The sequence below is a fragment of the Papaver somniferum genome, chromosome 5 (assembly GCF_003573695.1).
Source record: "Papaver somniferum cultivar HN1 chromosome 5, ASM357369v1, whole genome shotgun sequence".
Lineage (NCBI taxonomy): Eukaryota > Viridiplantae > Streptophyta > Magnoliopsida > Ranunculales > Papaveraceae > Papaver > Papaver somniferum.
Window position 1 is genome coordinate 210,959,608 of NC_039362.1, and position 72,089 is coordinate 211,031,696.

The 72,089-nt window shown below is 37.2% G+C and overlaps 4 protein-coding genes across 5 annotated transcripts; 3 read left to right on the forward strand and 1 right to left on the reverse strand.

The window, feature by feature from the left end:
- The first annotated feature begins 5,986 nt into the window (after positions 1-5,986).
- Positions 5,987-6,748, forward strand: LOC113280683 (F-box protein CPR1-like). The gene has a single exon (XM_026529277.1). It carries the CDS (start codon positions 5,987-5,989, stop codon positions 6,746-6,748), a length of 762 nt encoding a protein of 253 aa, XP_026385062.1.
- A 17,825-nt stretch (positions 6,749-24,573) lies between these two features.
- Positions 24,574-27,085, forward strand: LOC113284524. Its single transcript, XM_026534011.1, has 8 exons — positions 24,574-24,993; positions 25,688-25,825; positions 25,920-25,988; positions 26,111-26,182; positions 26,270-26,352; positions 26,443-26,574; positions 26,715-26,928; positions 27,038-27,085. Exons 1-8 carry the CDS (start codon positions 24,610-24,612, stop codon positions 27,080-27,082), a joined length of 1,137 nt encoding a protein of 378 aa, XP_026389796.1. The 5' UTR covers positions 24,574-24,609; the 3' UTR covers positions 27,083-27,085.
- A 24,342-nt stretch (positions 27,086-51,427) lies between these two features.
- On the forward strand, positions 51,428-54,050 carry LOC113278543 (N-alpha-acetyltransferase 50-like). The gene is made up of 3 exons (XM_026527357.1): positions 51,428-51,681; positions 53,025-53,147; positions 53,602-54,050. Exons 1-3 carry the CDS (start codon positions 51,528-51,530, stop codon positions 53,817-53,819), a joined length of 495 nt encoding a protein of 164 aa, XP_026383142.1. The 5' UTR covers positions 51,428-51,527; the 3' UTR covers positions 53,820-54,050.
- Positions 54,051-54,473: 423 nt separating this feature from the next.
- Positions 54,474-64,788, reverse strand: LOC113284525 (structural maintenance of chromosomes protein 3-like). Of its 2 annotated transcripts, none has more exons than XM_026534014.1 (30): positions 64,643-64,788; positions 64,286-64,341; positions 64,024-64,099; positions 63,854-63,892; positions 63,694-63,761; positions 63,534-63,605; positions 62,157-62,236; positions 61,978-62,056; positions 61,758-61,875; positions 61,501-61,676; positions 60,996-61,241; positions 60,767-60,888; positions 60,262-60,406; positions 59,817-59,989; positions 59,633-59,732; positions 59,126-59,262; positions 58,780-58,981; positions 58,519-58,606; positions 58,286-58,435; positions 57,944-58,095; positions 57,653-57,844; positions 57,373-57,556; positions 57,217-57,287; positions 56,980-57,131; positions 56,591-56,753; positions 56,316-56,462; positions 56,034-56,129; positions 55,671-55,845; positions 54,856-55,049; positions 54,474-54,760 (listed from the first exon to the last, which is right to left on the reverse strand). In XM_026534014.1, exons 2-29 carry the CDS (start codon positions 64,298-64,300, stop codon positions 54,859-54,861), a joined length of 3,609 nt encoding a protein of 1,202 aa, XP_026389799.1. In that variant the 5' UTR covers positions 64,301-64,341; positions 64,643-64,788; the 3' UTR covers positions 54,474-54,760; positions 54,856-54,858. The 2 variants fall into 2 exon arrangements, with proteins under 2 accessions (XP_026389799.1, XP_026389798.1); XM_026534013.1 differs by having other exon boundaries at positions 54,474-54,757; positions 54,858-55,049; positions 64,643-64,787.
- Positions 64,789-72,089: the final 7,301 nt, after the last annotated feature.

Below are 72,089 nucleotides of genomic sequence, written 5' to 3' on the forward strand. Positions count from 1 at the left end.
CAGTACTATTTAAAGTCATAAGAGAAAATTTCTTACCTCATCTGTATATGAGCGAAGAGCTAACAGAGTACTGGATTTCCCAGTCCTGTTATAACTATCTTTTAGTTTTTGGATCTGCGAAATATCGCAAGAGTTAGCGAACATAATAGTAAAAATCAATAAAGAAGTATAAAATGATTTAAAGGGGAGAAGTATACCTCTTTCTCCTTTTCGGGCCAGGAGAAAACCCAAGGTTGATATGCAGCGAGATTCGCAGGAAGAACGTTTGATCCAGCAATGTAAGGACCCTTTAGCATTAAAGGAAACACGCACCATTTGTCATCTTTGGATTGGCGAGGAGTTGTGTTTTTACCAGAATCCCAGTCAATATCTTGCATAAGAATTTTGGATTCATCAATGTTATCTTTTCTTCTTAATCGAATACCCCAGCGAGTATTCTCTTTCTTCATGGAGATAAGTTCATAATTTTCAAAGAAATTCTCCATTGTATACTTCTCAGCAACTATTTCTAGGTCTGTGAGTTTTGGATCCCTAAGTTCACTGGGTAAAGAGATCCTCTACCAGCACCACGATTAGCGAACTCTAGCATTAGACGGATGCAATCCCCACTTAGTTGGAAAATGGATCGCGAAAATCCTGGATGAGCGAGAATTTCATAAAATAAAGGAATGTCTGGGTTATAAAGAGGAAGAGGGAGATCTGAGAAAATTTGACCTAGTGAAATCATGATTGATTGATCATCACAATTTTGATTGGAGAAAAGCTTGACAGAAAGAATTGATTTGGAATTCACACCGGGAATGGGGGAGAGTGTAAGACCTTTATTAGCAAGATCTTTTTGGACATCTTGTAGATTCTTCTCATATCTATGACCACTTGGAACCATGATTGATTATAGAGTATGGGAATGTATAGAAAGTAAAAGAATTGAAGGAAGAAAAAATTACAGCAGCAGAATTTGCAGAAGAATGACGGAGTTGCAGAGATGAGAGAATAAAAATAGAAGAGAAAGTAAAAAGAAAAGTGGAAAGAGGGAGGGAGGAGAGTATATAAAGAAAATTTAATTCTCGAAGAAATAAGCACCATTAAGACGAAGAGACGTGAGCGGTTGAAAAGTAGCGGTTACAGAAGACGTGTCAAGAAATAAGTGGAAGAGAGAGAGAGTACGTGTGATAAATGTGGAATATGAAAAGATAAGCAGTTGCGGCATTTCTCACATCATTCTTTACTTTGCAGAGAAGATATGAGAAGAGGCAAGATGTAGGATCAGAATCTCGCAACAATTATGTCTCAGCGAAATTATCAATGGTATTGCACAATAGCGTCGCAGAATAATTTCAGAAACAACGTCAGCAAGGATCATGAGAAAGATGTGATAGTCTTGCGAAAATTAGAAATCTTGTGAAGTTAACATTTGTAAGGTTGCGAGAATGTCGCAAACCATATCCGAAAATAAAGGACAGATTAGCTGTCATCCACTATGTATTTCCTTATAGATAGTCATTCGAGTTGTAAAAGAGAGAGAGAGAGATCTTTTTTGAGTGAAAGACAAGTAAATGGGAGAGAGAGAGTTCAGAACAAAGATGATTCTTGATCTTCTTTATTTTCCTTGTCTTGTAAGAACATTCAGAATTCAATCAATAAAATATAGAGAATTAACCTAAATGAGCTGATCAACAATGAAATCATAGGAGGGGTGTACTGTAGGATTTCCTGCAGCTACAAGTTGCGTAATTCTCAGTGGTGATTCTATAATGAATAAAGAGGTCGTAGTCGTTTGGTGGATGTAGACAAATACACACATTGTGTATGTTTTTGAACCACGTTAAATCTGTGAGTACTTTACTTTTTATTGCTTTTGTTTATGGCTTGCATATGTGTGGTTCTCTTTCTCTTCTTCTTATCCTAGATCATAGTGAGGTACATGGAGAAATTCGAGAGATCAAGTGTTTCTTGTTAGCTAATATGTTTCCGCTAGATTAGCATGTAGATGGCTCCGAACCCCAAAAATTGGTATCAGAGCGATCCAATTGTCCCAACAATTGGTATCAGAGCTTTAGGTTAGATACCAATTGCCCCAACAATTGGTATCAGAGATTTAGGATGGATAGAAGGTTTGAAGAGAGAAGTTTTTTGGGTTTTATGGATCAGCAGAAAATTTTGAAGACAAAGGATTTGGTTTCATCAAGTATGTGAGGATTTGATGTTACAGCTTCCGAAGATGCAGAGTTTGATGTTATCAAGTATGTGTAGGATTTGTTTTCATCAGTTTTGAGAACAAAGCAAAGTAAAGCGTACTTCTGAAGGAATGGGATTATATCAGGTGATTTTTATTCGATATGGTCAAGATATATGGTCTTGATGTTTATGGTTCTCTACATTGGAGATTTGGCATTGATACTTATTGGATTATAAACCCTATGCATGGCTTCAAGTAAGTTTATTTATTCTCTATACTTCGTACCATATTCTTGTGAACTGTTTGAAAGACCTACGTAGATTTGGTTTTCAATTAATCGGTGTTTGCTTGGAAAGACACAAGAAGGCAAGAGTATCGTAGTTGAGATACAAATATTGGCTTGTATGTTTCGTGGAAGTAGAGATGAAATATAAGCATGTCAAAGTCTCATTATTGTTCCATACTAAGGGAAACAATAATTTGGTTATCAATCGTCATCAATTAGATCATGTTGCTGATTTTCTTTAACATTAAGTTGAACAATGTGATGATGAATTCATACTCGTTCTGCGTTAGTTGTTTGTTACAATAAGGATTTGGGAAATCTCTTAATAGGTTTCATTTTGGAAGTATTGATAGTTGGCCAGGATTTGATATGTTCCAGAAGTGAAGAGTTTGATTCTCAGTCTTAGTATTTGAAGCATGTGGCTAAAAATAAGTTGAAGGACAGTGATCGTTGGATGAAGATGTGATATTGGTTGTGGTGGAGCTATGGTTTATTATTATTGTATAAGAAGCAGTTTGTCGACACAGTTTATAGGGTTTGTTTGTCTGTGTTGAGTATGGCATTGTGTCGGGTAGAACAATGTTTTCTGGAGTTTCTCTCGTATTGTTTCCGATGGAGAAGCTAGATAGTTTGTGATCTTTTGATTCTTGTCGATGACGTTCAGTCGAAGATTTGTGTTTGGTTTACACCATTTGAAGTCGATCGGGGCTAGCTGAAGTGCAAGACCGTTGTGAAAAACATGTTGTTCTATTTGTGTTGCGGATACATTCCTATCTTGGTAAAGAACCGATGTGAGGAATTAAAAAGGTATCGCTTGGACGCTTCAAGAGCTTAAAGAATGAAGATACAATACTAAAATGTGTATGGTGGTATGGCTACGAGCTAGCGCATATTACTTAGGATGAAACACGGTGCATGAATTTGACAGGGCTACAATTTCGGCGTGTTTTCCCAATAACCTTTTATTTTCATTGGCTATTTGATTTTCTGATGATCAGTGTGAGACTTTCTGTTGGAGAAAGCTACATTATAGCAATGATAATATTTGGGGGTTTGCTCGTCTGCTACAGTTATTGAAATTAATTTCAATAGTGACAGAGCCTGTAGAGATGAAGGTAAAGATTTCTTTTGAGAAATTTGGTTCAGCAACGATATAGTTTCCGTCAAGTTATTTTTTCTACATTGTTTGAGAAGATAAACACAATAGCGTCTTGAATTTCTTGGAGCTTGAGGAAGTTACCAAAGGTTTCAGATTATGGTTGTGTGTGATTGGGTCTTTGTGTGAAGGAAGGATTATCAGATTTCAAACGTTGGTGTACGTTTTGGAGCAAGATTGGAAAAGGGATATGTACAAGAGAGAATGTGACATTATGTATTGTTACAAGGGTAACAGTGAACTCTTTGACGATGGTCACAGTTATATCCGAGTCCGATTGTGTTGTGGTTTGACTGTCGCGAGGTCGAAATTACATGCTTTCTATGAAATTGATAAAAGACTATCTTGGCAATTATGTTAAATCCCGTAAAAAGGACATTGTTGTCAAAGCCCGTAGAGGTTGCTGAAGTGGTGAAGATGATTGGTGTGTCAGCTGTCGAAGTCTCTGTGAAGCTATACACGTGTTTGGTATGTATGCATTGGTCAAAGATATGATGAGCTTTTTGAAGGAGTAAAACTCAATTTGGGAAATATGGTAGTAGAATCATGATCTGATCGGAGATAGGCTCGTAAAGCATGATTCATAAGAGATGAGCTCGAGATTGGAACACAGTGGCAATGATCCATCGACTGGTTGTATTTGGTGCGCGGTTAGAGTCATGCTCAATATGCTTTGGTACATACAAGATGGTTAGTTTCTTGGAAGCTAACATGAAGGTTGGTTTATGACAAACTAACGCAAGTTTTCTCGTTAACTCGCTTTGGAGGACATGCTCATGGAAAAGAATAAGTATGTGATCAGTTGTTTAAATAAGCAATTGACTCGACTGGAGTTTAGAGACGAAGATGAAGACTATGGTTATTCTAAGGTAATACTTAGGCAGACGCATGAAGGATATTGTGGTAGTTTCATTTTCTTATCGAGTAGTTATGGATGTCAACCCTAACGGATGTGGTGCATAACTTGGAGTTAGTGGCTTAGAAGAGCGGAACATTGACTCAGGTGGAGCAAGGAAAGCCAAGACGGAGATGTGTTCGTATTATGGAGCAAGTTCGGAGCTGGCGAAGGCTCAAGGGCGCATAATGACTGTAACTAAGTTCGATGGAAGCATATGGATAACAATGGTATATGGTCTGATTGAGTTGGCATGCAATACACCTAGAATGATGCCAATTATTGTGGAGTTGTGAACATAAAGGAGTAAGGTGTATTTTCTCAAGACGTTGCATAACGGATGATCATATATGATGTTGATTTGTTGAGATAGTCAGATTTTTCACCGTGGTGGAGATTTGTACAATCACCAGTAGGTTGGATTGTTAAGTCTAAGTTGGTGACGTTCAAGTTTGTTTGCTCTCTTTTGGTGGAGGTTCTACGAAACAATTTAGGTGAACTACATTTCGGTTTGATTCTTATTCAGGATATGTAGGCAACCATTTATGGTGCAATCGATGTTCAGAAGATGGAGGGATACCAAGTTGATCGTCTCATGCATGAATGCATGATCCGAGGTGGAGAATTGTAGGGAAACAGTGGTTTTCTAGTTTAGGACAACTTACATAAATATGGAATACCTAAATTAACCATGGTTTCCTAGTTGGAGATGGTTTCCTAAACCAAGGAGGCTAATACTTGGGAACCAAGATTGTGACTCCTATATAAGGAGGTCTAGCCTAAGTGTTTTAGTAATGGAATCCTCAATGTAAATCTCGTAGAGATGTGAGGGATTCATCCCACCTATTGAGGTGTTTATGTGAGAGACCTAATGGTGGAAGGAGTACACCATTATGGTGCTTATGGGATACTTATCTATGTTGGAAGATATGTCGTTATGGAGTATTCATATGGAGATGTTGGTAAGACATATTGTTGAGGAGAAGATCATCTTGGTGGTGCTGATTTAGATTATTGGTGTTGAGCTAAAGGCGTCTATGGTAATCTATATCAGGGTGTGCAGAGAAGATCATCTTGTGGTGGTAGATAATGTGGTAAACATTATCTCGTATGGGTGAAGACACTATTTTGGATCTTATAGGGTGCTTGTGAGAGTTCTTGTGTTCGTCACATTGTAGTGAGTCGATGGATTGATATAACCAGTCAGTTGTGTAATTCTCAGTGGTCATTCTATAATGAATAAAGAGGTCGTAGCCGTTTGGTGGATGTAGACAAATATACACATTGTGTATGTCGTTGAACCACGTTAAATCTGTGAGTACTTTATTTCTTGTTGCTTTTGTTTATGGCTTGCATCTGTGTGGTTCTCTTTCTCTTCTTCTTATCCTAGATCGTAGTGGGGTAATAGAGCAATCCGAGAGATCAAGTGTTTCTTGTTAGCTAATATGTTTCCGCAAGATTAGCATGTAGATGGCTTTCGAACCCCAACAATTGATATCAGAGCGATCCAATTGTCCCAACACTCGTTTTAGTGGATTTGGTTACAGTTATCGGACCGATGAATACAAAATTGTTAGAATGTATGCTAGATGTAGTTATCCAGCTTTGGGACTGAGCCTCAAAGTCCAAGTATACACTCTCGGTAGCGGTCTTGGGTGGAGAGATAAAGGAAAATTTGAATTCTGTGTATCACAAACAAGTGTCTGTGCAAATGGAGCCCTTCATTGGATCGAGTACAAGAAACGTAAAATTGTGGCTTTTGATTTGGCAGATGAAAAGTTCATAGTAATTCCACTACCATCAGTTATCTCGCACAAGATCCTCGGCGAAGCTACTCCAAACGTTGTGGGAGGCTACTTGTCGGTTTTTCATGTAGTTAAAGAAGATGAAAAAACATTCATTAGCATATGGTCATTGAAGAAAAAGAGAAAGTGTAATAGTTATGCAATGGGAGAAGACGAATTCGACAACTACTGGAGTTGGAATAAAGAATTTAGTATACCATGGAATGACACTAAAGTGAAGTACAATAGGTCGTATCATCCACTCGCAGTTACAAAGAGCAACCAGGTTCTACTGTTGCATCACGGGGGTCTCTTATGTTATGATCTGAAAACTACAACCTTGAAAGAACTCTGGGATGTTCATCCGAGGTTACGTGTAGAGGTACCTCCCTACTTGGAGGCATCTCTCCACTTGAATAGTCTTGTTTCACTCAAAGCTTTAGGATAAAAGTCCTCTATGCCTTCGGGTCAGGTGCAGCTATCCAAGCTGGATCTGGGTCCATATATGCCTCCAACTCCGAAGAGGCAGAAGCACTGACCTTGCTAGAAGCAGCAAGATGGGCGACAAGCTTTGCAATCACTTATATACCTCTCGCATTGGTACTGTTATTTGTTTCTGCTTAGCTTTTATATTTGATGCGCAATTTCTTATAGTTTTACAATCTAATTTATATTTGAGTTTTAATGTAGTAATTGTGATGATTCTATTCAATTGCTACAAGAGAAGGTCCAACTCTCGCCTCTTCTACTAAAGGTTTAGAAACTCTGGTAAAATCTTGCCCATCTTTACACAATATTATCTTCTCAGGATGCATGTCACTGGATTAATAAGGTTTTGCTGGTTTGTGCAGCAGTATAACTGGTAAGGTTTTATTCAGTGTCCACGGACCTCAACTCATCTTGAAGCAGACATGTACAAATTAAAACCGACCTTGCTACAGCTGGGACAATAGGAGCTTGTCCAGACTTGGGACACGACATGGCACAATCTAAGCGGTGGAGAGGGGAATGACTCTAGTATCGAAATTGGTAATAGGGTGAAGAAAGGAATGATCAAAGGCCTGGATTTGTTGTCCCATGAGCCAATGCTAGTTGTCTTAGTTCTAGAGTTTTCCAATTAAAACCAGAGGGGAGTAAAAGAAACTTTTAGTGGAGGTGGGCTTGAATTTTTAAATCTGTCCGAACCTGGTGTTTTTTTGTAGTTGCACGTCTTCTTTAATCAGTTGCAGCTGTTTTTCATATTCTGTCAATCTAAAGCCCTCTGGCACCACTATGAGGCTGCTGATGCAATGTATCTTATGATGGGTTCATTTCAGAGGTACAGTTTTGCTTTCTCTTTATATCGCAGTTGAGTGGTCTTATTGGCATCAAATGACTAGACTTCATTATATCCTTCACTGGGACATATCCGAGCAGACAGAATTTTAGTGTATACGTAATATCTTGCCGTCCCAAGAATTTATTATTGTTGAAAGAAGTTGTGATTATCAAACTTCTTAAAAAAATTTATGCATTTATATTTTATAAAATTGGTTAAAAAAATCAAAATCAATAATTCCTGGATGAAAAAGACATTTAGATTTTCATACTGTTTAAATGCACAAAAATATAAAAATAGTCTGAATGTAAACAGTTTCATCCTACCCATTTTCAAATACTTTTTGTGCATCTATTTTATGTTCTGTTAAGGACTTTGGATTGGATCAATAACACATTTGCTATCAATATTGGCAAGCAAAAAGCGTGGAACTACAGTACTAAAGTCCACATATTTGTTTTTGGATTGTTGGCTTACTGTGCAACTAGAAAAGTACCAAGATTTGATCCCAGACCTCTGGGTAGACGCCTACGATGACAACCACCAAGGTATTGGGGAATTGGTGTTCAGAAACACCTCATGAATATACTAATAGAAACCTATATCTTAATCTTAATATAGGAGACCCTGAAAAAGGTTGTGATTATCAAACTTGTTAATTTTTTTGTGCATCCATTCTATGTTTGGCTGAGGACTTTGGATTGGATCGGTAACATTTTCTTGCTTCTGTCTGTGAACAACCTGCAGCTATCAATATTTGCAAGCAAAAAGTACTAGTCCCCAAATTTGTTTTTGGATTGTTGGTTTACTGCGTAACTAGAAAAGTACCCTTTTCAATTAATGTTACAGTGCAAAGATATTGTAAAATATTTTTGTGCAGTAAATTCAACCTTCCTAGGGCCTATGCCACTTTATCGCGGTCTATAGCTACATGACAAAATAGGATCACTAACAAGTAATTTCTAGAAACCCCTTAACCACTACTTTTGTTAATACCTAATATATCCTTATTAAATTAGTGATGATTAATTAAGTTAGTATTAGTTAAATTAATTAGTGTTTGAGTTTGATTATAGTGTTAGGAGTAGAAATTCATTTTCTCTTTTAAGGTTTGGAGGGAAAGAAGAAGAAGAGGAAAAAAAGAAAAAACTAGGGTTTGTGATTTTCTTAGCAAAAATGAAACTTTATTGTGATGATGAAGACTCTAGTAGTGATGAAGAAGTGGGTGCATCAGATTATCATGATTTCGATGCTACCGAATTGGATAATTTGTTGAAAGAAGAAGAGGATGTCAACCAAAGAATGCTTGAGGATATTATTCAAGCACAACAACAAATTCATCTGGAAGAAGAAGGTGATAATGCTTCTAATAAACAGGTATGAGTTGTAACGATCTACAAACATGTATTTGCATGTCCCAATCGCCCAAACAACAAAAAAAATTCAAAATCGTTTTCAAGAATCGGTTTATCCGATATCACCACATAAACCGATTATGGAAAACATCCCCAAATTGGGTACAGAAATCGGTTTTTGTTCATCACCATATGAACCGATTGTACTAATTTTTTGGCCCGATGGGTACGTGACCAGAATCAGTTTTTGTTGGTGATGTTCATAACCCGATTTCTTCACTTGAATAATCACGTAAGTCGACAATCGGTTTATTTTCGTGTATATGTAATCCGATTCTTAAAGTTCCAGGAGAAATGTGAACAACAATCGGGTTGTATGACACGAGACGTGAACCGATTGTGGACTTTGAAATTTTTTACACAAATCTTTAATCGGTCTTTAGAGTTGCACATATAAACCGATTATGGAAAATCGGTTTATTCGACTGTAACATATAAACCGATTTTGAATCATCAACTTGTTGATATTTGTTGTAGATTGTTGCGGCGTTCGACGCAGCCCAAACCCGTAGGTGTTGATACCTCTGCCCACTATTACACCGATTTGGAATGGAAAGAAAGGAATGATGTAAAGCAATGGTTTATAGACAAGGGAATAGAGATCAAATGCGCCTTAGTTTTAGGTCGTCATTCAAGTGAAGATTTTTTGGAAATTGTTTGTGAGAGAGGTGGAAAACAAGAAAGTCACTGGGAAAAGGAAAGACTGTACGTGAAGAAGACGACAAGGGAATACATTACTAAATCAAAGAAGTATGGTTGCACGTTTAAGATTATACTTAATAGACCCAAGAGACCCGATGGTAGTAAGGTATACAAGTTCTCTAAAGTGATGAATGGTTGTCACAATCATGATGATCCGGAATCTCTTGTTGGACACGCGGTCGTTTTTGGGTTGAAACCACATCAATTGGAAACGGTGAGGTCGATGAAAGCGTGTAAACCAAGTGACATCCTTAGAAAGATTAAGGAGGATGATAAGGATAACTTGTCCACTTTGAGGCAAATTTACACGGCAAGAGCAGCCTTTAGGAGGAGGTCATCAGATAGTAGAGCGGTTATGGAATAATCTCAATGGTTAGCCGATCAACACGGATACACAATGAGGAAGGAAGTATTGGAAGGCGAAGTGACTCGTATTTTCTTGGCGCATTCGGAGATGATCAAGTTGGCACAATGCTTCTATCAAGTTTTGTTAATAGATTGTACATACAAGACCAACAAGTACAATGTGTCGTTGTTAAACATTGCTTGCCATACTTCCGACAAGCTAACTTTCACGGTAGCATGGGGGTTTATGGATCGGGAGAATGATGTGAGTTTTATTTGGATGCTAGAGACCTTAAAGGAGATATACCGTGGCGATCAAACTCCGAGGATCATAGTAACGTATAAGGACCAAGCACTAATGAATGCCATTGGAGTGGTTTTTCCGGACGCTAAGCATTTTCTTTGCACATGGCACATACAATGCAATATTAGAAGTAATTGTAGGGTTCATATCTTAAGCCAAAGTGGTGGGTTTTATAAACAACCTACAAATTGACCTGCAAGTGCACAGGGTCAGTTGTAGCTAGTGATGGGAAGAAAGGGTTTGTCCACAGGGACTTGGAGGGAGCTATTGTTGTTTTCTAAGTAAAATCTACTTAAACAGGGAATTGGGGAAAACTAGGATATTGAATCCACCTAAATCCTCAGCTATATCATGTCCAGTGCAAGTCTTGTTTTTGGCCTTAGTAAACAAGGTGAAGGTTCAGGCCTGCCTTGTGTTCTGGGCTTTCATCTAGGATAAGCTATTCACCTAGTTCACTAATGCATCCCTAGCATTGATGGTCTTCTTACAGCACCATCAATCACAGATGGACTTGATCACTAATTGACTAACTATCCTATATCTAAAGAAAATTGCTCACCTAGTTAATCCTGTTCACCCCTAGCATTGGTGGTCTTCTTACAGCACCACCAATCACAGGTTACTATCATCACTGAGTAATCAATTCTCCATGGTTCTAATTCAAGCTCATCAAGAACAAAACTAAATCATTTACTTCACTGTGGCATAAAGGCTTCATCTGCTTCCTAGTGATGAACTATAACATGGTAAACAGAAAGAGTAATTGAAATTGAAATAGAAATTGAAACTGAAATTAAAATTAAATCTACTCAGACCCAAATTGGGGGTTAACTTGGCTAGCCCAAGAACGAGTTCTAACACACACCCATATCATCTATTTATACAAACAATCAAAAACCCCAAAACAGTGAAATTAGGGTTTGGTGAAAATTAAAATTAGGTTTTACCTAATCACTGATAGCAATTATAACTCTTCACCCATGCTTCCTATTCGTATTCTCCTGCTCCCCACACCAACTGTGATTTCTGCTTCGACCCATGCTCGTCCTTCCTCTTCTGCTCTGCTGGTCTGTGCTGTTGCTCTAGCTCGACCTATCTTATTGTTTTCTCATCTAGGGTTTCAGAGAGTTGAGAAAACTATAAAATAGATAGCTAGAGGAATAGGGGGAGTGATGGGTGTTGGGGTTTGGTTGATTTGAGAGGAGATGGTGGTGGTTGAGCGGGGCAGTGGAGTTGGTGGCGTTGGACATCGAGTTGCAGAAGAGAAGAAGGGGGAAGAAGAAAGAGAAGGTCGATGGGATTAGGGGTGTGTTTGTCTGAAGGGTATAGGGTTAGGTTGTTCGAGTGTGAGGCGGGCTCATCAGATTTCGATGTTAGGCGAGTGATAGGCGTTGGATCGATACATCTGAAATGCATCCAACGATAAGATGGAACATAGCCTTCAGCGACCGTCGGATGAAGAGATACAACGAAACTAACGGCGTGAGATGGAGTTAGGTGTTGTAGTGTTGGTCAGGAATTTCAGACTTTGATGCACGAAGAGGAGGCGACCGTTGGATGATGATATGGATCCAATCTGACGGCTACATGAGAAGTGGGTTATGGATTTGGGTTTTGGTTTGGGAGATAAGTTGGGCTTGGGATAATTCTGAGCCAATTTCTTCTTTAAGAACAATTTCTTCCTCTTCAAGCCCACTTCTAGCCTTTTGGTCTTGTGCACAACATTCTTCGCGGCTTCCTTGTGTAATTCCTCCCGGCTTTTCACCACTTTTCTGCTCCGCAACTCATCTAGTCTTTATTTACAACCTAGAAATACAAAATTAATTAATAAAAATATTTATTCTTGAAAACAATGAAAATACAGAATATGGGATAAAATGTAGAATTAATGCACAAAAGATGAGTTAAATGCCAAGAAAAATATATAGAAATATGCACTTTTTAGCACTCATCAAATACTCCCAAACCTGAATTTTACTTGTCCTCAAGTAAAACAAAACTAAGGAAATCCTACCTATACCACTGTCGCTGGTTTCTCGAATGCATTTAGCGTATGCACTAAGCCTTTTAAACTACTAAGTGTCCCTAGTGGACGAGTGAAGTCTCGTGAAGGTTTGCTTAGAACGTACCTACAAAGTTCTAGGTCAAAATATAAGCTCAGATTCCATCAAATGTGACATGTGCAAGTCAGTTTAAGCTCACAGCAAAATGGAGATGTCAATCTAGCTATCAAAGGCACAATCCTAGCACTGGTAACAAATAAAGACATGTGATAAGAGTGTAAAGTGTATCTACACATGTGTAAAGAAAGATCGGATGTTATGACTACTAATCACCAAGAGATAGTTTCTCAGGCTAAGAACCAAGGTCGAAATCTAGCTAGCTGTCCGGACTTTACGAGAATTGTGAATGAGTTGGAGGTATTTCACAATTACTCGCGTTGTACATCAATGGCATACACCCTTCCTTGCTTATTACAATGAAACAACAAATTGACTATTTACATGACTCTTATTTACATTGACTACTCTCTTTTATTTTTGGAACAAGAGAGGATGGAATTGATAAATACTTGATTTATTTTTTCATTTTTTTCATTCTTTTTTTTCTTTTTCTTTTTTTGAAAAGGAAACACTTTTGATACATATACAAAAGGAAACAAAAGATTACATGACACTTTGCAAGAGGTAGCCCTTTTTCATGCACCCAGTTAAATTCGATGGTTGTCTTTCTTAATGTAACCTCCACCTTCTATCCCAACCAACCAAAGAACAAGCTAGTCAAGTTTCGTTCAGTATTCTAAAGTGATTGGCAACTAAAACTTCCGATAGAACACCTCAAGGATGAGGCTATACATGTATTGGTAGATCGTGCGTGTGCAAGTTTCTTATCACTATGTGAATTGTGCTAGAATCAGGGTGCCTAAATATCTAGACTAAGACTCCTAAAAATTACATATTTGCACAAGAGTCAACATTTCAAGGTAAATGAGCTCCATTTTTGTGATTTTTTAATAATTTTTTTTTTTTTTTTTGAATTTTTAATTTTTTCAAAAAGAAGGAGTTCTTGTTTTCAATTATGGCATATTATCAAAGTATCTACTTTTCACCCCCAAACCTAAACTAAACATTATCCTCAATGTTTCAAAATATGAACAAAATTATAATACAACATATGAAGAGGATCATGTTGAGTAGAGAAAAAGGAAAGAGAATACCCGATTTCGGCGAAAGCAATATTAGAACTCCGTTATTCAAGGCAAGAATCCAACATATGTCAGCCGAGATCATATTGGATTAGCAAAATATATACAAAAGGAACAAAAGGTTTTTTTTTTTTTTTTTTTTCTTAAAAAAAATTTATCTACTGGATTATGTACAAAAAATTCACCATACACCAATAATCTAAAGAGTTGAGGATCAACCCAAAAGACGAAGTGTAGAGGTTTCAACAGCTTCACACAAATATAACAGGAAAGAAACGCAAGTGAAACTGTGAAACAAAATGAGCTACCCCCAAACCTGGATTTTTCAACGGACAAAATTTTGGAAACAAAATCTCGCAGTTTTGGGGGTTCATCATGCACAAGGTCTAGCTCGAAATGAACTGTGCTAGGGACGGGCAAACATGCTAATTCCAACTGTGGCTCCTCAAAGATATTATACTTAGATGCAAAATAGTCCAAAAGGACTTGGGAAGCACACAGTTCCAAACCTAGATTAGGGACTCTCAGAAAAGTCGGTTTGACAATATGGGTACAAACCAAATCTAGGTTGGGTGGAAGGCCATTAGATTGTGACTTATGTAGGACGATAGGAACATCATTACTAATCAAATCAACATCTCCTAAGTCTTCTACACGTGTCACAACATGCTCACAATCATCAAACAAATTGGCAAGATCACAATCAGAGTCATCAACATCATCAACAGATTTATTCTCATGCATCGGCAAATCAGGAGAAATATCACAATGTGATCTAGGTAGAGAATCAGACACATCAAATATATTTTCATGCATATTAACATTAGTGTCTACAGAAGATTCAACTATTCCTATGTCATGCTCATCTTCACAGAATAATTGTACGAATCCCATGTCAATATCAAAATCATATGAATTACAATGAGTATTAGAAAGCACAACATTCATGAAGGTCAAGGGCGAGAAGACATATGTTTTTGAACCAACAGGTTCCACAATATTTTCATGTTCTTCTAACATATCATCATAATCATCATCATGGTAGCATGCGTATTGGTCCTCATTAACAGTGGTGGTGTCATTAGTCGATTCATGTTCCTCTAAATTAGGTTCATATTCAACATCATATACAAGAATGGGACTAGACACTTCATTAGGGACAACATACATTTCCTCATGAATTTCCTCCTTTTGTAGGTGAAGCAAAATCTGATCTAAACATGCCTGAATTCGTGATGTAGATCTATCAAAGTTTTGCTCACTGAGTCTGAAAGCTTCTGTGGTGGAGTCTAAATTCATGGGAGTACAAAATTCTTCATGTTCAAATTGTGGTGAATGGTACATGTGTGCATGGTCATTAGGGTTTACAAAATATTGATCGCAACACTCAAAGGATTGATTATGGTCCCAATGACTACCATTCTCACAATTTATGGGCATTTCATACCTTGAATTTTCTCTAGATTGCCTAAAATTATGCAAAATATGACAATTCTCAACAGGGTGGTCTAAACTACCACATGCGGGACATGCATAGATTTCAGGTTGCCTAAGAAAATTAGATGTGACAGATTCCTCATGTGATTGCATTTCTAAAGCTGCGATTCGAGCTTCTAATTGATCGATCAGTGATGATTGTGTGAGTGAGGCACTAGCAAAATGTTCATTTTCACGTTGTGATGAATGATGCATGTGTGAATAGTTATTAGGGTTCATGTATTGAGGCTTGGGACTTTCAAAATGTCCATAATAATTCCTATAACTATTGACATCATGGTCTATGGGAGGTTCATAACGTGGAGTATGTCCATACGCAAGTTCTCTAAGGGATTTGTTGTATTCCCCAACTGTAGACCAAGATCTAGACATGATTTGGCTCAAAAGCTAAGTAACTATGTTACAAAGCCCAAAATTTGGTTTTTAATGGGTTTGGATTTTTGGGAAAAATTTGGTTTTTTTAATTGGGAGCAAAAATTTTGGTTTTAGTATTGGGAGCAAGCCCACGTTGGTGGGAGAAATTGCTTTGCCAAGGGAAGGTGAACAAGCCCACAATGTGTATGCAAACTGAAGCCCAATGTAGCCTTTGAGATAGCCCAATTGTTGCTTGTTTGGTCTGCGGCCCAGTTGGGCTTTTAAAAGTTCAGTTTTTCTAATTTAAAACTATAGGCCCAAATCAATCTAACACCACAAGCCCACAAGCAATTAAACAAACAAGCCCACAAGAAATTAATTACAAACCCAACAGAAAAATGGAAAAAATTATTACAAGCCCACAAATTAAAAATGGAAGCCCACAGATTGGGTTCTCTTAATGGGTTTAGGCTTACTTGCTTAAGCACAGCCCAGCTGCTCAGTTTGGTTGCAAAAGCCCAGTTGGGCTTTGGATCATCCTAAGCTTTGGCTTTTCTGAGGCCCAGTTGGGCTTTGGTTCAACTTCTTCACCTTTTGCAGCTTACAGCCCAGTTGGGCTTTATCTTACACCAGCTGCAGCAGCTTCAGTGGCAGCAGGAGCACCAGTTCAGGCTGCAGCTTTGGTTTAGCAAGTTTCAGCCTTAGCAGCACAGCGACAGGTGCAGCAGCTCACAGGATTCTTGGCCTGGCACCAGCAGGAGCACCACAACAGCACAAGAGCACCAGCAGCAGCAGGTGGTTCAGTTCAGGGCTTGCAGGCAGGGCAGCAGCAACAAGGGTCAAGTTCTTACAACCCAGCAGCTTGGCAAGCTCAGCAACAAGGTTAAGAAAGGTCTAGCAGCAACAGGCAACAGTTAGCTAGATATCTAGCAAAGGCTAGCCAGCAACAAGACCTGCACCAGCAAACAAATGCAGAGAACAACAAACAAATGTAGAACAAAAACAACAACAGCGCCGCTAACCGAGTCCCCGGCAGCGGCGCCAAAAACTTGGTGGGTTTTATAAACAACCTACAAATTGACCTGCAAGTGCACAGGGTCAGTTGTAGCTAGTGATGGGAAGAAAGGGTTTGTCCACAGGGACTTGGAGGGAGCTATTGTTGTTTTCTAAGTAAAATCTACCTAAACAGGGAATTGGGGAAAACTAGGATATTGAATCCACCTAAATCCTCAGCTATATCATGTCCAGTGCAAGTCTTGTTTTTGGCCTTAGTAAACAAGGTGAAGGTTCAGGCCTGCCTTGTGTTCTGGGCTTTCATCTAGGATAAGCTATTCACCTAGTTCACTAATGCATCCCTAGCATTGATGGTCTTCTTACAGCACCATCAATCACAGATGGACTTGATCACTAATTGACTAACTATCCTATATATAAATAAAATTGCTCACCTAGTTAATCCTGTTCACCCCTAGCATTGGTGGTCTTCTTACAGCACCACCAATCACAGGTTACTATCATCACTGAGTAATCAATTCTCCATGGTTCTGATTCAAGATCATCAAGAACAAAACTAAATCATTTACTTCACTGTGGCATAGAGGCTTCATCTCTTCCTAGTGATGAACTAAAACATGGTAAACAGAAAAAGAGTAATTGAAATTGAAATAGAAATTGAAACTGAAACTGAAATTAAAATTAAATCTACTCAGACCCAAATTGGTGGTTAACTTGGCTAGCCCAAGAACGAGTTCTAACACACACCCATATCATCTATTTATACAAACAATCAAAAACCCCAAAACAGTGAAATTAGGGTTTGGTGAAAATTAAAATTAGGTTTTACCTAATCACTGATAGCAATTATAACTCTTCACCCATGCTTCCTATTCGTATTCTCCTGCTCCCCACACCAACTGTGATTTCTGCTTCGACCCATGCTCGTCCTTCCTCTTCTGCTCTGCTGGTCTGTGTTGTTGCTCTAGCTCGACCTATCTTATTGTTTTCTCATCTAGGGTTTCAGAGAGTTGAGAAAACTATAAAATAGATAGCTAGAGGAATAGGGGGAGTGATGGGTGTTGGGGTTTGGTTGATTTGAGAGGAGATGGTGGTGGTTGAGCGGGGCAGTGGAGTTGGTGGCGTTGGACATCGAGTTGCAGAAGAGAAGAAGGGGGAAGAAGAAAGAGAAGGTCGATGGGATTAGGGGTGTGTTTGTCTGAAGGTTATAGGGTTAGGTTGTTCGAGTGTGAGGCGGGCTCATCAGATTTCGATGTTAGGCGAGTGATAGGCGTTGGATCGATACATATGAAATGCATCCAATGATAAGATGGAACATAGCCTTCAGCAACCGTCGGATGAAGAGATACAACGAAACTAACGGCGTGAGATGGAGTTAGGTGTTGTAGTGTTGGTCAGGAATTTCAGACTTTGATGCACGAAGAGGAGGCGACCGTTGGATGATGATATGGATCCAATCTGACGGCTACATGAGAAGTGGGTTATGGATTTGGGTTTTGCTTTGGGAGATAAGTTGGGCTTGGGATAATTCTGAGCCCATTTCTTCTTTAAGAACAATTTCTTCCTCTTCAAGCCCACTTCTAGCCTTTTGGTCTTGTGCACAACATTCTTCGCGGCTTCCTTGTGTAATTCCTCCCGGCTTTTCACCACTTTTCTGCTCCGCAACTCATCTAGTCTTTATTTACAACCTAGAAATACAAAATTAATTAATAAAAATATTTATTCTTGAAAACAATGAAAATACAGAATATGGGATAAAATGTAGAATTAATGCACAAAAGATGAGTTAAATGCCAAGAAAAATATATAGAAATATGCACTTTTTAGCACTCATCACAAAGCCACAATAAGGTACCGCTCGTGAAAAGGCCGTAGATGAGCGTCTTCAAAAACTAACTCTCGAACAAAGAGAGAAGGACAAGAAGAAAAGGCAATCGGAGTATGAAGCGAATGGGTTACTATGGAAGGGTTTTCAACATCATTGGGATTTAATGGTACACCCAATGTCCGTGGCCGAGTTCGAATCCTACTTGGAGAGTTTTATTGGTGTATGGAAGAAAGATTACGAGAAGTGTGTGGTTTATTGCTTGAAGGAATTGTTAGATCCGTACAAGGAAAAATTTGTGTATGCTTACACGTACCAACACATGCATTACAAGAATGAGGTGACAAGTATCGCGGAAGGATCTCATGTACGTTTGAAAAGCTTGCTCCGAGGGAGCCAAAACACCGTGGTTACATTACAAGAAGTCATCCATGAATATACCAAGGCCGATATTATCAAGATAACCGCTCAAATGGAAGAGAGTAGGATAAAAATCATCACAAGCTACAAGGAACACCATTGGTTGATTAGAAATTTAAATATAGGGTGTCTCACTGGGCAATCATTTCTATGATGAAGGATTACAAATATTATGTGGATAAGGAGAAGGGGAGAAGAAAAATTGATTGTAAATGTATGACGATGACGGCCTTCGGATTTCCGTGTCGTCACATGATCGCGAAGTACCAACAAGAAATTCCTTTTGAAATCATTGATCCGTTTTGGAAGCAAGACCACCCCCAACCGAAGAACCACTCGAATCCTTTGTGGACACGGATAATGGAAGGGAAATCATCGAGAAATTCACAAAAAAGGATGGCTTGGGAAGAAAAGCTTTGATGTACGACTTAAAACTAGCCGCGAACCCCCATATGGTACCGGTCGGAGAACCAACGGTGCTACCGCCGACGGGAAGACCACCTACCAACATGGATTGGAATGAAGAAAGGAAAAAGTTTAAGGTTGAGTACAGGAAAAAACCCGTTGTTGAGTCATAAAAGAATCCTTTATAGACATGAGAATGAAGACGCTAAATATGAAGAGGCGAAGGTTCCAAAGAAAAGGAGTCGACCAAAGAAGGGAGAAAGTGGGACAAATAGCGCACAAGCCAATACAAATGTTTCAAACGTTCCTTCACAAATTGATAATGAAAAGGCGTCGGCTAAGAGGAAAAGGGGTCGACCAAAGAAGGGAGAAAGTGGGACAAGTAGCGCACAAGCCAATACAAATGTTTTAAACGTTCCTTCACAAATTGATAATGAAGAGGTGCCGGCTAAGAGGAAAAGGGGTCGACCAAAGAAGGGAGAAAGTGGGACAAGTAGCGCACAAGCCAATACAAATGTTTTAAACGTTCCTTCACAAAATTGATAATGAAGAGGCGTCGGCTAAGAGGAAAAAGGGTCGACCAAAGAAGGGATAAAGTGGTACAAGTAGCGCTCCTTCGCAACATGTGGATCCAATCGATCCTTCTCAAGAGAGTCAAGCGCCAAACAATCTATTCGTTCCTTCTCAAGAGAGTCAAGTGAGTACAACACGAGTATCAAGGTTACCTGAATGGAACGGAGAAGAAAGACAAAAGGGTTTTATGGTGACTCTAAGGGCCGCTCTTGGTGATGGAAAACTCCTACGGATGAACGAGGTAAAACCCATCGAACTTGTTACACCATATTCGAGGAGTATTACTCGAAACCTCCTGAAATCATTAAGCCTTATGTGTTATCCACCGACGATGTGGATGCGGATGGGAATTGTGGTTATCACGTTGCATCGGAACAAATAGACCATATAGGTTTGGCGGACGATGAGAACCTAACCTAATATCAATATTTTAGAAAGATGATGACATTGCGCCTACAAGAAGACAAGGAATTTTACATATCGATGATGAAGGAAGGAAGAACAAGAGAAGACAAAGAAGTGATTTTTGAAGAAATGGTTGTTAGAGTACAAGGGCCAAAGGGGAATGGACCAATTACCCGAGAGCATTGGATGCAAATGCCTCTACGTGGTCATCTCTTGGCGAAAATGTGGAGTTGCGTTGTTCATCTATTTGGTAAGGGATCATGCTATACATACGCACCAAAATACACCATTTGGGATGAATCGCTTAAGGATCGGAGAATTGTTTTATTCAACCATAACAACATACATTATATCGGTCTTAGAGTACGTGATGATTGTCCATTACCACCGGTAGATAAGTTAAATGAGGTCACGGAGCTCACCAACAAGTGGCTAAAAAAATACGATCCCAACATGAGGCGATGGGAGGAATTGATCGATCCGGATCAATTCAATGGTCTCCATTTGTTGGAATGAGTATTTTCCTTATGTTAAAAACTTGATCTATCGGATGCTTATATTTTGTCGCTGTCTTATATTGTATTTTTCAAACTTGAACCAAGCTTAATGAATGAAAGTGGTTTTCTTTTTTTTTGGGTAACTTGGGCTCAATTATAGAAATTTGTAACAAAATCGGACTTCTTATTCATTTATAGAGTCCGATTCTGGAGTTAGTTTGTTGTAGCTTTTTCATAATCGGTTTATACGGAGGATAATGTAATTCGATTATCGGAAGAAAAGAGTACAGAGATTTTTAAGTAAACAATCGGATTAAACGTGGTCAACAGTAACCCGATTGTAGTCTCAATCGGTTTATATGTGTACTAATGTAATCCGATTACAGTTGATGTTCATCACATCAACCCAGAATCGGTTTATGTAGGTTCACATCAAAATCCGATTAAGATTACAATCGGGTTACTTTGCTTAACATATAAACCGATTCTGGGTGGATTTTCAGAAAAGTTGATGAGTGAATTTTTAAGATTTAGAGGTAATCATTGTAGAGTATCTCTTAGAGGAATGGTTTGAAAGGATTTAACTCAATCACTTGAATTGCCTGTTTTTGGGTTTTCTTTTTACAAACAACAAAAGAAGATTTTAATTGTTGTTTGTGATTGATTAGGATTTAGTTTTGGTTTTGATGGAAATTGAAAAATAAATTGAGTTTTGATTAATGATCTTTGTATTTGTTAATTAAGTTATGATTTTGTATTTCTATTTGTGTTAGAATAATCAAGGTTTCTTTAAGGGTTAGTTTAGTATTTTTACAATGTTTAGACACCCCTTATCATTCTCTATTGGGTGGATAAAAAAATTCATAGGCCCCAATTCAGTGGCATAAACCCCAATTTAGCGAGGAAATTCAAATGCACTTGCTTCTTGCAATTTATCCAATTTAGATGCTCACATATGAAAAGGGCCATAGTTGTCATGGCTAAACTAGGTACTAAATTGCAATCCCAAATTTGGTCGCATAAGATGGGAATGGATTGTTCTAGTCTTCCTCACAATCGATCCTGTCCACATGGTCTCTTTGATAAATTCGGTAACCATATATCAAAGACTTTATTTACCAAACATTTTGTTTTTTTAACAGGAGAGCAAATCACTGACTCGCATATTTTAAGAGTAGTTCTCTACGGATCGAAAAAACAGACTAAGTAAAAAACGCCTCTCACATTGTTTTTCTTTTTTTTGTGGTCCCCGCCCCTCGACAGACGTAGAGAAGGTGGGCTGTGAGGGGCGTTTTTTCTCTTAGTCTGTCGAGATTTTTTGTATTTTTAAATCAGTTGAGTCAGTCAGATGAGTGATTTCAGCCGGATCCAAACAAAGAAAACATGCATGACGTTTTTGTATGGTTTTTCTTTCGGCCTGCCGAGACTTTTTGTATTTTTAAATCAGTTGAGTCTGTCAGATGAGTGATTTCAGCCGGATCCAAACGAAGAAAACAGACATGACGTCAGGTGCTTTAAGAGGCCGGGATTTTCCTGGGCGGGCCTACAAAAAGAAAAGTGTGCAGGAAACAATACCGACTCAAAGAGAGGGCAAGTGTTTCCGGAAATAGGAATTACCAATAGGTACTATTATGGTAGTCTTAGTTAATGGCAGGTCCACCCACTAAAGCCCAGTAACCAGAGGTCCATAATAAAAAGAAAAAGAGGAAATTGGACCAAATTTTTTATCTCCTGGTCCGGTACACGTGCGGGACCGGTAATGCGTAATTTCAAAATTCCCAAATTAACCTTCCACCTCTAGAGATTTAAGCTCCTGGTTCTTATCGTCACCTTCTCTTTCAATTTTTGGTTTTGGTCCAAAGAAGCTTTCACGCTGGAGATCTTTTTGATTTCGTTAATTGAGTCGCCAATTCGATCCCAAAGCTATCGTTTTGTATATTATAGAAGAACTCCTCCGATGAAGATTTTTGCAAGATATATAGGTTGATTTTCTTACTGTTGATGTTAGTCTAGTTTTTTTTTATAATCAATTTTCATCTAGTAATGTTTATTTTAGGGCTTCTAATATTAATCGTTTAATGGATGTTTGATTATGTTTGGATCTCCTTGTTTGATTGTTTATTTCATTTTATTAAAAAATAGTTCAGATCTATATGGATAATCATGTTTTTTGTCAATTTCTTCACTAGATCTGATCATATAGGTTTCATTTTGTTGGTTTTAGATATGTTTCGGTTTATTTTTGTGTATGAACCAACAGTACGTATCTGCAGTACTGACAGAAACCTAGTTTTGAAGACCTTTTTTTATTTGATTCAGAAGTACATATATGGAATATTGAAATAGAAGTGTTTCAATATTATTTTTTCACGGATTCGTTAATTATTTTTGACATGCAGCTGATTGTTGTGTATGAACCAACAGTACGTATATCCCGTACTGACAGAAACCTAGTCTACTTTTAAGAAGAAGAAGAACAAGAACAAGATGGTGCATCGTTATGATTTACAAAGAGAATATTTGTTTTCTGTTTCCAGGTATGATTTCTAATCATCTTGTTTGATTATTTTGTTCGGTTTTTCTTCTTTTGATTTGTTTTTTTGATTGTATTCTGATAATCAAATCGATTTGATTGACGCTTTTATGGTTTTTAGGTTTGTTACAGTTATTTTTCGCGTATGAATTGACAGTACATATATGACGTACTGATACAAAACTCTTCTAATTTTGTTTTATTTGAAGTTTTTCCAATTTTTTGGTTCGATCCATGAGTATGTATGTATAATACTGATAAGAAGTGCTATTTGCTGTGTTTTTGCTCCTTTGTTAGTCTTACCCTTCAGTACTTATGTGAAATACTGTAATATGTCTTTCGATTCTCTTATTTTTCATAGATCTGTCACCTGTTGTTGTCATACTGTTGATTTGTAGTTCATGAATCTTCAGTACATATATCGCATACTGATAGGAAGTGCTCCTTGTTGTGTTTGATTCAGTACGTATATGAAATACTGAAATAGATGCTCTTTGTTACGTTTGATTCAGTACTGGAATTGGATATGGAGATGATCTGGAGCTGCAGTTCAGAACTTATTGCAAGAAATGACAGATTTTGAATGATAGGAACAGGAGTTGTTGTTGGTTCAGATTTGCAAGCTTGTGAAATTGGTGGTGGTCTTGATGAAGTTACAAATTGGTTGTGATGTGTGTTTGAAAGAAGGTGTGCTGCAAATGGATTTGGAGGAACATAGAAGGTTGGGTTGCTGATGTAAACTGAAGATACAGATGAGATAGAGGAGGAATTGTAGGTGGTGATTACTGTGAACAAAATCAGTGGATGAGATGTTCGTCTCAATGGGTTTATGAAGATGGTAGTGCTGTTTAAACAGGGAAGAAGAACAAGTCTGTGTTGCAGCTGAATTGAAATGACAATGGTGTTGATGTAGCTGTTGCAGTTGTGGTTTAAGCTACGAAGATTGTGATGCAGCAAGATAAAAGATTACTGAGAAGATGGAGCTGAAGGAAGTGGTGAATGGTTGACTGCAGAGGTGCTGGTGCTGCAATAAAGTAAAGTGAATTGAGGAGTTCTCAGATTCCTAAGTAGTGTAGCAAACATGTACTCAAATTTGTAAACAGTGTAACAGTAATGTACTCAAATCTATGGTCCTTTATATGTTTTAATTAAATTTGGACCTCCAGATAAATAAAATCCCGATTTGGTAGAAATATGTTATTTCACACGTACTTAAACAGTGGGATATATTAGTCATTTCCATGGTTTCAAATAACTTTGGACCTTAGAATAAGAGTAAAATCTAGTTTAACCCTGCTATAAATAACCTTATGGGCTTAGGACCAAACAAGAAATTTTCCTTTCCGGAACGGAAACGTGGAGCACAGAGCTTCACATACCAAAACCAACAAAAAAAAAAAACTTGAAGCTAAGGTTTATGTCCCGCTCTCATCTCACTCCCCCCCACCCCCACACCCACAGCACACAGAACCCATCAAATTTCTAGATACCCAGAAAATGGCCACTCATCTTCCCAACAACCAAATTTTCAGCCGAAATTCTCATCTATCCATCACTTCCCAACAATCAAAACTAACCGGAATGTCTTTCCGGCCAGTTAAGCTACCTAGAAGTACTGGAAAACTAACACTAAAATGCAGCTTAGTTGATTCATCAAGAACAGAACCAGTGGGTGGTGATATAAATAAGCTTGTGGATTTCTTATATGAGGATTTACCTCATCTTTTCGATGAACAAGGGATTGATCCAACCATGTATGATGAAAGTGTTAAATTTAGAGACCCAATTACAAAACATGATAGTATCAGTGGGTATCTCTTTAATATTGCACTCTTGAAGAAACTCTTTACACCAGACTTTCAACTGCATTGGGCAAAACAGGTGTGTGCATTTTTTTTTCTTTTCTATTGATTAATTCTGATACCCATGCTTTGGTTAATTTCGTCGAGACTCTAAAGGATTGAAGGCAGGACGGGGCTAAAAACATTAAATTTCCGAGAGTGCAGAGAAATACAATGAATGAATAGCAAATTTTAGGAGAGGGTTTTGTGAAAATTTGCAGAAATAGGCTATGGGGGGCAATTGCCCCCACTGGGCCAATTCCGGCTCCATCCTGTATTCTGTAAGCTGTTCAATAGATGTTTTAGTCAAATTCCTGTAACATTAGTTGCATTAGATGTTTTAGAAATGAAACAAGATTTCGCAAGATTGTCTACCAAAATTGCCTTAAGATCATCACTACACGAAAACTAGCTAGGAGGTCAGACTGATAGGTGTTGTCTGGATGGGTCATACGATTACACAGCGGTAAGGCGTTTGCAGATAAATCTACGGATACGCCTGGAAAGGTGATTATTGGTGCCTGATGGATTATGGGTGTTTATACGTAAGGCTGCAGAAAAGGGTGTGCCAAACTGCCTATGCTGTTCGCAGAAGTGCTTGATGCTTGCACTATCCAAACACCCAATTCTGGTTTAGGTGTTTAGAACAATTGATATGAATTGTTTTATGTAGTCTATTTTGTCTTGGTTTGTTATTTTTGATGTCAAATGTGTTTTCATTTTTCGGAATGTAGACAGGACCTAATGAGATAACAACAAGGTGGACTATGATAATGCCATTCGTGATATTACCTTGGAAGCCTGAGCTAGTCTTCACAGGAACCTCCGTCATGGGTATTAACCCCAAGAATCAAAAATTCTGCAGTCATTTGGTAAAACTTTGCATTTTCCTCCGACAATTTTCTACGTACACTCAAGTTTGGAACAACTTTATAGAGTAGTTAACTTTATGAATTTTTCTCATAGGATTTTTGGGATTCCATCAAGAACAATGACTACTTTTCTGTTGAAGGCTTGCTGGGTGTTATAAAACAGGTACATTAGCCTTGGAACTATCCGGTAACGAGTACTGAATTCTATTAAAATACTGCACAGATTTCGAATTTAGTATATATTTGTATTTGACACTGTAAATATGATGTTGAACTCTCTATTAGCTGCGACCATACAAGACTCCGGACTTAGAGACGCCAAAGTATCAAATATTGAGAAGAACTGCAACTTATGAGGTACATTTTCATTCGTACGCGAAAAGTCTAGTGCACTGTGGCTTCATTCTAGACTTTTTTGTAATTGGATTTTAATTCATGTGGCAGGTTCGGAAGTATTTTCCCTTTGTTATTGTAGAAAAGAAAGGTGAGAAATTAGCAGGTTCGACTGGCTTCAATGATGTCGCTGGGTGAGTGTTGGAATATATTAAAATGAGTTTTCATTTCTTTTTTCCGAATCAGAAATGAATTTGACAGAAAGCTGTTTTACGTGTTTGTAGATACATATTTGGAAAGAACTCTACCAAGGAGAAAATAAAAATGACAACTCCAGTCTTTACTCAAGCTTTCGATAACAAACAATCAAATATATCCATCCAAATTGTTTTGCCATCGGAGAAAGATTTGAGCAGGTGAGACTATGAACTTAATTTTGTGATTTGAGTCACCTAGATGGACTGTTCTAGTTTCCCTACCTGAAATGTCGAATGAGGCCATTTTTGCCATCCAAATTGGATGCAGTCTAATTAACTTCTTCTCTGCATTAATGCAGTCTACCAGAACCAGAATTAGAAGCACTTAGCTTGAGAAAGGTAGAAGGGGGGTACGCCGTCGTGACAAAATTTAGTGGCAAACCTACCGATGAAGTAGTCGCTGAAAAAGAAAAAAGCTTGCGCCGTGCAGTTCTAAGAGATGGTCTTAAACCGAAAGAAGGTTGTATGCTTGCTCGGTATAATGATCCAGGCAGAACGTGGAGCTTCATTCTGGTATTTGAATCAAACCCTTTTCATCTTTGCATTACTTCCCTTTGTTATTTCTCTGTTAATTCTCTGATATCATTGTTTGTTTGTCTTTTGGGAATGTTTGCACATGAAGAGGAATGAAGTGCTGATATGGCTCGACGAATTCACATTGGAATAGTTTAAAAAAACAAACTTTACTATAGCTTGTTATACCGTCTTTTTCTTTTGCCATACATATGTTTGTAGTCCAGTTCAATCAGCAGTGATATTACAATGCCTTCCGTATTCCCTCACCCAGTCAAGCGAGCCGCGGATATGATGACCCATGCTGGTCTTCCAACTCCGTCTCCGAAGCGTGCTTCACATCAAAGCAACATAGAGATGTCACGACGTCCACTGGCATAAGAACAGCTAGACTCAAGGTACCTTCATTTCTCGTTCCCAATGAAAAAGATTTTGAAGATGTTGGAGGCGTGGGTACGAAACGGAGAGGTGGAGCTGCCACCTGTATGGCGTCCACCGACCGATCAAGAAATAATGGATCCGAGATATTGTCATTATCACCGGTTCCTTCACCACCCTACCAGTGAATGCAACACCTTGAAACACATTTTTCAAAATAAGCTTAATTAAGGAGAGTAGCTTCCCATCTCTGAAAATTAGTGCGGACGATTTCCTTGGAGAGGTTGCTCGGGAAGATTCAGTTTCGTGCAAATGAGGCTCCAAAGAGCAAGTAAATTCTATCAAACAATTTTACAACAAAGATAGTTTTAGAGTTTATTGGGGACTTGACATCCCACACACAGAGAAAGAGATTCGATGATCAAACATCATGTTTGTTTCCTTTTCACATGATGTTTACAATTTCATGTGACATGTATAATCATTCATAACCAAGATGCAAATTCTATTTAGAATAATCTCTTTCAGAAAATCAATTATTCACAAAACTATCTCAAAAACCAATTCAAAATTCAACCACCTATTAGTTCAAAACCTGAAATCAAATTGTGAAAGGAAATCCTCACAATCACTCAAAAGCATCTAAAGAAAGAACACAAGTAGGCGGCACGAATCCTTCAAGGAAAGTCCTTCAGCAGCAACTCATCCTTCTGAGCAAGAGCAGCTTTCATCCTTTGGAGTGAGGCATGTTTCAGCTTCAACTCCTTAGACAACTTTTCAACCTCTTCTTCCTGGCGATCAATACAGTCTGCAGAAGGAGCTTCGTCTTGCAATTTCTGAAGCTCCTGGATTTCAGAGAACCCTTTGAAGAACCAAGGAGCGTTGAAGTCGTACTACACAAATACGTCCCGATGGCACTTCCAGTCTTCAATCACCTCCTCAGAAACACTGCGACCGGTCGTGACGCTCATCCCGTGAATGGAGAATAAAGCTTCTTGGACGCGATTGACAAATGTAAGGCGAATTTTGAGCTTCGTAGTGGTAGCAATGTGGTCATGCTTCTTCCATATCACCGTGTATAACTCCTCGAACTGAGCCGGCACACTGAATCCCCCAACCAACACATGACCTGCATGAGGGGTATCAAAGGGAGGATCAAAGATAGCCCCAGGAACAACAGGTTGCCTTGCCAATACTTCATCAGGAACCTTGTCGGCTACAAGAGGACTTTCAGAAGAAGTCACCATGACTGCCTTATCAATGAGAACCTTCTCAGGAAGATCTTTAAGGGGAGCCGCCTCAGCATTAGCAGATGTTGCCTCTCCTGCATTCCTCCGGATGTCCACTTCACTCTGAATGTTGATTTCCATCACAACCTCATCTACAAGCTCACTAAGGTTACCACTCGGGGAGGCATTCCGTTCAGTGGATCTTGCACCATCTTTGTCATTATATTGAAGATGATCAGTATCACCAGACCTCTCCTTGAAAGCATCGCCAGACTTCTCATGAAGACCGGTATCGCCAGATTTCTCATGAAGACCAATATCGCCAGACTTCTCGTTATGACTACGAGCCAGTCTTGCGAAAGCATTTTCTTTCGATATTCCCTGATCGCCAACAAAGGACTACCTTTAGTGAAAGTTGCTCAGGAAGAACAAAACCAAGGGATCAAACATAAAGAAATTTAAAATACCTGCATATTGGAGGAATTGAGGATCACCGAACCACATGCCTGCTTCTTAGACCTCACTCCTGCTTGGGGACTGCAGTCATCAGCTCTGGTTCGTTTACCTGGGAGTGGTTTCAACCAAAAATGCTCCTTCAAAACGTCAGAAGATGGTTCGTCGCGGGAATCTGTCACAACCTCCTCCGAGAATTTCTGAAAGGTTAACAATTGCTCCCTACACAATTCCTTATACCTGTCGGTTACCGCTGGTTTTCTTCCGATAGGACAGAAAGGAAGACTCTGCACTGACGAAAATGTGCCAGCATTAAGAATGTCTGGGAAAAGTTCTTTTGGAGCCTTCAACGGACGAAGAAATGGAACACCCTGGTAAAATCCCATTTGCCGAGCATCCCTGTCAATATTGTACGGAGTCACAATAAATTCTTCGTCAAATAAAGACGGGACATATCCCGGAGTGCAGCTTCGCAAGTAAATGAGTTCTCCTAGACTTGCGGTTTCAGCATCAGTACGCAACACAAAATCAGGAACAATAACAAAAGTCTTTGGCTGAACAATGGAAGGGTAGATCGGCCCCATGGACGAAAATCTATGGAGGACACATTGTCGAAGACATCCACGAGCTTCATACCGGTTTTAGGACGTCTCTTCTGCCAACGGAGTATTCTCGAACTACCATACAAACTCCTGAGTGAAGTTGCGGGAACATGAGCATAGCTTTTGAAATGTTCCCATAAAATGCCTGAAGAAAAGCAATATGGATATGCGACTCCACCATATTATACCCATTGGAAGCATGCATGTCCGTCGCTAAGGCATCCAGATGAGAATACAGTGATCCAAGAAACAAGGAACTTAGGGAAATGACCTCACCTTTTGCCATCCTTATAGAAAACATAACAAGGTCGCCTCTTATGGTCTTTCTTCCAGAACCGTCGTCGAATATGTCTCTGGATAACCACAAAGACAGGAATGCAATAACGCTGAGCTCGTCTTCCAACTCCTGACCGGGTTTCGGGTCCGCAGGAGACCACTCCGACACCCACCAAGTGTAAAAGCATTTCGTGTCTTTCTTCTCCTTCTCCAGATCATCGAATTCTCCCGCCTTTCGAAGTATAGCATTATAAGACCAACGTTCTGCATCAGTAAGTTTGTAAAAGAAGCTTCCAGCAACAGGCAGGTTCATCAACGCAGCCACACTTTCCAGAGAAATGGTCATCTCTCCCATCTGCATATAGATGTATGGGTAGAAGGATGCCACCGAGAAATGAAAGTGATCAAGCCTGCAACATCTTTCTTAATCTGAAGAGTGGCGGATGCCATGACCCCATCAAGGATTTGATCCTTAACTAAATTAGCCTTAATCTTTTTATTACTCAGCATGCGTCTCATCCATCCTTTGTAAGATCCCAGCGGAGTGTGACAAATCTTGAAGTCAATAGGTGAAGGCAGATATTCATTTCTCCGAAGACAGAACCTCATCACAAGTGCTGAATATGATGATGGATCAGATTCCATATTTTCTGAACCAGGGAGTAGGACTATCTTTTGACTAGGATGTTTCCTAATGTTCGAAAAAGGCACAGTGAACAACTCATCATCTATGTTCGGCATATCTATGAAGCTGTTAACACTCCCTGACTTGGCACCAGCATTATCTTCAGAAGGCTTTTCAACATGAGTCTTTTTGTTCATCCTACAAAAGAAGAGAAAGTCAGTGCTTGTATAAAAACGCATGAGATGTGTAGTCACACACGACAAGACACACATTCACGTTGGAGTACACAAGGCTGGTATTGGGTCCAAACACCGGTATTGACCACGTCAACAAATGAAACCGTTGGTCAATTCTACAAATCCAGGGATAATACCCCCGAATGAGGTTGATATCACGTAGTCGAGCAAGTATCGGGCCACGCAAGAAAGATCGATATCATGTTAATAGGCTGGTACTGGGTCATGTAAAATCCGTACTAGTCAGGGTCGGTCAAGGTCACTAGTCTGGTATTGGGCCACGTCAGCAAAGGACAAAGTCACAAGGTTGGTATTGATCAAGTCACAAGTCCGGTATTCATCAAGTCACAAGTCCGGTATTGATCAATTTACAAGTCCTGCATTCATCAAGTCACAAGGCTGGTATTGGATTCAAATGAGGCTGGCATTAAGCTGGGTTGCACCAATACCGTCACGGGTGTCCGACACAGCGACATGTCCGTGTGTCGCATACGACAATTCCGAAAAACCATAATACGGCGACACACCGGTATACATAAATACCGTAAATTTTTTAACATATGTAGATATATAAACGAGACAAATTTCAATGTTGATTCAAAATATGCAACATAAGTTTCAATTAGATTTTCAGTTTTGATCTTATACTTGCAAAAAGTTATACAAAAAAGCATGAAGTAGCCATGTATACCAGTAGTACTTACAAAAAAGTCATCCAAAAAAACTGAACTGGCCATGTACACTAGTCAGTAGTAGACAATTTAGCAAAAAGTATATAGTGGTAAGACTGATGATGAGATTGCAGCTGGCCCTAGTCCTCACCAGTTGCATCCTCTTCATCAAAATTAAAAGGTTGTAAATCTGGTTCATCCAAAGATAATACTGCATCCTGTATTGTAGAAGGTCCTTCCATGTTAAGGTTTTCGCCTAATGCATCCCAATGCCTTGACGGTCCAACCTTGTAATCTTCTTCTTGTCTATTTAGAAGTCCTAAGTTAGAATGCACATACACAGGGCATTCATCTCTTTCGGATGTCAACCTATTACGAAGCAATATGTGGATATTGGAATAGGTACTCCAATTTCTTTCACAACAAGATGAGGATGATGGTTTTGAAAGAAGCTTTGCGGCTAATGATTCATGAGTAATGGAGAATTGGAGATAGATTTTTATGGTGGAGAGAAAAGAAGATAGATCTGGTTTATCTTCTCATCCAAAGATATTTATTATCTTTGTAACTCACGACGCTAAAATGAGCAGATGATGACAACCACATAGCTGTCATTTTTGCTAAAATACACACTTCTTAAATTACTACTCCCTTTGAAAGTAGGTGACCGTTACACTATCATTAAAATAATTGGTTTAATAATTTTGCCGTATTTTAGGCGTATTCCTGTATGATGTTGTGTCCATACGGCCAGAAACGCGACACGGGGACCCATAAGCCGTATTAGTGCAACCCAGGCATTAAGCCATGACAACATACAAGACTGGTATTGCTCAAATCACAAAACCGGTGTTGGTCGAGGAAGCAAGGCTGGTATAAGGTCGATTTTCGGTCAGGCATATGCGGTAGGACCCATGTTCAATCAAACACACATGATGGGACGCATTCATGTGCAAGAATTATAGCACGGTTTTCTTATATTCATGGGAATCGTGTTTACGAAATTCAATTCAAACTTATTTCCAAACTACAACCTAAAAAGCTAGGTTTTCATGCAACGATGAAAAGGAAACAAAAACAACGTATTCATGGATTCACAACCAAGCAATCCTAGCAAATATTGGGAGTTTTTGCTATCAATTTCGGTGGAAGAACTAATGATGATATATCTTGCAAAAGGTTTTCCTAAGAAATTAGGGGTTTTTCCTAAAAAAAAAAAACGGGAAGCTTACCTTGCTGCGGACGGACGGACGGCGACGGCGAAGGCAAGCTCCGACGGCAGCGGCGGCGTGATCGTCGACTGAAGGTCACGGGCGGGAGCTCCACACAAAAAAAATCGTGAGAAAAGAAAAAAAAAGGGGTCGGCCCTTTTATAGACAAAAATTGGAAGAATCCCAATTGAAAAAGGATTCCTCTTTTTGGATTCTTCTTTTGATTCAAACACCCAAGGAAGGAAACCGGTCCCACCAAAGGATTCCATGTTTGCACGGCGGTGTTTACATGAACAATTACTAGCGGTCGATCAAAATTCTTCCGGGTAAGCTTCCTTTATCCTGTCTTTCTCACATACGTATGTCACCATCTCATACCTACCCACAATAGTGTAACCATTATGTGCTAGGCAGGGGACTTAATGTTGATGGTGGATTTTCATTTAAAGCTAAAATTTTAAAATCCAAAACTATGCGCTAACATCATGCAAAGGATAAATCCACTGATAAAGTGGAGAATACTTCTTCACTATAAACTTATAGCATTACCAATTAATGCATGACCAGCCTTGTATTTCCTGTACTACTCCATTCTCATTATTGGTGCGGCATGACGACTAAGTGATCGCTCTCAGCAGAGCAACACGAATCTCCAAGCATTAAATAAGGAGGCATGTACGAAATACCCGTACAGGCTATAACTCTCGGAGTGTTATACTAGCCCGATCGAGCATCTGGACTGTCTGTATCACTCTCAGAAACGATCACGACCATCCAACTTCATCAACATGAGTGGATGGCTTAGATCGGATCCATAACCCTCAGGCAGGTATGGAGTATTCATCCCCGACCCAATGCGGGCCTCGCATGGTCGGCCTCCCCAAAAAGGAGCATGGCTTTCCAAATCGTCCAGCCAAATCAGTGCGGACGTGAAACCCTAATTTAGGGTCTGTGGCACATTACATGTGTCGCAAATCAGTCTCAACCATCCATCTTCGCAGGCATAGATGGACGGTGTATATGTAGATTAAAAGGGCACAGAGCATGTCAACACAAACACGTGGGCCCGCCTACATACATGACCAATTGGTCAAGACCAACTATGATTGGTCGTCCCAATTCGCGCGCCCAAACAAGGCATGACGCACGGCCGGCAAAACCCTAATTAGGGTTTGTGTTGCGATCACGAGCGTCCATCTTCTCCTGCTCGGATGAAGGGTTTATGAGCAGAATAAGCAGGTCCGGTGAGCATCAACATGATCATTGTGGACCCATCTATCTCCACACCCGATCGACCAAAGCTTATCATGGCTGGTTGCCTCGATTCACATGCCCAACCTAGGCGTGGTCACACCTCCCAATTGCAAAATAATCTCTCCCACTCAACTTTGCCGGACAAATTGAGTGGCTTAGAGCACGTTTCTATGGGATAGTAAAGTATAGGCGTGTACACCAGCCCGCCATCTGCACGTGCGGACTGATCGGCCAAGACCGACCAATTTTGGTCGTCTCGAAACGCGCGCCCGAAGTATGTTGGTCGCGTGGCCTTTGCGGCACAAAATTTCTATCACAAATCGATCATATCCGCTCCTCTTTACCGGACAGATTGAGCGGTCCAGATCGCGCATTCATGGGACAGCAAGGTATAGGCGCCACACCGGCATGCCATTTACATTCATGCACAATCGGCTTGGCCAAAATTGAGTCCCGAGCTTGGTTTCGACCAAGCTGAAGAGTGATGCTTGTGCACCTCTTCACAAACCATAATTCCACTAACGGTCGGAGATGAGTGTCTCAAAGATCATCTCGTCCGTTCAACTTCACCTGCTTGGTTATACAACCCTGGTCAGGAGTTAACTGGTCAATGAGGTGTCGTGGTGATTATCATCCGCCACTCTACCACACCATGTGGTCGGCCAAGGGAGGACTTGATTGCACAACCTCCAACCCATCACATGAAGTAGGCTGGACATGAAGCTATTTTAAGACGCTCAAACAGCGATGCTTCATACATTTTGAGTATATTCGATGCATTACTTGCATAGAATACACATGATACTTCACAAGTATCGACTTCCTAAATAACTTAGTTATTTAATCTAGCATCACATGCTGCTTTCTGTGGGTCCCACGATCCACACACTCGAGACATCAATCATGTCACAAACTGGGGGATACATAGTGGGGTATTGGTTTGGCGGTTTACATCGTGCAGCGCACAATGCGCCATCACAAGAACGTGTCAGGAAGTCATGGACGGATAGTGATGATGGGAGAAGTGGGAAAGACTGATCGTGTTACACTAACACTCGCAACTCCATCACTCCACTTTCTCCACTTCCCATGAGAGACGTGGGTTAGGCTCAATGACTTGTATAAATAGGTTCTCCTCCCTATTTTCAAACAGGACAAGACAACAGAAGCAAGTGTTGATACAACCGTATTCAAACACCTGAACTGATAGCTTACATTCTGCAAGCCAGTTCAGCTTTCTGATACAAGTCATACATAGCCAACACCTTCACAATATCAACACCTTCTTCGCTTTCCTCCCTAAGATCAACCCCTTCTCCTTCACTTTGTGACCGAAGCAAGTCTGGAACGGCCATTTCTTGGTTTAAGCCATAGTTGTACATATTGATTTCTCGAATCACAAGCACTCCCGTACAGTGCATTTGTTTAGGGTTTAGATTTATTCCTCATCCACACACCCCAAATTACCAAACTCGCAGGAATAGTTTTCACCCATAAACACCGATCCTGAGCGAAACAATTTTGAAGTAAATCTAAATTCCAACTCTGGGTATGAGAATCAATTAGCTCATTCATTCTCATGTAATAAGTGGAAAAGTTTTGTTGAATTTGATGAGCAGTGAACCCTTCAATCCAGTTGTACCTGAAAGCATAGACCTTCTTCCCATTCTCAATCTTCCATATATGATATTGTTTTACCCAATTGATACCGGTACATATGCCTTTCAAGATGTCATTTCCATTACTTGAAACATCATCTTGCAATATACCTTCTTTTTTTAAGTGTTTTGCTTTCAGAACTTCAGCCCATTTCTTGTCTTCTTCTTGAATCAATCTCCAAACCAGTTTGGTTACCATGGCTTCATTAAAGATTTTCAAATTTTTGAATCCCAGACCTCCCCATCTTTTTGGAATGCTAACACTTTCCCAAGACTTGAAGTATCCTCATTTTTCTTGTTTTTTGTTCCACCAATATCTTCTTTGCATAGCTTCTAGATTGTTTATGTTTTATTGAGGCAGGATGAAACAGCTCATCTGAAACTGAGCCATAGAATTGGTAACAAATTGTGTTTGAGTGCTCCTTCCATCTTGATTAGTTATCCCAGCTTTCCATTGAATAAGTCTTTTCTGCATTTTCTCTTGTATATTACTGAAACACTTGGTTTTATTTCTACCAATAAAGAGATTGATTCCAAGATATTTCTCTTCCATTGGCATTACATTCATGTTCAGAATATTGCAGATTTATTGTTTAACGCCTTTAAGATTGTTGATGGAGTTCACATTAGCTGAGGAGAACAAGATGCAGTCATCTGCAAAGAACAAGTGGGATATTGGAGGGCTTTTCTTGGCTAGGTAGATAGGAGTTATGCTTCCATTGTACACAAAGGCTTGAATCATTCTGTTGAATCCTTTCATGCATACGATAAATATATAAGGACATAGACTATCTCCTTGTCTTAGACCTCCTGTTGGTTGAATAGTTTCAATTGGTGACCCATTTATGAGAATAGAGATTGTTGTAGTGGATATACATTGGTTTACCAAATGACACCAATTTTCAGAGAAGCCTAATCTTTTGAGAATGTTGATGATGAATTTCCACTTCATTCTATCAAATGCTTTGGACATATCCAGTTTTATTGCAACTGCTCCATTGTTGTTTTGAGTAGTTTTCATGTACTCTATGACTTCATGAGCAATGATTGTGTTGTCTATCATGTTCCTCCCAGGGATATAAGCAGCTTTCTATGGGGAAATTAATTTGTGGAGAAGAGGTTTCATCCTGCTTGTCATGATTTTTGAGATGACCTTGTAAGAAATATTGCATAAGCTTATGGGTCTGAAGTCTGCACGGTTTTGAACACAATTGTTTTTTGTTATGAGAGTTTGAAAGGTGTGGTTGAGTTCTTTGAGGAGTTTTCCTTTCTTGAAGAATTCTTGAACCATTTTTACAACATTACCACCAACTATTTCCCAATTTTGCTGATATAAGCCTACCTAAAATCCATCTGGGCCTGGAGCTGACCATAATCTTATCTGAAACACATTGTTCTTGATTTCTTGTTCAGTTGGAACTGCTGTTAGCTCCATATTTTCTATCTCTGAGATACAAGGAGTAATAAGATTTAAGACTTTGTTGTCATCATCATGTTGACTAGAAGTAGCGGGTTGGTAGTTGGTTATGAATATAAAAACCCGATATAGTTGTGTTGGTAGTTGGTTATTAGACAAACCCGCCCAAACCCATCCAAGAAACCCGGTAAATATAGACCATTGATAGAAACTAATCCTAGCCCTCCGTTAATTGAAACCTTAATAGTATATAAGGAAACTTACGGTATTTGTATTGCAAAAATTACCGGGCCCGTATTTTGATATAATATTACATGATATGGGAATTTGGCAATTTGCTTAATGGCTTGATGATATATATGCCTTGGCAGTAGACAGTCTCTCAAGTTTCAGAATCATTAATTACTAATTTTGTTACCTTAATGTTTCCAATCAACATAGTCTCCTATATGAGCCCACTGTTAGAATGATGATATTGAAGACGACTTCCAACCATTCAATTGTGCTCTATGGGTTTCCAAATGTGCTGAAGACGATGATTGTAGGCGAAAGAACGATTATTAGTCAATTCGATCCCGACATATGAAGAAATATAGGGAAAATGATATTAAGCACGTATAATTATTGCCTCAATGTCATGAGGCCCCAAAAGATGGGGAAGAGAATTTTTTCCAAGAGGATGTTATTAGTAACCAAAGGAACAATCCATTTGTAAGCAACATAACTAAAATTATCGGCTATGTCGAGACAAATAATAACATGCCTGTTTTACACATAAACCCGGTAATATTTCTTTGTTATAACCTGAAGCGGGTTTAAGAGGGTTAAAATCCGTAACGGACGGGTCAAAAACCCGCCCGATACTTGGTCGGCTGGGGTTGGCTATGAAAATAAAAACCCGCTATAGTTGGGTTGATATTAGCTGAAACCCGACCAACCCGACCTATGTGCAGCCCTACAAGTGTTGTTATATCAAGCTTGTTGTCAAATTTAGTTGATCAAAACCATATCTTGATTTATAATCTACAATTAGTTAAGTCTCGGATAAGGATAGAAGTGTGTAGTTGAGAATCGGACATCACTTCTTTCTACCGTTTGATGGCGAAGATCAACCGAAGCTTTTGGAGAACTTCTTCAACAAAAGGTAAGTGAAGACTGAACCACCTATTTCTCAAGTTATATCCATCCTTCTATCTATGAGATGATGTCGCATAACTAATTAGATTATTGCAAGCATATCAAGAATTTCGAGTCAAGTTTATCTTGGTAATTAGTTCTCGAAATATATATGACTAAGCTTAATGAACATTTGTTTATACTTGATGAATTTCGGTTAAGAAAAATTTATTGCTCATAATCTAAATTGTGATTCAACATTATCATTCGAAAATGGCATGGAATAGGGATATGTGTCATTGATGTTATTTGGGAATGTTTCGAATTGATTTAGAGATAAATATAAAACTACTGTAAATCTGGATACAGGATAATATGCATACCAGTTCACATATTTGTTTAGTAAAGGATCCATTTTGTGGGGTTTCTATAAATTTATATCAAAAAGTTTTACAAGAAATTGGCGGGGAGCCTCGCTACAAGCTGCGCTCCAACACCCTTTTGAATCACAACACCTAATCTATGGAAGAAGAAGTTTCCTTTTTTGGCGTTAGTATCATGCCTAGAAAAGTAATTATGAAGCCTTTTCAAAAGATCGACAAAATCTTCACTTATTGAGAAAACTATTATAGGTCCGGAGTTGTAGTACATGTACTCAGTACACATACCGGCGTAGCTATATGTCGACAACAACTTTTTTTGTTCACATATTGAGAAAAATGTTATAGGTATGGAGCTGTAGTACATGTACCCAGTACATATACCGGCATATCTATATGTCGACAACAACTTTTTTTGTACGCATACCCGATATCCATACCATAAAAAGTATGTTGCTCTTGAACCAGAAATGACATACATACTTGGTATGCATACCGTAAAGGAACTGTTGGTTTTCAAACCAGTGTTGTATCCATATCTGGTACGCAAACCGGAAGAGTTATGTGAGTTTCTAAAATCATTTTTGTCTTAAGGGTACACATAGCCAGTACATGTACCATGACAAAAACAGTCACGAACAAGATAGAGCACACGTACTTGCCCTGTCGAATATTTTGAGATGCACAAAAATTATTTCTGTGAGATAATTGGCATTTGAATAAATCTTTAAAAACACTATACATGATTTATCACATTATAACGTATGGTTGTGACTCAATCTTAAAATCTTAAGTGTTTATGAAATGATTAAACTTATGGTTCAATCGGCTAGTTTCAGCTAACCGTTCATGCACAATGTCTTTGTACACGGTTCAGTTATGGTTCATCCTAACCAGAGTGTATATCTTGGTATGTTAATCTCATTTCAAATACCCATCTAACGGTGGATATTGTTTGCTTGGTTCCAAAGATATCTTAGCTTAAACCTAAAGGAACCTATACTTTGAAAGTCTATATAAGGGAGAACCTCAAGAAAATGGGATCTTTGAATCCGTGACATTATTCTTTGTGTATCGTAGTTGTAAGCTAGAGTCGTCCTCTCCCTAATACCCTTCTAAGGTTTAGCGATTAAAAAGACTTCACCTAAGAATTCGTGAAGCCAGGTCCAATTATCTTTTATCATGATAGTTTGTGTATCCTGATCTTGTTTGATTGTTGAGATGCTCACTAAAATAAGATTGATGTAAATCACAAAGTTTTCTTCGTCTCAGACTTTGTGATTCCACAGGTTTAATACTTGTGAGGTGAATAATAATCTAGGCTGCTCTTTGGGAAGCATAAGTCTGGATTTTGAGGTTAGCTAGACTTTGTCTATTGCTATCGATTTCCAGTATCACCTTGATATATCGATCAAAAAAGAAATCACTCATAGGCTTATCCGTGGGAGGCATACTTGTTTAAAGTTTTCAATTGAGTTGAAGCAACTCTTAGGCTACAAAGGACGTCAACTAAGGGAATCAATTGCGTGGAGTCCTGCTAGGATTCAAGAGGCGTAAGGAACACGACTATAACTGAATTGATGTAAAGGTTTAATTCGGTCTCAACTACATTCCAGTCCGAAGGTAATTGGTAGTAGGCTAGTGTTTTTAGAGGTTTAATACATTTTGGTGTTCAATATGGACTAGGTCCCGAGGTTTTTTCTTGCATTTGCGGTTTCCTCGTTAACAAAATTTCTGGTGTGCGTGTTATTTCTTTTCCGTATTATATTGTTTATCTTTATAATTGGAATATCACAGATTTACGTAAATTAACCAAAGTAGATACATTCATCCTTGTTTATTGGATACGACTTGATTGATTTTTAGATATTGATCTTTAGAATCGTCCAAGTAGTCTCACACGTAAATCAGGTTCATGGACTTGTCTCTGTAAATTTTATGATTGTGAGAAAAAGAGATATAACTCTAAATATTATTCCTTGATTGAGATTCATTAAGTTGAACTCTCGGAATTGCATTTAAGTTGTCCACAGGTTGCCTAAGAAAAAAGTTGGTGGTGTATTTTGGTTCCCCCGCATTTTCAATCACCACCACTAACTATGGGTAAATTTTTGTTCTGCAAAAAAGAGCTCAACTCAGTTGGAATCAACCATTCCTCATCTTGAAGCATGTCTTTAACTTTCGTATGAGTATTCTCTTTGACATGGTCAGTAAAACCAATAGATTTATCTAATGGAGTTTTACCAAGAAAAGTAGCAAACCAAACAAAAAGGTTTTTCCTATTTCCTACCCCAATTTTTCCTATTTACCATCTACATTAATTCCAATCCTCAATTATCCTAAGTATCATCCAAATAAATTTTGAAAAATCCTATATATATCCCATCTGTTTGTATTTCGACTTTGTGTTTTAGACCCTAAATATCTTTTATTCGGATCAAAAACTCTACTCAACTTTTTTCCACCACGACCATATCCACCCTCTTCTTCCCCAACCACCACTACCTCGAATCATCTTTCTTCATCTGATTATTGATTTACTACCTTCAGATACCTCCAACAAAAGAACTATGTATCATCAAGCACAATCAAATAAAAAAAGAAAGATAAAATTCAAACCTAATAATTTGATTTCAATAAATATATGATTGCCTAATGAAGTTATTGTTCAAGATCGATCTGATTTTTTTATTGTGATGAATAGATAAGCGTTCATATTAGGCCAGCCAAAAGTGAAAAAAAATAATTAGATGGGTTGACATTCGATTTGGTAAAGATCATCATTAATGCCTGTTAAAGCACCCAAAAATTCCAAGATAGTGTTTATGATGTATAATACTCGGGATGGATGGAAGATGAACTAGTCGTTCACAGACAACATTGAATTTTGGTAACATGAAAAATATGTTTCAACTCAGTTGTTTAGATTCAGATTTCTTCGAGCTTTTCAATAATGGTTACCGAAAATGAGAGATAAATGAAGAAAAAAATAAATAAATTAAGTAATAGTTATAGTCTCATGTTTGATTTTGACTTTTGTAGTTGGTACTTAGGAAATAATCAAATGTGAGAAGTAGATTGATTTTAATGTTGTGCAGGGATGGGAAATAGGAAAAGTAAGAAAATGAAATAGAAAAAACCAACAGAAAATCTGAGCACCATCTCCTATGTACCAATCTCACATCATCATCTTTTAGAGCCAACCAAGCCCATTTATTGCATGGCCACAAAGAAGAGTATTTCCATTTATTGGTACATTGACCATTTTTTGTCTTTATACTTCGCAGTGCCCAATCTTCTTTATACTCCTGAATTTTAACAACATCTTAGTGAACCGAGCTTTATTATAACTTCTAGTCTTATAATCCTCATATCATCTTCTTTGAGAGGAGTACAGACCTTATTCCAATTTAAGTAGAAAATTTTCTAGTTTCATCACCCCATGCCAAAGAAAATTTCTTATGATTTTTCACAGAAGCAGGCCATTTGTAATTGACATGTTGTATATAGGAATGCTATAAAGCGCAGTTTTAACCAAAATTAATCTATCTTGAAATAACAACAATCCAAGCATCTAGATTACTTTCAAATATAAAACCATTGATCAAATAGTAGAATTTGTAACTCTCCCGAGCATTAATATAGCTCTGAGATATTTATCAGGGAAACTTGAAAGCTCCATTTGAAGATGATTAACAATTTATAATTTTTTGACCATCAACAAAGCATTTACTCTTAGTTCTGTTAATGCATCTTCCAGAACCCAGTTGGTAATCATTGAGTAATTGAACTAAGCTATTTAAAGTATGCTTAGTGTTATTACAGAAGATAAAGACATCATCAACAAAAAGTAAATGTGAATGATGAATTCCATTCCTTATAACCATTGGTTGCATATGTTTATTTTCAATAATATTAGTCAAACCTCTACTCAAAGCTTCTTAAATTAGGACAAATAATATAAGAGATAATGGATCACCCTGCTTAAGTCCTTTTCTTGTAGAGAAAAAAAGCAACAAGGTTCACCATTAATCATCATAGAGATCTTTGCTGATTGAAACAATATCGCTAACCATTCACACCATTCTGAAGAGGAACCATATTTCATTATTACAAAAAATAAGAACTCCCGACGGACAATATCATAAGCTTGAGAGATGTCTGACTTAAGCCATATATTAACACCCCTTCTTTTAATTCTCATCTCATTCACCATTTCAGAGGCCGAGATAACTTGCTCATGAATATTTCTAATTTTAGTAAAACCAACTTGTTGAGGAGAAATAAGTTTTTCCATTAAATCATTCATCCTAGTTGTGACGATCTTAGTAAAGACTTTGAAACACACATTACTTAACGGACCAATTGGCCGGAATTGATTAGCCTTTTTTTATTCCTTGTACTTTAGGTAAAAGAACTAAGAAGTTAGAATTTAAACCTTTAGGAATGAATTTTCTCCTCCAACAGAATTGCACAACAGCCACCAAATCATGTTTAATGATATCCCAACAAGATTTATAAAAAAATCCCAGAAAAACCATTTGGGCCCTGGTGCACTTTCAGGATCCATGTCTAAACTAACAACTTTAATCTCATCTTCCTCTGAAATCTTGTCTAACTTAACTTGATCTTCAACAATCATTGTTTCAGGAATAACATCCAGCAACTCCACAATATTAACCTATTCGTATTCAACCTTTATTTCAAAATGATTCACTAATAAATCAATAATCTTTATTTGATCAGTAATAAGATTTCCTCATCATCTTTCAGCTCACAAATCAAATTTCTTGCTTGCCTTTTTCAAATTAGTATGAAAAAAAATGGTAGTAGAAGCACCTTCTTTGACCCACTTAACTCTATACTATTATTTTCACAGGGTATTATATTGAACTTCCCTACTATTTTAGTAATTCAATCTTCCACTAACTTTGATAAAAGATCAACATCCCTAAGATTATTATCAGAATGAAACATAACCTCTTTCATTGTTTCTTAAGCCTCTCCAATCTTCGATTTGACATCCCGAAAAACATTCCACTTCTACCATTGTAAAACTTGTTTCAATATCTTTTATTTTTGAACCCCAAACATAAGCATGATCATCATTTGAAATCTCCTTGCAATTACCTACAACACCTTTCACAAAACCATATGCGAAAGCCATATCTTTTGAAATCTTTAAGGAGCATTCTTAGGTTCAAATATTAGCACATCCTCCAAAGAGATGAGAATGATCAGAAACAACTCCCAGACCCACTTTATAACCCAAGTTAGTATAATTTTGAAGCCATTGCAAGTTGAAACACACTCTGTCAAGATCACAAATAATTTTGTTTCTACTATCTCGATAGTTTGACCAGGAATTAATATTGCAAACCATATATTAGAAGCTTAAATTAAATCACATTTATCCAAGAAACTGGAGAAAAAAAAAATCAAACATTGCTCTTCGTTTAAGTTTCTGCCACCCACGACCCACTTTTTCATCCTTAGAAATAACATCATTAAATTCCCTAAGAACAACCCAAGGATGATGCATATCACTAATACTTTATATCTCAGATCACAAAAATCTTCTCTGAATAATATTTTCATGAGCATGAACTCCATAAGTAAGAGCACCACCCACACTAACCGTTTTCATCTGACTAGATATAGAAATAATAGAAGGAGCAACAATAGATGAATTCCAGAATAACCCAACGTACCCTTTTTATTCGAAACAGAATTATGAATTACCATTTTTCAATACCAGGTAAATTAGAACTACACACAATTTGAGGTTCAACTATCCAAAAATGAGTTGGATTAAAATTATTAAATAAAGACCATAACTTATCTTGGGCGCTTTTCCTTTGAAGACCCTTAATGTTCCAAAATAAAATATTCATTGTTTTCGGTACCTCCTTACCCTTGATTTTTTTATAAAATTATACTTAATAACAGAAGGCAATGAGTTACTTACCTTGGGGGCAATTGCACTTTTAGGAGAAGAATAAGTTCCACTTTCTTAAGAAGTTATTATTTCTTTCTCAGCAATTGTTGCCCATGAAGTAATCAGAACTATTTTATTAGATACCTTTCTTGTACTTCTATCAATAAACTTGATTTCACATTGATGTAAAGAATTTTCTTCAGTAGTCTGTACCATCTTACCAGCTTCCGATATAGTTTCCTCTTCTTTATCACTACAATCTGAACTTACTTTACCTTCCTCATATTCAAGAGGTCTAAATTTCCCAGTAGGAATCTTAATTACTTCATTAACTTATGTTAATGGTGATTCAACCTAAAAATGAGTTATTACCGAGTCTTGTACCTTACACAAAATTCTTTAGAAACCAAAGTCGGCTTGTCTTGAACACTCTGTTGATTATAAGAAGAACTACCGTTATTAGAATAAACCTTTTACTAATAGAATAAAGTTTACGGTCACCAACTAAGTTCCAAATTTGTTTCCTCAATATCACAACATCATCAACAAATTTAATCTTCTGTAAGTCCAACCTTCCAATTAACCAAAATTTTCATGGATTCAAACCTTCTTAAAAAATATCATCATGAATATATATTTATGGATTTTATTTATTTATTTTGGTTAGAGCATTGCTCGGTTGAACCCACCAAGCGTTGGTATGTCAAGATTGGTTTTCATAGTTTAGTATCAAAACTCAAAAGTCGCTTGATTAAATTACTAGAGTCAACTTCGTTAGGTTAGAATAAGAAATCTAGAAATGTTGAGACATACAATTATTTCTCTAAATCCGAAGACGCATCATCAACAATGAAGACAACATCCTTCTACTTGAGGTTAGTAATACACGACTTGAATTTTATCATTTATATTGTTACTTTCAAGTCGTTTAGATTTAAAATATCATTATATATATATATATATATGAAACTCTAGTACTAGAGACTTGATTATTATGATCAAAGTGTCAAGGAATAATATACAAGTAAGTTTACAACTGTGGTATATAGAATTGCGAAGTATGACACTTATCTTTTGAACTTCGTAATTGTGACATAGACATGTTCTTTGTAACTTGTTACTCGATTGTTTAATGAACTCAGGATTGATTTCATGCCTAGAAAATTATGTTTGATTACATGAGTTTAAGGAATTACAAACTTGTTTCGTAGTTGAAAGAAATCAATGGATGTGGTATGTTTTCTATTGGGGATCTATATAAGGACCGGTCCCTATGCTTTGGGTATCTCTAGCAGGACCTATCCCTATTAGGGATCTCTAGCTGGACCTATCCCTATTAGGGATCTCTAACAGAACCGATCCCTACCTATTGGGGATCTCTAGCAGACCCCATATGGAAAAACTTATTTCCGAACTCACGAGCATATTAGGGTTTGTATGATTTTCGAAGTTGGGTTTGCAAAATAGGAAAGTTCAAGATGTCGACATTATGAGTAATTTGAACATGTGTATAAATCTTATCTCTTGTTGTTCAAAGATATTTCTTGGTGCTCAATGTGAGATCCCCAACCGAAATGTTTGAGAATCTTTTTGTTAAGATTTTTGAATATATATTTATTTTTTTCCAGCAAGTAAAACATATCTCTGGAAGATATATTAATTAATTATCTTGTATGCTAGATAATATTGAGTTGTAGTCCAAAAGGGATTTCGTTATGACAATTGGATTTTAGTTGGAACTAGACAAAACTGAAAATACGTGGTTATTGCATATCTTGAGAATATTTTCGGCAATGGAAATTTCTTGGTGTCCAAACTACCTTGGTCTATAAATAGTGAAGTTTATTCTTCTTACGAACTTATCATAAGGCATGCAATTCATCTTGTAGTCATTGGTATATACGATTAATAATATTACTTGTAATATCATCTTAGAGAGGAGAGTAACCTAATTAGGCGAAATCTCTTATGTATTCTAGTTTAAAGTCTTATCTGGGATCAAGAAGCGTCTAGATAGTATCGTTGGTGGGAAGACGGCTCCACCAGAAACAACACGAGTGAAGTTTGCCTGGATCTTAGAATAGTTTGCCAGAGATGGAAACTCAACTATTTATAGACCAAGGTTGTTTGGACAACAAGGAAATTCCAAAACCGAAAATATTCTCAAGATATGTAATAAATACCTAATTTCGGTTTGCATATTTCCAACTAATATCTAACCTATAATTTTGAAATACCTCATTAGAAAATATCTAATATTAGTTTAGCACTTAACTAATGTAACTTTCCAAGAGATATATTGATTTGCTGGAAAATAAAAAACATATAATAGAAAATGCTTAGTTAAAAGATTCTCAATATTTCGGATTGGGATCACCTCGAGTATCAAGGAATATCTTTGGACAATAAAATATAAGAATTATACTCATGTCCAAATTAAGTCGACATCTGGAACTTTCCTAATTAGAAAACCCTAATTCCAAACTCACACAAAACCGTAAAGTAATATGTGAATTTTAAAGATCGGTTTTGCTCTTGGGACCGGTTCTACCATGTCTCCTAACATAGGTTAAGATCGGTTCTACCAAGTCTTCCATTATAGGTAGTGATTGGTTCTACCATGACTCATAATAATAGATAGGATCGTTTTACCAAGACTCCCAATATAGGTAAGGATATATTCTACCATGACTCCCCACAATAGCTAGGATCGGTTTTACCATGTATCCCAAAATAGGTAGGGATCGGTTTTACCAAGGTTCTCAACATAAGTCAAGATCGGTTCTATCACATATCATAAACTAGGTAAAGATCGGTTCTATTATAGCTCTCAACATAAGTCAAGATCGATTCTATCAAAGTTATTACCTACGTTCGAATTGGTCATCCAATAGATCTTCAATGAAAACCGGACCAAAACGCCTATTGATTTTCTTTCATTTACGAAACAAGTTTCGTATATATACTTCCTTTAAACATATGTAATCAAACATAGTTTCCTAGGATGAAAAACACCTATACCCAATACATAATCAAATAACGAGTTATATAAATTATGTCGATATCACATTTACGAAGTTTAAAAGATAAACGTTATACTTCGTAATCAAATATTCACCCTTGACACTTTGATCATACTAAAATGACCAAGTTTAATACTAGAGTATTAAATATAACCTCGGATGTGGGTCAAACTTTTAAAAGCAAAATACTTTCTAAACTTTAACCCTCTAGTATCCAAAAAGGATTGAATCTGATATATAAAAGGTAACTTCGTGTGGAAAATTAAAAATGGGGAGTTGGCCAATGGGAAGACAGATGGATTCCTAATGAATATATAATTCAACAACCATCGGATAGAGTTGACCAAATTCCAAAACTGGTAAAAGAGATAATTACAACAGAAAATACTTCGAATCTTGAAAAATTAGGTGATTATTTCACTTCGCCCATTAAAGAAAAATCCTTGCAATCTCGACTCAAAATGGAGATAAAGATAAGATCAAGTGGAGGCATCATTCTTCAGGAGCATTTTCAGTGAAAACTATTTATAATTTTCTTATCAATTAGGAACAAGAAAATGACATTATGGATTAATTTGGAATTTAGTTCAGAAAGCTTTACCAACTTCAAATAGACTAGCAGCACATATGACCAACATCTCTGCAGACTTTCAAATGTGTAACTCTCAAGTACAAAAAAACGAAAAACATCATATTTTCAGATTTTGACCCTTTGTGAGAGCCATTTGATTTGATTTATCTTTAATCCATATTAACAACCCACCTTTCATAGACGCAATAAGTAACTGGGTCAAAAACTGGATAGAGGATCCGAATACTGCTCAAATATCAGATAAAATTGCTACCATACTATGGTTTATTTGGAAGCACAGATGATCAGCCGTTTTCGAAAGAAATAATCTAAACCCGACAATGCTGATAGAGCAGATAAACAATATTTTTATACTAAGCATCTTCAATTACTATCCCGAGAAATCTTTTATCTAGAAATGGAGTTTTATGAACTCCAAATTGGGCGTCCTTAAAAATGGATTGGATAATATTTATAGATGTTGCTTTCAAGAAATAAGACATATCAATAGGATTCACATTTATCTTATTTTCAATAGATCAAGAGGAATTCATGCATATCGAAGTGGGATCAGATAAAGCAATGACATCAGCTCCTACAGAAGCAAAAACAATGTTAAAAGCTACTTTTTGGTTAAGAGATTATATTCTATCTAGTGTTTCATTTGTCACAGATTGCAATTGCTGATTTCATTAACAATAAGTGTAAGGAAATATCTTGGGAAGCTGAAAACACAATTAATAAAGTTGAGGTGGTTCCGGGTGCACTTTCACAAGCTAAGGTGAGATACATTAGCAGAAAATACAATTCGGCGGCGGATACTGTTATCCAAGGAAGCAAGAATCAAGAGTCTTCAACATTTATCTTTGCACATTAGGGGGAAAAAAAATCAGTAAATCAAGTATATTGTCTAATACTTTTGATAAAGATGACGTTGTAAATCTTTTGTACTATTACTTGATTTATGATATATAACCTTTTTATCAAAAAAAAAAATAAAAAAAAATATTTGTGTTATATGTGATACCATATGCATCGCATATAAAATGTGCCACATATAATATAACATAAATCTTTATTGGATATTGTATAATAGCTTTAGAGAATATATATATTATAACAAAACGACAGATTTGTTACCAAACCCAAAATGTTAGCTTGTTATCAAGCCCAAAATGATAGCTTATTGTGTCAAAAATAAAATTCCTTGAAATGAACAAATTGATGCAAGAAACATAACTTTTACGCATTTGTTTTTATTTGTACATTCTAATTTATATCATCAGTGTTATTTTTTACCTATGATGGAATAAAATATATTTTTTTCTTGGAGTATCCACCCTAGAGCTCTTTAAAGTTTGGTACGGCTCTGAAAAATGACTTGGACCATCTTGTCTCATTTGTTTTTGTGTGTGTTATTTAGGTAAGATTATCGTACCTTTGTTTCGTTTCCTTTCTTTTTCGTTGAAGTCGGGTCTTAGTTTACAAGGCTGATTATGGGGGTACCTATTTCGTTGGTTGTGATTGATGTTTTTTCAGATATTTCTTATCCAATTACATGTAAGTAGAAAGTATGACTGGAACATATACGGCATGAATCACGTGTCTTATTCCTGCAGTAAGCGCAAGTTATGGCCCGTTCCAGAAGAGACACTTCGAGGCATTGCTTTGAGGAGTGTTTTCCCCCATTTAATTTGGCTAGTAATCCAGGCCGATTTGAGCCAGAGTAATCGCGTGTTTCTCAACTACAACTTGGATAATGTTTATGGCTTCAGCAAAACCTGTCGCATATGCTTTGTGCAGTCTACTAGGTGGCCTTGTCATAGCCGCAAGACTTTGCTTTCTTATTGGGGATGGCCGTGAACGTTAAAGCCTTCTACAAAGGTTCTTTAACAAACTGTTCCACTCAAATGTTTACATTTTTATGAAGATACTTTTGAGGGTGTACGAAGATACTTTTGCAGGGTTGTTGTACAAGGTCGAGCAGTACGAGTGACGAGTGTAGTAGACCGTAGATATAGATATGGAGAGAATTTTAATTTATAACAGTGATGATATTGGTAGAGCACATTTTCAAAGAAATCTCAGTTCAAGAATCTCTGCCGAGAAAAAAAACAACATTCTTGAACTATGTATTATTACTCACAGTTTTTGTCTCGTATTGTAAAAATCTGTTGGGTGAGGAAATGGCTGATGCATAGGAGTTTAGTGATGTAGGGTAGTTCTCTGCAACTCCATGTTATTGGATTAGGATTTCATAAGAATCACTCCAACACCCCTGTTATTCGAATGATGATTGAAAGTCATTGATTTGTTGTTTTCAGATGTTTGGAGAAACTTTTATTATGAAAATAGGCATGGTAGAAATCTCTCCCCAAGATGTGATATTTTGGGAGACTTAAAATTTTTGGGAACATTTGTTTTTTGAGAGTACGACCAATTTTTTTTCTTCTTTTTTGTTTGAGTTGATAATCAAGTAACGGGTCATTTGTGCAGTAAACCAGTGGCGAGATAGCATAGCAAATAAATTGTGGAATAAAGAGAATAAAAACATAGGCCTAAGACAACATTGGGATTTATTTTGGTGTTCATGATACTTTTACTAAGATTATAACGTGCATAATAAAGTAACTGATAGACTTTTGAATTTTTGATTTGATATTATACGTGTTTTTGTCTTTAAAAATCATAAGACTCTTTACAATTCTCATTTTTTTGGTCCCTATAAGTCACAAAGACTCCTCAAAAATTTCATATTTTTGTCTCTATAAGTCACAAAGACTCTCTAATATACTCTTAAATAATTGTTAGAAATCTCTATATTTTCATAAAATCTCCGGGAGTCACTCAAATAAAAAAAATCTATGAAAGTCTGTAGAAATCTCATTTGACCACCCCTGTAAAATATGAACGACATCAAATCAATCTATGGTGAGATTTGATGCAGAATTTTAAAGGTTGGATTTATGGGTCTAAGGGATTTGCTGAAATTATGTTTTCCTCGGTACGTTTGGTTGCTCAAATCTCCTGAAATCATGTTTCCTATGGGAATCACTTTTCCACCAAATCCTCGATACGAGTCCGATCCCCCTCCCTAAGATTTATGGACCCACTTTTTAATCCTAAAATTCCATACATATAATTTTAATGTTCGGAGGGTAACGTCAAACATGACATTGACTTTAAGAAAAAATAAATTCTATAAATCATAGGTAGTTTAACAGAGTTATCAAACAGGGGAAAAATTTAAGTCATGGAATTCTTAATCCCATGGGATTATAAATTTCTGGTAATTGTGAGTTCCGCAACCAAACTCACCACACCAGTTAATTTGAACTAGTATTTCGGTTGTGGATATGGCCTCCAAGTAATTTATTTAGGCCCAACAAGAACCCGAAACTATTCGACCCGGTTGAAAGTGTTTGTTTTTCAAAGTTCCACCATTAACCTAACGGCGTATATTACTCTGTGAAAAGAAATTTTTACAGACAAAACAAAACCCTAAGTCTCTCTCTCTCTCGCTCGGAGTGTCTGTGGATTTCCATTTTGTAGAAGGAAGAGATGGGTGGGCAGAGGGAAGTAACGACATCATTAGATGCAGTTCGTGATAAGAATTTGATGCAACTAAAAAAGATGAATACTGCTCTTTTCCCTGTTCGTTATAATGATAAATACTATGCTGATGCTCTTGCTTCTGGTGAATTTACTAAGCTAGGTAAATACATACATACCCCCCTTTCTCTTCAATTACTCAAATAAGGGTTCTGTAAGCTGGATTTGACTAGATGCAGTATTTGTGTTTTTAGTTTTTTTTTTTTTCTCAAATTTTAGGTATTGACTGGTACAATGTTGTTTATTTGTTATATTAAAAAATGGGTTTTACCAAAGTTTTGTTAATTTTGCATGAATGAATTAGAAGATAAGTTTGTTGGCAAATGGAGGAATGGATTGGAAGTTGGGGTTTAGTAGAATTAGTTGAAGTGTTTAATGTAATGTTTGGAAATTTTCGATGCGATTATGAGCATGTCAGTTGTGTGTAGAGTTGTTGGTATGTATTGAAGTTATTTTTGTGGACTGTATACAATCTCCTATGATATAGAATAGCAAGAATGTGCTCATTTCATTGTCGAAAAGTAAATAAATTCTCAGTGAATGTGGACTGTACTTCGGTTCAATTTCTTTAGACTGAGAGTATTGAGGTAGTTAAAGAGAGAACTTGATCACTCTTAATTGCTGTATGGATGATTTTGTCTTGAAGCTTTATCTGGGGTATGAATTGTTGCTCATTTTGTTTTTATTTGGAAAATGGGGGGATTCTTGAATATTAGTGCTGAACTTGGTTCAGAATACTAATATCCTGTCTTTAACTGTCTTGGTTAGACACATATGATTATCACCTTGCCGATATGAAATTTCTGCGTCAAGTTGTCATAATCACACATTCTGTTAGCTTAGAGTATTATTTATTCCTTTCTTTGTTTAGCTAATTTAAAACACTTGTTCTCATCATGTGTTGTTTGATAAGCTGAGAGCTTTTGCTTGTATTTGGACTCTTTACATAAGCAAGAGCTTTTAAGTTTTTTGCATTTTTTTTACTTTTTTGTCCACTTGTTTCTTAAAAGTCAAATTATCAGTCTTAAAGCTCCTTAAATACTGTACCTTGATGAGTATGAGCTTATGCCCACGGATTATAAAAACTTTGTTTGAACTATGTTGTGAAATTAGCAGGGGCAACTCCAGATGGTCCTATTTTTTGTGTTCGTTTTTGAGGTGTTCCCTTGCAAGGAGAACACTAGTTCATCATCCCAGATATTTTTTTTCCGATAGAGCTATAAGCTAGTTTTTGGTTAGACCAAGGCCTAGATATAACTTCGATTTGGAACATATCTTTTTTTTGTACTGAAGATTTCTTTGTAAGTGCTCTTTTAGTGTTTGTTATATCAAATATCTTTGTTAATATAATTGTTATACTCTTCTCCTTCATTATCAGTGTTGTTAGTGTTTTATCATTCCAGATTTTTAAACTGTAGTGCCTTATAGTAAAGTTTCTTTTTTCAGCTTACTACAGCGACATCTGTGTTGGTTCAATTGCCTGTCGCATCGAGAAGAAGGAAGCTAGAGTTGACCGTGTTTACATCATGACACTGGGTGTCTTGGCTCCCTACCGTGGGATAGGGATTGGTACGTACATGACTTATCTTTTCTCTTCATTTACATTTGCGCATAGGCTTGTTCGAGCACTTTGAACTCCTTTATGAAGTTATTCCCTCCACTTAAATTCATAGGTTTGTGATTCATATAGAATTCATTGGGATGCTTAAATTCCAAAGGGAAGTAAAAATAATCTCAAGCACATTTAGTAATTTTGCAGATATGATATTGGAAATAATTGTTAACTGGATCCATCACTGTTAGCCGTTGGTTACGTGTTTAAATATGATACATTGATATCACAGCAGACTGGAATTCTTTTACTTTTTTCCTGTTTCTGCTACAATTTCATTCCATTTAGTGGGTAGTGAACGTTTGGGTGTCTAACAACTCAAATGACTAAGTTGACAAGACAAGCTTCTACAACCAATCATATGACCATAAATTCATGTCAGCTTAAACGTGTTCCTGTATGGTTTTGCAGGTACCAAGCTATTGAACCATGTTATCGATCTAAGCTCCAAGACAAACGTCGCTGAGGTTTACTTGCATGTCCAGACAAACAACGACGATGCTCTCAATTTTTATAAGAAGTTTGGGTTTGAAGTCACTGAGACCATCGAAAACTACTACATGAATATTACCCCACCAGACTGTTATGTGCTTACCAAGTTCATCACCCAGTCTCAACCTCCGAAGTGATACTCCGTCCATTAATATATGTATCATTGTTTGCATCCAAGTGACAACTACCTTGAAATGAACCTGATAGCAGTTGGGTTTTTTGAGTGCTGTAGAGAGAGAGCGTTTAGGTTTATAATTTGTTACACTCATTTTTTGATATCATGGGTTTTGTCCTTGATGTTTAGCCTTTTTATGTTTATGTAGGACATCCTTCCAATCAAATATCCTGAAGTGCATCATTGTGTTTAATAACTCAGTCCTTGATTAAAGTTTGCAAAGCCTCCATAAAAATCCTAAGATTGTACAAAGTCTCCTGTTTAACCGGCTGCAAACGGGACCTTTTTATTTTATCTAGTCGGTTGATCACTTTCCCTCGTAAGTTTTGGCCTTTTGGATAATGTTTGTAAGCTTTGCAAGATGTGCTTAGAGGCTGGTGGTTGTAAAGATGACTTTATGGTGAGACAGTTGCCACAGTTTAGCTAGCATCTCCATATGAATGAGACAGTTGCCACAGTTTCTGAGACATAGGCCTGCCTCTGTGGCCAATACAGATAAAAGCAACAGCTGTTGTGTCTCAGGGCAATCGAAATTATAGGCTGGGTAATGAAATTAGTGCAAACAGCAGTGTAAAAATGAAAACACAAATAAAAAAGAAAAAAAAAAGTCCAATGGTAAGATAAACTGGAATGCCGAGCAAAAGACTTTTTATAAGAGCCTTGTCAATAAAGCAGACGCCATAAAATGCATAAAAACCCCAAGGAAACGAAAATCTGACATCCTTGCTTCACTGTACATAATCCACACCATTTAATTAAAGTCTACATTTGGTTATACCAAGCTTGAACATGTTAGAACTCGGGATGTATATTATTATACATAGTGATAATTAATGGATGCTGATGAACAACTCGCCATCTGTCCTCGTAACTAATGTCGTTGAGTATTCTCTGTCCGGCCTAGCAAATATTCAAAAAACAAAATGAGAAAATCACTTCACAACTGAAGTATTTCATACTGGAATAGTAAACAATGGTTTGAGCAACTATAAGCGCTTACCCTATTCAGCATTATGAGACTGGTCGTGCTCGATAAAGCGCAAAGCTTGATCCTTGGAGATCACATTTACAAAACTGACTCTATTTTTATGCGTCACCCCATATATCTTGTCTGCAACTTTCACAAGCTCTATTCTGAAAGTAGTGGTTATAAACTGGGTATTTGCCATGTCTGCCAGGCGACGTACCATATCTATGAAACACATTGGTCAAGGAACCAAAGGACCAAGGGTAACATAATTATAACGCTAACACACTTCAGAACAACAATCATGTTTTTGGATATAAATAGAATGCATGAATAAGTCAAATATGGGATTTACCTTGTATGAATGACCATCATAAGATTTAAAACATGAGGCATATGACTCGGATATTAAACATGTTTTTATTACTCTACTTGGGTACCACAAAGACTTGCTAAAACACGTCACTGTACTGTAAGAAGATGATACATCTATATATTTTTTCACTAACCATAGGTTCTAAAGTTTATGTGCTTGCAACATTTTTTCTGATCATAAGGATGTCTAAACCTTCTATACCATGTCATCCTTCAACCTCCTGAACCAAGAAAAGTTCTACTTTCTGTTATTCTTTAAAGCAACCTATACAATGCGCATTGACAGCACACCTCTTTTTGCGGAACAACTTCCCTGGGAAAACCTCATGGGAAGTTAACCACATGGCATTCAAGTTGCAAGGCAGTATAGCTTTACCAATCCCCCAAGGTTCACAGTCGTGCAATATAGATAAGATAAACAAACAAGGAGATAAAAATGAGGGCAAGTGGCTAAAACTATATTTTGGATACTTCCGACAGCAGTTCTGTACTGTGGATCTAGTGCGGCATCAATCTCGTCAAAAAGATAGAATGGAGCAGGATCACATCTCTGTATGGCGAAGATCAGAGTCAAGGCCACTACAGTTTTTTGACCACCAGAGAGCTGCTTCATGGACTGCGTCTCCCCTTGACCAGTGAAAGAAACCTGAATAACATAGACACAAATCCACGAAATGAAAATCCTGACGCAAACTGATTGAGAACCATAGTCAATTAGTGATGAAAAGGTGGCTGGCTGCCCTGTGTTTTAAACCTTGGTAACTTTCCACAGACATGAAGTACTAAACCCCTTTCTTTCAAAAGATATAAATGATTCTAATTCTTGATAAATACCTTGACTTTGACGCCAATGTATTTCTCAACCCTCCCTTCAGCATCTGCCTCACGAGGCCCTTCCTCATCATGATCATCATCTCCATGACCAGCATCCTGTACAGAAGAGAAAACCAAATGTATCTTATATACTAACAGGGAAAACGGTGTGCTTGGAGGGACAAATTTTACATGTAACAAAAACACACAAAAAAGAACCCAGAATGTTCAATCAAGTCACATTCTAAATGTCCCAAGTCGCATTCAAAGTCATTCTAGTAAAAACTAAAAATAAAATAATACCTTTTTCTTCATCATAACCAAAAATCCATGGCCACCAGGCACGAGTTCAGAGAATACTTCCCGGAAATGCCGAGCTACACCTTTGAATGTACGTTCAATTGATTCGTCCTTTCGATGATCCAAAACTTGGATTAGCTCCTTGATTTTCTGCACATGTATTAGAGTCAATTAGTCATCGAAATCATGGGTCCAACCTTAACATCACAAGTAACTAGTTCAGATATACTTCAAGAAAAAGAAAAAAAACTAGTTTAGATAAATGAGTTAAGTAGTACATCATCGCCTGCATCCAGTTCAGCTTGCCTCTGCTGGAGTTCTTCTCTTTGCTCCGTGAAGTTGACATACTGATCCAGTGCCTTCTTATTCACATGGCTAAACTGCTGTAATTCCTCATTGCACTTGTGAAGCATTTTGTGCAACTCTTTGATGTTCTTGCGCCTGTTTGTCGCATAATAAAATAGATAACTTGTTTAGCAGAAAATAACCCAGAGGCACCAGAATAAAATGCAAACACACCAAGATAAAGACATGAAACAAATAACAAGCTGAATATGAACTACAGCATGTAAACTGACGAAACTCTAGTAAAAAATAAATTAATGTAAGATATAATAATAACAACAAAAGAAAAAGAAATGCAGTAGAAATTTTGAGAAAGCATTACTTTTCAAAGGCGTCCGAGGGCAAAGAACCCAAATCTCTAATTTTCTTCATGCAATCCTCCTGTTTTGCTAAAAGAGTATTCCTTTTACTTAGTAGTTGATCAAGAGCTTTCGCCTCCTCCTGAAGCGTACGCTCGTACTTGTCCTCTAGAGCCTACAGAAAGCACATAACCATGTTAATGTATATCATAAACTGACAGACGCAACTCATTATAAGAAACGCCAAAATGCACACTTACTTTTAACTTATTTCTCTCATCCTTGATATCTTTCATTTGCTTCGTGTGTTCATCAACTTTCTTAGAAACTCCTGCGCAGCATCATACTTTCACTTATATAATGTAGGAATCGAGATATAACTCTTTGACAAAATATTTAAGGCACGTGAATCTCACTGTTCAGCCTTTGTGTTGCATCATCAACATATTCTTTGGCTTCAATACGATCGTGTCTCTTCTGTTCGACTTCCCCAAGCAATGTATCAGCGTCGGCGGACGATCTTATGGCCAACAACTCTTGTTGCCGCCTTACAAGATTTGTTGATAGATTGGTTTCAAGCTCTCCTTTTCTTGTTTCCGTCTATGAAAAGGAAGATATATTTAACATCCATGACCAATATCCAGAAGTATTAACCTCAAATCTACATGATACCAGATATGATTACACTACACCGACCTCTATCCGGTTCGTTTTGCAAGCAATGAGCTTTTCTTTCAGTTCAGTAATCTCAGGGTTCAACCGTGATAGGAGTTCTCTTTCATCTGGTAACAAGTGATCAACAAGATCTGTTCCCATCTCATGCTCTTTCGCAGTTATACTAGATTGGAGCTGGTCAATTTGGGTACGGGAATTTGCAAGCAACTTTTCCTACAGATACAAAAAAAATAAAGGCAGTTATATCACTAATAGTAAAACTTGCTATCAACGCTTAATTACGCAATTATGTACACAAGGTTCCCTTGATACCTTCTTTTGAAGTGCCTTAGACATTGATTCCCTTTGCTTCTTAGCATTAACAATATCCTGCCTGATTTGCTCCAGCTCTGACTTGTTATGGGACTGCTCGGCATCATATTTCTGCTGTTCACTGACAAGTTTCGTTATCTCCTGGTCTATCTGTGAGGAAAGCTAAGTAAAAGTGTAGTTGTTTACATTAATTTTTAAGCAAATTTATGGTGTCTTGTTATAACTTGAAAAGACAAAACTATCACCCCGCAGAACTGTAACCAAAGATACCAAAGGTGCAGTACGAGACTCATATAAGGAAAATATTAAAATAAAAAATCCAAAACAATTTCATCAGGATATCTTCAAGTTCGCTTCTAAGTTTGTTCAACTCCTCTTGTTTGCTGGTGACAGCCTTAGTGTTTTGCTTAACAGCATCCATATACTTCAGCTTTGAACGCCTATGATCGTAGAATCCCCCTGTCATGGCACCTTTCTTGCTTACTTGGTCCCCTGGTAAGTGAGAAATGTAGTTAAATTTCAGATTACATGCACACTGCTTGCTGAAGGATGTTATTTTAGAGTTATTTCCAGACCTTCCAGCGTTATGCAGTCCAAACCATCCACCTTAGCAACTGTAGTGGCAACATCCAAGTTTCTGCAAATCACCGTTCTACCAAATACCTAGGAAAGAAGAATTAATGTTTAATAACAAGATAAGAAGTCCAACATATGTTAAGATAAATATATGCAAGTAGAATTAAGAAAAAAAAGAACACGCATAAAGGAGTGCAACAGTAACTAGGAACTCGACTAAGCGTTTTAAGAGGCAGCAAATTTTGGAGGTAGAACTCAACCTGTTGAAATGCTGGACTATGATGCGGAGAGAATTTAAGTTTTTTCAACAGCGGTACAACATCACCATTGTTCGGATACTTTACGTGTGGGGGCTTCACTCTGTTCAATGGAATGAAAGTGATACGCCCACCTTTTTCTGAATTGAGGTACCTAATTATTCTGGTGGATATTTCATCTGTTTCAACAACTACATGGAACAAGCTGGTGATGCAAAGAAAGACTTGTCTTAGTCAAACACTCACCGCAAGAAACAAAAAAAAAACTGGGAATGACAACATAAAGAACTCCATTTCTACTTTTTCTTTGAAAAGAAACAAAAAAACACAGATAAGGGACAATCTAAACCTGTTTCCAGCAGTTACTTCAACAGCAGTGAAAAACTTGTCTTCACAATCCAGCAACTCTATAATTGGACCGAACACTCCTCGAATATTGTGATCTCTACAAAGCCTTCTGACAGAATTCAATCCCCTTCTAATATCCTGAAACATAAAATTGGCACATTAATGTCTAAACTAACATTACAAGTATATAACATGATAACGTGAATACTGAGTGATCTTCGTCTTGATGACTAACTTTATTGAAGGAAACACATGTAAGAATCAAGGAGAGAATATCCAAGATCTACAAACAGATAATTAAGAGTTGCTTGCAAGGGCGGCCTCAACATGTATGACTCGGATAGTAACACCAAATACTAATTTAAGAGTACCCCAATACTTAATGGACAACTTGAGGAAACCTCAAGCAAACACAATTTTATTCAGGTAAGCAAATGCTTAATTATACTTCCTCATCCATAAAACTTGCAGAGAGGCAAAAATACAAAGTACTCAAGCAATTACTCACACCAGGAGTAGCATGATCAAGGCTCTTTTCAGCTTTTTGAACTTCTGACTTTAGCTTATCAATTTCTGAAGAAAGTTCACTTTCCCTCTCCCACAATGACCTGAAACAACAATAGATGACTAGTTATAGAGGACTAATTTCCGATAATATATTAAATGAAAAAGACGTAGTTTACAAAACATACTTTCTTTTGTCTTGTAATTCATCCCTCTGTTTCTTTAAACTGCGAAAGCCGTCCTGATACTTTGGAATGCATGATTCCAGCTTCTTATACTCCGTTTCACGTTCCTCAATGTATGCAGCTTGATTTTGCAATCCAGAATTAAGACCTTGAATTTCATTTTGAAGTTTTTTCTCCTGCAAAATGAAGTGGTAAAATTCAGTTACTACCTTATAGGCCCGAGATAAATATATTGAAATGAAAACAAATGAAAATTACAGAACAAACTTCAGAAAACGCCCAACTTCAGGCAAACAAGATGAAGAAGTTAAATCCACAAGTTTACTTGACAAAACCAGTTACCACCTTTTCTACATTTATTATTGGATTAAGTTGCTATCTTCTTGAAGTTCATATGACCTGCTCGAACCAAAATATCATATGTTCATACTTCATAGTAAGCAATTACCTGTTCCAAATTAGAGGAAAGAACTCGTTTAAGATCATCAACTTCCTTTTGAAGCCATTTGTCTCGAGCAACCTTGTTAGCGAACTGAGTTGCACGGCCTTGCTTTTGATACAGAATGCTAAGCTGCTTTTCCCTATCCATTATCCTACATGTTCCAAAAGACAGTATAAGAGAAATTCCGGTAAAAATTTACTTTAGATACATTTTTACTTCTTTTGCCTCTCTCTACTTTTCTATTTAGCACAAAGTATTCGTACGAGAAGATCATCTACTATCTTGATTAGCAGCAAGTAACATCTGCTCAAGTTGGGAATGTCATATTAGTTTTCCGGGATACCTTTAAGTCCCATGTGAAAGAAAAAAAAAATTTATAGCGTGCATCATCTACTCAAGACTACGGGGATACAAACTAAAAGGTGGATCCAATTGTGCAATTACTGAACTTTAAGGCATATCTAAATTGGGTGGTACACATAGTTTAGCTACAGATATCCAAGAAACAAACCCTTTCGTTAATTCTTCTTCCTTCGCCATCTGATCATTGTATGAACATCGAATTGTTTCCAGCTCATTTTTGGATTCCTGAATTTTCCTTTCAAGACCATCAAGCTCCGCAGCAGCTTCCTCCTAAAAGGACGCAAAAAATTGCAACGTCAACTGATACAGTTAACCTCCTGAATCACCCTTGTTTAAAAAACTAAGATGTTAACATACTTTAAGGTAATGAAGGTTACCTTCTCTCTCTTACTCCCAGAAATTCTCTCTTCTAAATCTCTGACATCAAGATCGACCTGGGCATGCTTCCTCATTGCCTCCGTCCGCTGTTTCTCTATAACTTCTTTCTCTTTGCTCAAAACTAGAATATTTTTGTGGAGGTCTTTAGCTTCCTTCTCTAATTTCTTCGCATTTTCATGGGCATCTAGCACATCATTATACATCTTGGCTGATGTTTCTGAAACTTTATTGCGAGCCTCTTCTACCTGACAATGATAAAAACAAGATCAAAGACTCAGCCAAGTGATGGAATATCAGCATGTAAGCAGCCAATAAGATCTGTTATAATTAAACTAATATACTCTCAGGAGATAGCCATCTGTGAACTTATGTTTGGAATATTTCCTACAGCAAGCAATGTCAGTTACTGGTACTAACCATATTAGAGACAAGTTACTGTGCAAGTTTGTCTAGGAAATTAGAAAGTAAGAATCCTACATTAACAAAAACAAAATAAAGACTAACCCCCTCCAATTTTTGTCTAGCTTCTTGGAGTTCTTTGTCGTAAATGGTATATTCCAAAGATCTCCGCTGCTTGTCAAGCTGCTGATATTTTTTCAGTTCCTCTTTCTCTTCATCTAGCTCTCTAAGTCTCTCATCCAAATACTGAACAACTTGAATTATCTGCTTCCTCTTATTACCTAATCAACACAGGAAAATTTGAATGAAGTTCATGGTACTATAGGGCAACAAGTAGTTCAACGAATATATGAACATATTACCAGTATCTTGCATAATTTTCAAACTCTCGCGGCGTCTCTCTTCATAGACTCGGGTGCCCCCAATTTCCTTTAGTAGATCCAGTCGCTCAGAGTCTTTCATCAATGTCAACTTTCCTATCTGTGACCAGAAAGATGAATTAAAGCACAAAACAAAACAAAACAAAACAAAACAAAACAAGATATCCTGTCTTCGAGATGCACAGGAATTACGCTCGCGTACCTTTCCTTGCTGAACAACATAGTAAGGATTGGAACGAGAGAAACCAGCACTTTCGAGTAAATTCATAACTTCAGTTTTTCTGCAAATTGATAACATCGCGTTTTCCTTAAAACCTCACCGGAAACAGAAGCAACGACAGATAATAACGAAATAAAACATTAAGAACAAGGAAAATTTACGTGATATGTTTTTTATCCAAATAATACTCATCCTTCTTCAGACCAATAGTTCTCCTCAAACGCACTTCTTGCTTATCAACCTGGAGAAGAACCAACGAACCATAGTAAACAATTTGAGCATATCACTTTCATTAATACAGTTTGGCAACTATATCACACACACCCACATGTAAAAACAGACATCATATCTACGTTTGTGTACAGTAAGCAATAACTTTGGTAATATCAATCAATGTTGTTGAATATCTGGTGCAAAGTTTCGTGGTCTTCCGTATGACATATCATTAAAATCCATAATATAATAAGTTTGGATAGCTTTTTGGTGTTGTTCATCAACGGTTGAGACTAGCTCTCCCTATTTTCCAAGGAAACATCTGACGCATGAGTTTATGAAGCCCCTTAAAATCATTGAAATAAAGCTAATTCTTAGCAATGGGGGACACTTCGACATTGTCACAAGTGTCATTTGGCAAGGTACACCTAGATAATATATAATACAACATAAGTTGATCAGCTTATAATCTAGAATTTTTCTAAAAAATAGGACACAAGGCACTGAAACTTCGGGTATAATACGGTAATAGTATAATACCATAATCTTGTAGCAAATGTGTTATGCGATTGCCATCAACAGCTGGAATAAACTAACAGCTTCCACTGTAACTACCCAAAGAATGCCTAAACAAGAATTATTGAACGGCGAACAACCAGAGTTGAAATTTTGGATTTTTTGTCAGTGTCACCCGTGCAGGACAGCACTAAATATACCTAACTCCCACATATTATATTTCTTATTTTTGAGCGGCTTGAGAAACATGCTGCAATGTGAATAGCGCAATTTGTACAGAAATGTAGGAGTATTACACTAATTTAGTGTGTACATTCTAGCAAGGATCCCGACTAATGTAATGAAGCACAAGAATAATGCTGGCTAAGATTAAATCAGAGTCATCAACACACAGATTATGCAGCGTATCTGCCCTCTCTACCTTTCCAGAAATGGCAAAATTTGTTCACGTCCTCAAATAACATAGCATTATCAAACCAGTCAAGAAAACTTTGAATACTTCTATGGAGACTATTTTCTCATGCTCGGAAATCTACTTTAGTAGTTGTAGTAATGAAGAGAAAAACCATCATAGAGTAAAATGGTAATGAAGCATTCTAGTTTAGTGAACTGTTCACTTCAATATTGATATGCATGGGTCTAGAGATAATCACTTTTTGCACGTAAACGAGGTAAGCTACTATGACATACAACTCGTTGAATTACCCTCTAAGTTCTTCTATAAAACATCTCCAACGCCAACTAGAATGAAAAATACCAATTGCATGTTACAGACAAATATAGAACCACTGAGATGGTAAAAAACTTACAGGCATGCGATTATCAGAATTATCAAACACTATCTCCACAAAGGCAGATAATACTTGGTGTCCTGCACCTTCCTGTGTAATTTAAGAGAATTCAGTAACGAAAGAAAACACCAAATAAACTCAAACATTTGAATCTAGATGAAAAATATTGGAAACATACATGGAGAAGGGCGTGTCTATCCTCATTCCGCAAGTTCTGGAAGAGATCGCTCAGTACAAATCGAATCGCTAAAAATTGGAACCATCCAATCACATGTCAATAATAGCAAAAACAATCTATACAGCCAATACCAAGTAACTACATATTCAGAAGTACTTACCATGAAAGAAATTAGTTTTTCCAGATCCATTAGCACCAACTACAGACATGTTAAAAGAAAAAAAAACGTCAGTTGAAAAGCGAACACTATTACTCTGAGTTTTTCTTTTCAGCTAAATAGCGCATCCAAACTAAATTTCATGTTATAAGTAAAAGAATGAAAGCCATTACCAACACAATTAACTTTAGGACTGAATTCTTCAGTTTCAATCTGTTCTCTGTAACTCTTAAACCCTTGAATAATAATCTGATTCACCACCAACCAAACAAACAAAAAAATGTCACCAAAAAAAAAAAAAAAAGATGACAATAACACTATAATCCCAAGAGCCTGCTTGGATTTCCCACTCTCATAATTCCATGTAAAAGCATAAAGGTAACCCACCCAAATAAACCCCCTAATTTTTATTTCATAATAACATAAAAATTCTACCTGCTTTATATACATTTCTTCGAACTAATCCCAGATAACTTATTCAATTTCAGTACCTGTAAGAATTCAGAAATAGACGGAGTTAGTAAACCAAGATCTGGTTTCGTTATCTACAAAACCTAATAGTTTCTGATCTTAGGGTTTCAAAATTGTAGGGTTTTTTTTTGTAGCGGGCGTCAAATTGAAGTAAACAACAGGTTCTCAACTAGGTTTTCATGAGTATAATGACTAATTGGAAGAAGAAAATTACAGAAACCCTAAGTAGACAGTCTGTAGATGAAGAATTTGGAGAAACAAAAACCAGATGTAGAAAAAAAGAGCGGGAAAAAAGTTAGAGAAGTTGAGATAGTTACTTACTTAGGAGATCATCCGGAAAGTGGATTCAGAGAGGGGGGAGATGGGAAATAGCTTGCCGGAAGTTTACAGAGGAAGTTCTGTTATTTGAGCGCCAAAAATTGGACTCCACTCGGGTATTAAAGTGAGTCAAGACTGTGAAATAGATGTACAGAAGATCGGGATAGTACCAACCTAAGGCCTTGTTTGGTAAACGATATCACACTTTGGACCTTAGTGTTTGTATTATGATATATATACCTTGTTGAAGTAATTTTTCGCCCTCTAGAAACAAAAAAAAAGTAAGAATTCTGATAGAAAATCAAAATTCTAAAATGATTTCTACAGGTAGAAAACTTAATTTATTAAGAAGCGAATATTATTGTCTTCTAATTATTGGCTTCAAACATCCTCAGATTTATTTTTGTTTTTGGAAATCAAACATTTTCTTAATAAGTTTAAAAGCTCAACTTTAAGTATTTTTGTGGAGCGATAATGGATAAGGAACTACTACAAACACAACATGCTCTTTTTTTGTCTAAAATATTTTTATTTTGTCGGTTTTTCCTTTTGACTTCCCTCAGGTTTGCAGCATTGTTATTTACCACTATAGAATCTACTTTGAATCTACCTTGAATCTTTTTGGCATACATCCCACGTCTTCTAGTCGTTATTTTATCAGAATGACTAAGCATTGGGAGGTAAATAATAGTTGAAAAACAATTTTAATTGGTTAAGTGAGAACGGGTGTTAGCAATAGTGATTTCAGACATTGCAAAGTAATATCTCAAGTCTGAAATAACTTCTTCAAAAACTTCGATCAGGCTCTTAGTAAAAGGAGAAAATCAAACTTAATGGAAGTGCAGCATTTCTAAGAAAAGAAGCAACAAAATCTGGTCTAAAAGATCTTTTAAGTAGATTCAATGTAGATTCTAAAAGATTAAGATCAACTTATGAAGGATGGTATACAAAAATAAAGAAATCTCAAGGTGGGAGAAGACACGGTGCATGTTGCCTAAAAGATTTTTTAGGTAATTACGTTTGTGTGAGCTGGTGTAAAATGGCGTGTCATCTCAATTATGGTTTACCAAGAATGTTAATCGTCAAGTTGAATTCATCTGGAAGAGGTGACGTGAATTCTTTGTTTATCCAAACAAAGAAACTTTAACTTGGGTGGAGGATTGGTAAAACAGGTATGTGGAAATTTATTTCACAAGTGATTTATATATATCATAAATTGTATATAGATCAGGTGGAGATTCAAATTGGTGAATCTCGGAAACAACGAACAGAGAATTTCATGATGAACAACGGAAGCCCAAGGAAATAAAGTCTCCATTACAGTTGGAGAAGTTTGCAGCGGAAAGAAATTTGATGGGTGTTCATGTGAAAGGGGGAAACTCCGAGTACGAAAGGCGTACGGCGTAGTTAAGAAGATTGATAGTTAAGGGTTATGCACAAGGAATGTATTGCTTTCAAAGATTCTCTCCGGTGGTAAGAATACATTAATCCATACCTTGTTGACTATGGTGGAGGTCTGTGGTTGTGCACAAGCCGAAGACAACTTCTTAAATGGTACTCAGTTATGGAGTAAGAAAATTGCAGCTCAAAGGTGTGTTGTCGCAAAAATGAAAGTATGTATCAAGGTATCAGAACTATCGAATAGGCGATTATTCACAGTATGATGAGCTTTAAAAGGAGTAATACTTGAGAGAAGATGATCGCAGATCATGCCTCAAGGTTAGATGGACAAGGTGAGATGGACTCCAGTAAAGCAAGACTCATGGTAAAGATGGGCTCAAGATTTTTTTGCACAATGATAAGGATCCACGGATTGCAAATTTGGTTTGGTGCGTGATAGTAGTCAGGCTCAATATATTTTGATACATTCAAGAGGGTTTTGTTTCTCGGAAACTAACATTGTTAGGTTAATATAAACTAACAGGTGGTGATTCTTCTATACTGGTTTACATGTTTATTGCTGCAAAGAGCAGGGAGTATTGAGAAATTGAAGTCTTAATTGTGTATGAAGAATCTGAGTTATCTAAATGGTACAATAGAATGGCTTGGTGTACCAGCGGAGTGGTACAAAGAACCGCTACAAGTTTGTGGGCATGTAAATATCGATGATGTTGGTGATCTGCAAAACAGATATGTTCTTTACAGTGGCTTGTCGTCCAATAAGCTAGAGGTCGTCTTTACAATCAGTTGCAGCTCAATTTAATAATGGAGTCTGAATTGATATGGGTAAATGAGGCTGTGAAGGAAGCAACTTGTCTTCAGTGCTTGATTGAATACTTTGGAGTCAAACGAAATTGCATGGATGTGCATTGTGGTTGTCTAAGTGTTGTAGATTTTTTGGGAGCATGAAGATTTTTACAGAAGAGTAAAATATATGGATGTTCGGATTCATTTTGTGTGATTTGTTATCTATGGTAGAGAGTTTTTCATTATGGAAGACTTACCGGAAGGATAATCTCACAGGCATGCTTACAAAGATGGTAACCAAGGATTAAGTTCAAACATGGTTTCTGATAGACACATTTATGTGTCTATTTTCATCTCTTTTGTGTATTTTGTTAGTACCCATTTGTTCTTATTATGGTGTTTTTATGTTTGTTTAAGTGTTTTTGGAGAAAATACCCTTCTGTGGAAAGAGTTGCTCAAAAAGTGATGATTTACACCCCGGAGAAATGTACTGAAGGCACCCCAGAAATGCACCGGAAGCGTCCCAGAAATGTCCCGGAGGATCCCAGAAAAATTACTATTTCCACCCAAATTACTATCGGCACCCCTACTCTGGATAGGGGCAACCACATTTAAAAAAAAATTCAAACAAAAGAAATTGGCGGGAAAATTCTTTCCTTTACTGGCAGATTTTCAATTCGACATTTGAAGGTGTTTTAACGAGATTAAAGAGCTGAGACTTAATGGGTATATGTGATATGAGTATATGAAGATATTATTGTGGTTGGGATCGATCAAATTTGTCCAGAAAATCAATTCCCGATCAAAACAGAGAAAAGAATATCGTTTCATTTTTGGAAAGAAAATCACGTAAAAGATGTTGCATGTTTGTGTAGTTAAGCCCAGATATTCTATTAGGATGCGTATCAATCAGTTTATGAAGATTTCCAAGACAATTAACGTACACAGAGGAAGAAATAAGAAATTATTCTCAAAAATATTTTTCTTCATTGTGAAGATTTTTGAGGAGTTATGGCGAGATTCAATGAGGCTTAGGTGTATAAATAGGTTTTTACTATCACAGGGAAGGTCTGTAGAGAGTTGGGAGTCGAAAGGAGGGCCATAGGAGCAGAAATCAGAGTTTTCAGAACTCTGTTGCTGCTGCTGCTGCCCGTGAAGAACAAGGAATCGGCCACGGTTTCTTCATCCATTTGCAACAGTTTCTTCAACTGCTCTGCAACCTTTATCTTCATCGCAACAGTTTCTTCATCCTGTTTTGCAACCGATATTGTCATAGCAACAGTTTCTTCATCCTATTTTGCAACAGAGAAGTACACCACAACATTTAAGTTTCCGTCACCAATTCTATCTTTGTAACGCAGCAGCATCGTCTTCGAACAGAAACTTCTGTTGCGATTTCTCTGTTGCATTGTTTACTCAATTGTAATCAACTTTGGAGCAATAATAAAACATTTTGAGATTATGATTAATATGAGGAGCTAAACCCAACATTGGGACGACGGAGGGAGTCTATTTTCGTCATTGTAGTAAATTTAATTTATTCTTTTTATGACTTTTGCACTGATTAAAAAATTGAAAAATGATTTTAATTAATTAGTTATCATTTTATTTGATGCGCCATGCTTGCTTAAATGTTTGATGTCCCATGCTTACGATTTATAACTAATATTCTGAGAATCTATTTTGGCAAAATAAGAGTCCATATATTTATGTTTTGAACAGTAATTGTTAAGAATAAGTAAAATATACCACATGCATGAAGAATTGGCCAAGTCCTTAGTCCCAATACCTCTCGAACATCTTGTGACAAATTTGTACATATATTTTCGTTTTAAAATCTATTCAAGTCCGAGCAACGAATTCTTACTTACCGAAATTATATTCGCAATAAATGGCGCCGCCGACGGGGACTTGTATATAGATTGCTTGTATATAAATTTGTTTATTTTTATTTTTTTTAGAATTTTTTTTGTTCCTTTTTACGTTTTTTTTTATCTTTATTTTGCAGGTTCGAAGTGAAAACTAAGGACTTGGAGAGGAAAAAGCTTAAAGCGAAAAGCGAAAAGAGAAGAAAAAGGACAATTTTAGGATTTAATTTTTAAATTTATTTATTTATTTTTATTTATTTTTTTTTTAGATATTTTTTATTTTTATTTTTATTTTTTTAGAGTGTGTGAGGAAAACTGTAACTTTAATTTTTCTTTTTGAACTATTTGGACTTTATTATTTTTTTAAAACCCTACGGAAGGGTTAATTAATAAAAAAAATTATTAAATATAAACTGTGTGCAGGGAAGGACGACGATTACTATATCGTCTCGGCCCCTCGGGTTCGCACACGGCATAGGAGTCGTGGCCCGAGTCGACGACAACGGTTCATCGCCCGTCTGGTACGGGAGGTAAGTCCAATCGAAACACCCGCGAATCTCCTGCAAGCGGGTTACTGTCTGCCTTAAGGTGATAATTGTTTGAGGACAAACCAGACTGTCTTTATTTTCCTAGTAAAGGGCAAGGCCTGGCCTAAACAAGATAAGGGTTCGGATTTCATCACCGTTCCCTTCTTGCCCGCCTTAGGAAAACGAAACCTAACGCGAACCCAAGCTTAAAATTTGGAATAGAACGAGACCGACAGGGTAACGAGCTTAATAGGAAACTCGTTCGAAAAATATTGGTTTCTCTTTAAGCACACTCCAAAGTTCATGATGGTTTCTGTGAGTTGAATGCGTGACTGCTCCGCCTTGTGATAGCGGTGAGGCCTTGGGTATCAAAGCTCCACTAAGCTTCCCTCGCCTCGATTCAACTTACATTAGCTTGGATTGATTCCAGAGGGGTGTGCTCAAATTGTAACGAATTCCTTTTCGAAGGAATAGAAGCTGGTCTAGAAAACAATCTAAGTGGAGCCATCATGCTTTTTGTTTGCTAGAAATATTTAGGTTTGTTTTGGTGAAGTCGAGTCGGCCTTGTTTGTGATTGTGTAGATTTCCCTTGCAATTAAGAATGTCAAACTGGTATGATAGAAGCCAATACAATGAGTATCGACCTGAATTTGATTATGGACATCATCCTTTTTATGGCCATGTTGGGAATAGTGGTTGGGAACGCCATCCTTTGGAAAAATATGGGTCATACCCTGGTGAGCCCAATTACTATCCACACATGCATCAGTATTACGAGTAAGAAGATTTTAGTACTAGTTCTTCGTCTCTAGAGGATACAATCAAACTATTGAAAAGTAGTCCTTTTTATGATCCTTCAGTTCCTATTCCTTCTCTAGAAGAGTCTCTCAGGAAATTAGAAGAGTCGACACGTAAGTTAGCTGAGATGAATAACTATGTTTATGATGAAAGAACACTTCCTCTAGAGGAACCCCTCAAGATGATAGCTGAGACGAACGAAAGAATTGCTCGAAATAATGTCCAATACAGTGTTTCCAATAATACCCTTGAAAATGAGGATAGTTATTTGCATAATCAAGATGAAGAGGTTAGAATTGGTAACATTACATGTTTAGATGAGGATCGGTCATTTTCATGCTATTATAATGATGATGATGATGAAAATAGTAGTAATGAAGAATCTGAAATATGTAGGCATAGTGATCAGGAATCTATTAATCCAATTGAGCTTTATAGTGATTATATTATTTCTAGTTCAAATCCAAATAATTTTTATGATTATTCACCTATTCAAAAGGACGAGGATTTGATTAGGGATACCACCGTTTTAGACGATGTAGTTCATGATCCTTTAGCCTACATAGTATTGGACAATCCATTATTTGATGAACTTATTAGTGGATCGGAGGAAGTAACTATGATTAACACCTTAGTTAATGAGCCTTTACTAGAAACTTTCTCTCATAATCCTTTATATGATGGTGGTTTAGAGGAACCGGTTTATCCTGAGAATCACCCACAAGATTACAACTTAGAAAAATCAATTGCCCATTTTCAAGAATCTGATGACATAGAAATTAGGGAAGTTGTGACCAGTCTATCTAAAGACACTGAAGACTCTAAGTTTGGGGGTAATCATCATTCTCTGTTTACTTTAACTCTTAGAAAGATCCCTTACTTGGGAATTGACATCAATGCCTCAACCATCTTACAAGATTATCTTCATACTCGTTTTCCCGAACCTCATGATGTCCAGGAAGAATTTCAGTCGTTAGAAACCCATCCTCTGGTTGATGTGGTTTGCCTAGGATATGATACCCAGATTGACTTTGTTTTCCCACCAAATAGTTTTCTTCCAAATGTGGGAACATATAGAATTCAAATGTGTCGAATATTAAGTTGTGAGACTAAACCTAAATGCTTTAGGAAATTAGAATCGACACATTTGCTTAAGAATGACCACTACTCTCATTGTGGTCAATTATGTAAGTCAAATCTTATTGACGTAGAGGATCCTCAGTTATTTAGGTTGTTATTGTGCGCTTCTAAGATCATATTTGAGTTTTTCCAGACTCTAGGACCTAATGATTCGGATCCCACCTATGAAGAAACGCAGCCAATGAAAATTTTCTATTTAGACCCTTTCATAGAACTTGAACCTGAACCACAATTAGATATAAATTTCTTAATCAGGAAACTAAGTAAGGGCATGCTAGTCTTGTTCATTTCGTTGGTTCACTGCAGTTTCCTTTTGTCAGCTCTTTTTGGTTTTAAAGACCCACAGTTATTCCGGCTACTGTTATACGGTTCGAGTTGACTAAACCTTTCCTACGTCTGGCTGAAGACTTTAAACTTAGCACTTCTTGGGAGGTAACCCAATCTCATGCAACACGGTAATATCTTTCCTTAACTCTTTCGCTTCAAATGGTAACAGTTTCTCCTTGTTCATGCTTTTAGTTTCATCTTTAGAACATTGAGGACAATGTTAGATTTAAGTTTGGGGGTATGGGAGAAACTTTTTAGTTGCAATAAATAAACTCCAGAGCCTAGAAATTTACGCCTATTAAGGATAGCACTAACCAATCTAAGTGGATGGAAACATTTTTGTTTTAGGAGCTGAGGAACCAATCTGACTAGGTGGAAACATCTATAGAGTCTATTCATAAAAGCACAGATCTCAGGTGTTAGAATTAACATGATAGTTTCGCCATATCTCGTCGAGTCCTTTTCACTTTCTATTTTTAGTTTTCTTTTATTTCAAGTGATTTGGTGGGGCACACGAGAGGGTAAAATAGAGTGACTGAGTATTGAAAAAAAAAAATGAATGAAAAAAAAAAAAAAAAAGTTTTAGACCATACCATTTGACCA

What these genes read in the sequence shown, in the direction of transcription:
- LOC113280683 (XM_026529277.1), top strand. Translation starts at nt 5,987, where the DNA reads ATGGCTTTCGAACCCCAACAATTGATATCAGAGCGATCCAATTGTCCC.
- LOC113284524 (XM_026534011.1), top strand. Translation starts at nt 24,610, where the DNA reads ATGGCCACTCATCTTCCCAACAACCAAATTTTCAGCCGAAATTCTCAT. An exon ending in TCGGAGAAAGATTTGAGCAG is followed by an intron (nt 26,575 to 26,714) that starts GTGAGACTATGA and finishes GCATTAATGCAG; the next exon opens with TCTACCAGAACCAGAATTAG. An exon ending in GAACGTGGAGCTTCATTCTG is followed by an intron (nt 26,929 to 27,037) that starts GTATTTGAATCA and finishes TTGCACATGAAG; the next exon opens with AGGAATGAAGTGCTGATATG.
- LOC113278543 (XM_026527357.1), top strand. Translation starts at nt 51,528, where the DNA reads ATGGGTGGGCAGAGGGAAGTAACGACATCATTAGATGCAGTTCGTGAT. An exon ending in TGGTGAATTTACTAAGCTAG is followed by an intron (nt 51,682 to 53,024) that starts GTAAATACATAC and finishes TTCTTTTTTCAG; the next exon opens with CTTACTACAGCGACATCTGT. An exon ending in CTACCGTGGGATAGGGATTG is followed by an intron (nt 53,148 to 53,601) that starts GTACGTACATGA and finishes ATGGTTTTGCAG; the next exon opens with GTACCAAGCTATTGAACCAT.
- LOC113284525 (XM_026534014.1), bottom strand. An exon ending in ATGTTGTTCAGCAAGGAAAG is followed by an intron (nt 61,876 to 61,977) that starts GTACGCGAGCGT and finishes TTCTGGTCACAG; the next exon opens with ATAGGAAAGTTGACATTGAT. An exon ending in AACTGGATGCAGGCGATGAT is followed by an intron (nt 56,463 to 56,590) that starts GTACTACTTAAC and finishes ATACATGTGCAG; the next exon opens with AAAATCAAGGAGCTAATCCA.